Here is a 72,089-nt window from a genome sequence, read left to right as displayed (position 1 = left end):
TAGCTAGCTCACTTACGGGCCCTATAGGAAACACAGTAGAGGGAAAGAATGCTGTTTTCTCTAAAACAGAGTGTTTTTCTTGCATGGCACACTAGGGTTCAATTAAAATTCCTAAACGGAGTTGAATCACGTTGAGATTCAAGTTCTAGCAGCAACTGGTCATTAAGGCTAAGAACAGCACACTTGTGCTATTCTGGCCATATACAGTGCAAATAGCATTCGCGTCTGTTCAAAGCCAGTACAGTGTATTGGACTGATGAGAAGCTCCTGTTTTACTCAGTTTCCAATACTGAGTTGAACTAGATATGCCCCGTTTGTGTAGGAAGCACAGTTCTTTTGTTCCGAGCTAGCTCACTTACGGGCCCTATAGGAAACACAGTAGAGTGAAAGAATGCTGTTTTCTCTAAAACAGAGTGTTTTTCTTGCATGGCACACTAGGGTTCAATTAAACTTCCTAAACGGAGTTGAATCACGTTGAGATTCAAGATCTAGCAGCAAGTGTTCATTCAGGCTAAGAACAGCACACTTGTGCTATTCTGGCCATATACAGTGCAAATAGCATTCGCGTCTGTTCCCAGCCAGTACTGTGTATTGGACTGATGAGAAGCTCCTGTTTTACTCAGTTTCCAATACTGAGTTGAACTAGATATGCCCCGTTTGTGTAGGAAGCACAGTTCTTTTGTTCTGAGCTAGCTCACTTACGGGCCCTATAGGAAACACAGTAGAGGGAATGAATGCTGTTTTCTCTAAAACAGAGTGTTTTTCTTGCATGGCACACTAGGGTTCAATTAAACTTCCTAAACGGAGTTGAAACACGTTGAGATTCAAGTTCTAGCAGCAAGTGTGCATTCAGGCTAAGAACAGCACACTTGTGCTATTCAGGCCATATACAGTGCAAATAGCATTCGCGTCTGTTCCCAGCCAGTACAGTGTATTGGACTGATGAGAAGCTCCTGATTTACTCAGTTTCCAATACTGAGTTGAACTAGATATGCCTCGTTTGTGTAGGAAGCACAGTTCTTTTGTTCTGAGCTAGCTCACTTACGGGCCCTATAGGAAACACAGTAGAGTGAAAGAATGCTGTTTTCTCTAAAACGGAGCGTTTTTCTTGCATGGCACACTAGGGTTCAATTAACCTTCCTAAACGGAGTTGAATCACGCTGAGATTCAAGTTCTAGCAGCAAGTGTTCATTCAGGCTAAGACCAGCACACTTGTGCTTTTCTGGCCATATACAGTGCAAATAGCATTCGCGTCTGTTCCCAGCCAGTACAGTGTATTGGACTGAAGAGAAGCTCCTGTGTTACTCAGTTTCCAATACTTACTTGAACTAGATATGCCCCGTTTGTGTAGGAAGCAAGTTTCTTTTGTTCTGAGCTAGCTCACTTACGGGCCCTATAGGAAACACAGAAGAGTGAAAGAATGCTGTTTTCTCTAAAACAGAGTGTTTTTCTTGCATAGCACACTAGGGTTCAATTAAACTTCCTAAACGGAGTTGAAACACGTTGAGATTCAAGTTCTAGCAGCAAGTGTGCATTCAGGCTAAGAACAGCACACTTGTGCTATTCTGGCCATATACAGTGCAAATAGCATTCGCGTCTCTCCTAGCCAGTACAGTGTATTGGACTGAAGAGAAGCTCCTGTTTTACTCAGTTTCAAATACTCAGTTGAACTAGATATGCCCCGTTTGTGTAGGAAGCACAGTTCTTTTGTTCTGAGCTAGCTCACTTACGGGCAGTATAGGAAACACAGTAGAGTGAAAGAATGCTGTTTTCTCTAAAACAGAGTGTTTTTCTTGCATGGCACACTAGGGTTCAATTAAACTTCCTAAACGGAGTTGAATCACGTTGAGATTCAAGTTCTAGCAGCAAGTGTTCATTCAGGCTAAGAACAGCACACTTGTGCTATTCTGGCCATATACAGTGCAAATAGCATTCGCGTCTGTTCACAGCCAGTACAGTGTATTGGAGTGAAGAGAAGCTAATGTTTTACTCAGTTTCGAATACTGAGTTGAACTAGATATGCCCCGTTTGTGTAGGAAGCACAGTTCTTTTGTTCTGAGCTAGCTCACTTACGGGCCCTATAGGAAACACAGTAGAGGGAAAGAATGCTGTTTTCTCTAAAACAGAGTGTTTTTCTTGCATGGCACACTAGGGTTCAATTAAAATTCCTAAACGGAGTTGAATCAGGTTGAGATTCAAGTTCTAGCAGCAAGTGGTCATTAAGGCTATGAACAGCACACTTGTGCTATTCTGGCCATATACAGTGCAAATAGCATTCGCGTCTGTTCACAGCCTGTACAGTGTATTGGACAGATGAGAAGCTCCTGTTTTACTCAGTTACCAATACTGAGTTGAACTAGATATGCCCCATTTGTGTAGGAAGCACAGTTCTTTTGTTCTGAGCTAGCTCACTTACGGGCACTATAGGAAACACAGTAGAGGGAAAGAATGCTGTTTTCTCTAAAACAGAGTGTTTTTCTTGCATGGCACACTAGGGTTCAATTAAACTTCCTAAACGGAGTTGAAACACGTTGAGATTCAAGTTCTAGCAGCAAGTGTGCATTCAGGCTAAGAACAGTACACTTGTGCTATTCTGGCCATATACAGTGCAAATATATTCGCGTCTGTTCCCAGCCAGTACAGTGTATTGGACTGATGAGAAGCTCCTGTTTTACTCAGTTTCCAATACTGAGTTGAACTAGATATGCTCGGTTTGTGTAGGAAGCACAGTTCTTTTGTTCTGAGCTAGCTCACTGTACGTGCCTTATTGGAAACACAGTAGAGTGAAAGAATGCTGTTTTCTCAAAAACAGAGTGTTTTTCTTGCATGGCACACTAGGGTTCAATTAAACTTCCTAAACGGAGTTGAAACACGTTGATATTCAAGTTCTAGCAGCAAGTGTTCATTCAGGCTAAGAAGAGCACACTTGTGCTATTCTGGCCATATACAGTGCATATAGCATTCGCGTCTGTTCCCAGCCAGTACAGTGTATTGGACTGAAGAGAAGCTCCTGTTTTACTCAGTTTCCAATACTGAGTTGAACTAGATATGCCCCGTTTGTGTAGGAAGCACAGTACTTTTGTTCTGAGCTAGCTCACTTACGGGCCCTATAGGAAACACAGTAGAGGGAAAGAATGCCTGTTTTCTCTAAAACAGAGTGTTTTTCTTGCATGGCACACTAGGGTTCAATTAAACTTCCTAAACGGAGTTGAAACACGTTGAGATTCAAGTTGTAGCAGCAATTGTTCATTCAGGCTAAGAACAGCACACTTGTGCTATTCTGGCCATATACAGTGCAAATAGCATTCGCGTCTGTTCCCAGCCAGTACAGTGTATTGGACTGATGAGAACCTCCTGTTTTACTCAGTTTCCAATACTGAGTTGAACTAGATATGCCCCGTTTGTGTTGGAAGCACAGTTCTTTTGTTCTGAGCTAGCTCACTTACGGGCCCTATAGGAAACACAGTAGAGTGAAAGAATGCTGTTTTCTCTAAAACGGAGCGTTTTTCTTGCATGGCACACTAGGGTTCAATTAACCTTCCTAAACGAAGTTGAATCACGCTGAGATTCAAGTTCTAGCAGCAAGTGTTCATTCAGGCTAAGAACAGCACACTTGTGCTATTCTGGCCATATACAGTGCAAATAGCATTCGCGTCTGTTCCCAGCCAGTACAGTGTATTGAACTGATGAGAAGCTCCTGTTTTACTCAGTTTCCAATACTGAGTTGAACTAGATATGCCCCGTTAGTGTTGGAAGCACAGTTCTTTGGTTCTGAGCTATCTCACTTACGGGCCCTATAGGAAACACAGTAGAGTGAAAGAATGCTGTTTTCTCTAAAACAGAGCGTTTTTCTTGCATGGCACACTAGGGTTCAATTAACCTTCCTAAACGGAGTTGAATCACGCTGAGATTCAAGTTCTAGCAGCAAGTGTTCATTCAGGCTAAGACCAGCACACTTGTGCTTTTCTGGCCATATACAGTGCAAATAGCATTCGCGTCTGTTCCCAGCCAGTACAGTGTATTGGACTGAAGAGAAGCTCCTGTGTTACTCAGTTTCCAATACTTACTTGAACTAGATATGCCCGGTTTGTGTAGGAAGCAAGGTTCTTTTGTTCTGAGCTAGCTCACTTACGGGCCCTATAGGAAACACAGAAGAGTGAAAGAATGCTGTTTTCTCTAAAACAGAGTGTTTTTCTTGCATGGCAAACTAGGGTTCAATTAAACTTCCTAAACGGAGTTGAAACACGTTGAGATTCAAGTTCTAGCAGCAAGTGTTCATTCAGGCTAAGAACAGCACACTTGTGCTATTCTGGCCATATACAGTGCAAATAGCATTCGCGTCTGTTCACAGCCAGTACAGTGTATTGGAGTGAAGAGAAGATAATGTTTTACTCAGTTTGCAATACTGAGTTGAACTAGACATGCCCCGTTTGTGTAGGAAGCACAGTTCTTTTGTTCTTAGCTAGCTCACTTACGGGCCCTATAGGAAACACAGTAGAGGGAAAGAATGCTGTTTTCTCTAAAACAGAGTGTTTTTCTTGCATGGCACACTAGGGTTCAATTAAAATTCCTAAACGGAGTTGAATCACGTTGAGATTCAAGTTCTAGCAGCAACTGGTCACTAAGGCTAAGAACAGCACACTTGTGCTATTCTGGCCATATACAGTGCAAATAGCATTCGCGTCTGTTCAAAGCCAGTACAGTGTATTGGACTGATGAGAAGCTCCTGTTTTACTCAGTTTCCAATACTGAGTTGAACTAGATATGCCCCGTTTGTGTAGGAAGCACAGTTCTTTTGTTCTGAGCTAGCTCACTTACGGGCAGTATAGGAAACACAGTAGAGTGAAAGAATGCTGTTTTCTCTAAAACAGAGTGTTTTTCTTGCATGGCACACTAGGGTTCAATTAAACTTCCTAAACGGAGTTGAATCACGTTGAGATTCAAGTTCTAGCAGCAAGTGTTCATTCAGGCTAAGAACAGCACACTTGTGCTATTCTGGCCATATACAGTGCAAATAGCATTCGCGTCTGTTCACAGCCAGTACAGTGTATTGGAGTGAAGAGAAGCTAATGTTTTACTCAGTTTCCAATACTGAGTTGAACTAGATATGCCCCGTTTGTGTAGGAAGCACAGTTCTTTTGTTCTGAGCTAGCTCACTTACGGGCCCAATAGGAAACACAGTAGAGGGAAAGAATGCTGTTTTCTCTAAAACAGAGTGTTTTTCTTGCATGGCACACTAGGGTTCAATTAAAATTCCTAAACGGAGTTGAATCAGGTTGAGATTCAAGTTCTAGCAGCAAGTGGTCATTAAGGCTATGAACAGCACACTTGTGCTATTCTGGCCATATACAGTGCAAATAGCATTCGCGTCTGTTCACAGCCAGTACAGTGTATTGGACAGATGAGAAGCTCCTGTTTTACTCAGTTACCAATACTGAGTTGAACTAGATATGCCCCATTTGTGTAGGAAGCACAGTTCTTTTGTTCTGAGCTAGCTCACTTACGGGCACTATAGGAAACACAGTAGAGGGAAAGAATGCTGTTTTCTCTAAAACAGAGTGTTTTTCTTGCATGGCACACTAGGGTTCAATTAAACTTCCTAAACGGAGTTGAAACACGTTGAGATTCAAGTTCTAGCAGCAAGTGTGCATTCAGGCTAAGAACAGTACACTTGTGCTATTCTGGCCATATACAGTGCAAATAGTATTCGCGTCTGTTCCCAGCCAGTACAGTGTATTGGACTGATGAGAAGCTCCTGTTTTACTCAGTTTCCAATACTGAGTTGAACTAGATATGCTCGGTTTGTGTAGGAAGCACAGTTCTTTTGTTCTGAGCTAGCTCACTGTACGTGCCTTATTGGAAACACAGTAGAGTGAAAGAATGCTGTTTTCTCAAAAACAGAGTGTTTTTCTTGCATGGCACACTAGGGTTCAATTAAACTTCCTAAACGGAGTTGAAACACGTTGATATTCAAGTTCTAGCAGCAAGTGTTCATTCAGGCTAAGAAGAGCACACTTGTGCTATTCTGGCCATATACAGTGCATATAGCATTCGCGTCTGTTCCCAGCCAGTACAGTGTATTGGACTGAAGAGAAGCTCCTGTTTTACTCAGTTTCCAATACTGAGTTGAACTAGATATGCCCCGTTTGTGTAGGAAGCACAGTACTTTTGTTCTGAGCTAGCTCACTTACGGGCCCTATAGGAAACACAGTAGAGGGAAAGAATGCCTGTTTTCTCTAAAACAGAGTGTTTTTCTTGCATGGCACACTAGGGTTCAATTAAACTTCCTAAACGGAGTTCAAACACGTTGAGATTCAAGTTGTAGCAGCAATTGTTCATTCAGGCTAAGAACAGCACACTTGTGCTATTCTGGCCATATACAGTGCAAATAGCATTCGCGTCTGTTCCCAGCCAGTACAGTGTATTGGACTGATGAGAACCTCCTGTTTTACTCAGTTTCCAATACTGAGTTGAACTAGATATGCCCCGTTTGTGTTGGAAGCACAGTTCTTTTGTTCTGAGCTAGCTCACTTACGGGCCCTATAGGAAACACAGTAGAGTGAAAGAATGCTGTTTTCTCTAAAACGGAGCGTTTTTCTTGCATGGCACACTAGGGTTCAATTAACCTTCCTAAACGAAGTTGAATCACGCTGAGATTCAAGTTCTAGCAGCAAGTGTTCATTCAGGCTAAGAACAGCACACTTGTGCTATTCTGGCCATATACAGTGCAAATAGCATTCGCGTCTGTTCCCAGCCAGTACAGTGTATTGGACTGATGAGAAGCTCCTGTTTTACTCAGTTTCCAATACTGAGTTGAACTAGATATGCCCCGTTAGTGTTGGAAGCACAGTTCTTTGGTTCTGAGCTATCTCACTTACGGGCCCTATAGGAAACACAGTAGAGTGAAAGAATGCTGTTTTCTCTAAAACGGAGCGTTTTACTTGCATGGCACACTAGGGTTCAATTAACCTTCCTAAACGGAGTTGAATCACGCTGAGATTCAAGTTCTAGCAGCAAGTGTTCATTCAGGCTAAGACCAGCACACTTGTGCTTTTCTGGCCATATACAGTGCAAATAGCATTCGCGTCTGTTCCCAGCCAGTACAGTGTATTGGACTGAAGAGAAGCTCCTGTGTTACTCAGTTTCCAATACTTATTTGAACTAGATATGCCCCGTTTGTGTAGGAAGCAAGGTTCTTTTGTTCTGAGCTAGCTCACTTACGGACCCTATAGGAAACACAGAAGAGTGAAAGAATGCTGTTTTCTCTAAAACAGAGTGTTTTTCTTGCATGGCAAACTAGGGTTCAATTAAACTTCCTAAACGGAGTTGAAACACGTTGAGATTCAAGTTCTAGCAGCAAGTGTGCATTCAGGCTAAGAACAGCACACTTGTGCTATTCTGGCCATATACAGTGCAAATAGCATTCGCGTCTCTCCTAGCCAGTACAGTGTATTGGACTGAAGAGAAGCTCCTGTTTTACTCAGTTTCAAATACTCAGTTGAACTAGATATGCCCCGTTTGTTTAGGAAGCACAGTTCTTTTGTTCTGAGCTAGCTCACTTACGGGCCGTATAGGAAACACAGTAGAGTGAAAGAATGCTGTTTTCTCTAAAACAGAGTGTTTTTCTTGCATGGCACACTAGGTTTCAATTAAACTTCCTAAACGGAGTTGAATCACGTTGAGATTCAAGTTCTAGCAGCAAGTGTTCATTCAGGCTAAGAACAGCACACTTGTGCTATTCTGGCCATATACAGTGCAAATAGCATTCGCGTCTGTTCACAGCCAGTACAGTGTATTGGAGTGAAGAGAAGATAATGTTTTACTCAGTTTGCAATACTGAGTTGAACTAGACATGCCCCGTTTGTGTAGGAAGCACAGTTCTTTTGTTCTTAGCTAGCTCACTTACGGGCCCTATAGGAAACACAGTAGAGGGAAAGAATGCTGTTTTCTCTAAAACAGAGTGTTTTTCTTGCATGGCACACTAGGGTTCAATTAAAATTCCTAAACGGAGTTGAATCACGTTGAGATTCAAGTTCTAGCAGCAACTGGTCATTAAGGCTAAGAACAGCACACTTGTGCTATTCTGGCCATATACAGTGCAAATAGCATTCGCGTCTGTTCAAAGCCAGTACAGTGTATTGGACTGATGAGAAGCTCCTGTTTTACTCAGTTTCCAATACTGAGTTGAACTAGATATGCCCCGTTTGTGTAGGAAGCACAGTTCTTTTGTTCCGAGCTAGCTCACTTACGGGCCCTATAGGAAACACAGTAGAGTGAAAGAATGCTGTTTTCTCTAAAACAGAGTGTTTTTCTTGCATGGCACACTAGGGTTCAATTAAACTTCCTAAACGGAGTTGAATCACGTTGAGATTCAAGATCTAGCAGCAAGTGTTCATTCAGGGTAAGAACAGCACACTTGTGCTATTCTGGCCATATACAGTGCAAATAGCATTCGCGTCTGTTCCCAGCCAGTACTGTGTATTGGACTGATGAGAAGCTCCTGTTTTACTCAGTTTCCAATACTGAGTTGAACTAGATATGCCCCGTTTGTGTAGGAAGCACAGTTCTTTTGTTCTGAGCTAGCTCACTTACGGGCCCTATAGGAAACACAGTAGAGGGAATGAATGCTGTTTTCTCTAAAACAGAGTGTTTTTCTTGCATGGCACACTAGGGTTCAATTAAACTTCCTAAACGGAGTTGAAACACGTTGAGATTCAAGTTCTAGCAGCAAGTGTGCATTCAGGCTAAGAACAGCACACTTGTGCTATTCTGGCCATATACAGTGCAAATAGCATTCGCGTCTGTTCCCAGCCAGTACAGTGTATTGACTGATGAGAAGCTCCTGATTTACTCAGTTTCCAATACTGAGTTGAACTAGATATGCCTCGTTTGTGTAGGAAGCACAGTTCTTTTGTTCTGAGCTAGCTCACTTACGGGCCCTATAGGAAACACAGTAGAGTGAAAGAATGCTGTTTTCTCTAAAACGGAGCGTTTTTCTTGCATGGCACACTAGGGTTCAATTAACCTTCCTAAACGGAGTTGAATCACGCTGAGATTCAAGTTCTAGCAGCAAGTGTTCATTCAGGCTAAGACCAGCACACTTGTGCTTTTCTGGCCATATACAGTGCAAATAGCATTCGCGTCTGTTCCCAGCCAGTACAGTGTATTGGACTGAAGAGAAGCTCCTGTGTTACTCAGTTTCCAATACTTACTTGAACTAGATATGTCCCGTTTGTGTAGGAAACAAGGTTCTTTTGTTCTGAGCTAGCTCACTTACGGGCCCTATAGGAAACACAGAAGAGTGAAAGAATGCTGTTTTCTCTAAAACAGAGTGTTTTTCTTGCATAGCACACTAGGGTTCAATTAAACTTCCTAAACGGAGTTGAAACACGTTGAGATTCAAGTTCTAGCAGCAAGTGTGCATTCAGGCGAAGAACAGCACACTTGTGCTATTCTGGCCATATACAGTGCAAATAGCATTCGCGTCTCTCCTAGCCAGTACAGTGTATTGGACTGAAGAGAAGCTCCTGTTTTACTCAGTTTCAAATACTCAGTTGAACTAGATATGCCCCGTTTGTGTAGGAAGCACAGTTCTTTTGTTCTGAGCTAGCTCACTTACGGGCAGTATAGGAAACACAGTAGAGTGAAAGAATGCTGTTTTCTCTAAAACAGAGTGTTTTTCTTGCATGGCACACTAGGGTTCAATTAAACTTCCTAAACGGAGTTGAATCACGTTGAGATTCAAGTTCTAGCAGCAAGTGTTCATTCAGGCTAAGAACAGCACACTTGTGCTATTCTGGCCATATACAGTGCAAATAGCATTCGCGTCTGTTCACAGCCAGTACAGTGTATTGGAGTGAAGAGAAGCTAATGTTTTACTCAGTTTCCAATACTGAGTTGAACTAGATATGCCCCGTTTGTGTAGGAAGCACAGTTCTTTTGTTCTGAGCTAGCTCACTTACGGGCCCTATAGGAAACACAGTAGAGGGAAAGAATGCTGTTTTCTCTAAAACAGAGTGTTTTTCTTGCATGGCACACTAGGGTTCAATTAAAATTCCTAAACGGAGTTGAATCAGGTTGAGATTCAAGTTCTAGCAGCAAGTGGTCATTAAGGCTATGAACAGCACACTTGTGCTATTCTGGCCATATACAGTGCAAATAGCATTCGCGTCTGTTCACAGCCAGTACAGTGTATTGGACAGATGAGAAGCTCCTGTTTTACTCAGTTACCAATACTGAGTTGAACTAGATATGCCCCATTTGTGTAGGAAGCACAGTTCTTTTGTTCTGAGCTAGCTCACTTACGGGCACTATAGGAAACACAGTAGAGGGAAAGAATGCTGTTTTCTCTAAAACAGAGTGTTTTTCTTGCATGGCACACTAGGGTTCAATTAAACTTCCTAAACGGAGTTGAAACTCTTGAGATTCAAGTTCTAGCAGCAAGTGTGCATTCAGGCTAAGAACAGTACACTTGTGCTATTCTGGCCATATACAGTGCAAATAGTATTCGCGTCTGTTCCCAGCCAGTACAGTGTATTGGACTGATGAGAAGCTCCTGTTTTACTCAGTTTCCAATACTGAGTTGAACTAGATATGCTCGGTTTGTGTAGGAAGCACAGTTCTTTTGTTCTGAGCTAGCTCACTGTACGTGCCTTATTGGAAACACAGTAGAGTGAAAGAATGCTGTTTTCTCAAAAACAGAGTGTTTTTCTTGCATGGCACACTAGGGTTCAATTAAACTTCCTAAACGGAGTTGAAACACGTTGATATTCAAGTTCTAGCAGCAAGTGTTCATTCAGGCTAAGAAGAGCACACTTGTGCTATTCTGGCCATATACAGTGCATATAGCATTCGCGTCTGTTCCCAGCCAGTACAGTGTATTGGACTGAAGAGAAGCTCCTGTTTTCTCAGTTTCCAATACTGAGTTGAACTAGATATGCCCCGTTTGTGTAGGAAGCACAGTTCTTTTGTTCTGAGCTAGCTCACTTACGGGCCCTATAGGAAACTCAGTAGAGGGAAAGAATGCTGTTTTCTCTAAAACAGAGTGTTTTTCTTGCATGGCACACTAGGGTTCAATTAAGCTTCTTAAACGGAGTTGAATCACGCTGAGATTCAAGTTCTAGCAGCAAGTGTTCATTCAGGCTAAGAACAGCACACTTGTGCTATTCTGGCCATATACAGTGCAAATAGCATTCGCGTCTGTTCCCAGCCATTACAGTGTATTGGACTGAAGAGAAGCTCCTGATTTACTCAGTTTCCAATACTGAGTTGAACTAGATATGCCCCGTTTGTGTAGGAGGCACAGTTCTTTTGTTCTGAGCTAGCTCACTGTACGTGCCCTATAGGAAACACAGTAGAGTGAAAGAATGCTGTTTTCTCTAAAACAGAGTGTTTTTCTTGCATGGCACACTAGGGTTCAATTAAACTTCCTAAACGGAGTTGAATCACGTTGAGATTCAAGTTCTAGCAGCAAGTGTTCATTCAGGCTAAGAACAGCACACTTGTGCTATTCTGGCCATATTCAGTGCAAATAGCATTCGCGTCTGTTCACAGCCAGTACAGTGTATTGGACTGATGAGAAGCTCCTGTTTTACTCAGTTTCCATTACTGATATGAACTAGTATGCCCCGTTTGTGTAGGAAGCAAGGTTCTTTTGTTCTGAGCTAGCTCACTTACAGGCCCTATAGGAAACACAGTAGAGGGAAAGAATGCTGGTTTCTCTAAAACAGAGTGTTTTTCTTGCATGGCACACTAGGGTTCAATTAAACTTCCTAAACGGAGTTGAAACACGTTGAGATTCAAGTTCTAGCAGCAAGTGTTCATTCAGGCTAAGAACAGCACACTTGTGCTGTTCTGGCCATATACCGTGAAAACAGCATTCGCGTCTGTTCCCATCCAGTACAGTGTATTGGACTGATGAGAAGCTCCTGTTTTACTCAGTTTCCAATACTGAGTTGAACTAGATATGCCCCGTTTGTGTAGGAAGCAAGGTTCTTTTGTTCTGAGCTAGCTCACTGTACGGGCCCTATAGGAAACACAGTAGAGGGAAAGAATGCTGTTTTCTCTAAAAGAGAGTGTTTTTCTTGCATGGCACACTAGGGTTCAATTATACTTCCTAAACGGAGTTGAAACACGTTGAGATTCAAGTTCTAGCAGCAAGTGTTTATTCAGGCTAAGAACTGCACACTTGTGCTATTCTGGCCATATACAGTGCAAATAGCATTCCCGTCTGTTCCCAGCCAGTACAGTGTATTGGACTGATGAGAAGCTCCTGTTTTACTCAGTTTCCAATACTGAGTTGAACAAGATATGCCCCGTTTGTGTTGGAAGCACAGTTCTTTTGTTCTGAGCTTGCTCACTTACGGGCCCTATAGGAAACACAGTAGAGTGAAAGAATGCAGTTTTCTCTAAAACGGAGCGTTTTTCTTGCATGGCCCACTAGGGTTCAATTAACCTTCCTAAACGGAGTTGAATCACGCTGAGATTCAAGTTCTAGCAGCAAGTGTTCATTCAGGCTAAGACCAGCACACTTGTGCTATTCTGGCCATATACAGTGCAAATAGCATTCGCGTCTGTTCCCAGCCAGTACAGTGTATTGGACTGAAGAGAAGCTCCTGTCTTACTCAGTTTCCAATACTGAGTTGAACTAGATATGCCCCGTTTGTGTTGGAAGCACAGTTCTTTTGTTCTGAGCTAGCTCACTTACGGGCCCTATAGGAAACACAGTAGAGGAAAAGAATGCTGTTTTCTCTAAAACAGAGTGTTTTTCTTGCATGGCACACTAGGGTTCAATTAAACTTCCTAAACGGAGTTGAAACACATTGAGATTCAAGATCTAGCAGCAAGTGGTGATTCAGGCTAAGAACAGCACACTTGTGCTATTCTGGCCATATACAGTGCAAATAGCATTCGAGTCTGTTCCCAACCAGTACAGTGTATTGGACTGAAGAGTAGTTCCTGTTTTACTCAGTTTCCAATACTGAGTTGAACTAGATATGCCCCGTTTGTGTAGGAAGCACAGTACTTTTGTTCTGAGCTAGCTCACTTACGGGCCCTATAGGAAACACAGTAGAGGGAAAGAAAGCCTGTTTTCTCTAAAACATAGTGTTTTTCTTGCATGGCACACTAGGGTTCAATTAAACTTCCTAAACGGAGTTGAAACACGTTGAGATTCAAGTTCTAGCAGCAATTGTTCATTCAGGCTAAGAACAGCACACTTGTGCTATTCTGGCCATATACAGTGCAAATAGCATTCGCGTCTGTTCCCAGCCAGTACAGTGTATTGGACTGATGAGAACCTCCTGTTTTACTCAGTTTCCAATACTGAGTTGAACTAGATATGCCCCGTTTGTGTTGGAAGCACAGTTCTTTTGTTCTGAGCTAGCTCACTTACAGGCCCTATAGGAAACACAGTAGAGTGAAAGAATGCTGTTTTCTCTAAAACGGAGCGTTTTTCTTGCATGGCACACTAGGGTTCAATTAACCTTCCTAAACGAAGTTGAATCACACTGAGATTCAAGTTCTAGCAGCAAGTGTTCATTCAGGCTAAGACCAGCACACTTGTGCTTTTCTGGCCATATACAGTGCAAATAGCATTCGCGTCTGTTCCCAGCCAGTACAGTGTATTGGACTGAAGAGAAGCTCCTGTTTTACTCAGTTTCCAATACTGATTTGAACTAGATATGCCCCGTTTGTGTAGGAAGCAAGGTTCTTTTGTTCTGAGCTAGCTCACTTTCGGGCCCTATCGGAAACACAGTAGAGGGAAAGAATGCTGTTTTCTCTAAAACAGAGTGTTTTTCTTGCATGGCACACTAGGGTTCATTTAAACTTCCTAAACGGAGTTGAAACACGTTGAGATTCAAGTTCTAGCAGCAAGTGTTCATTCAGGCTAAGAACAGCACACTTGTGCTATTCTGGCCATATACAGTGCAAACAGCATTCGCGTCTGTTCCCAGCCAGTACAGTGTATTGGACTGATGAGAAGCTCCTGTTTTACTCAGTTTCCAATACTGAGTTGAACTAGATATGCTCTGTTTGTGTAGGAAGCACAGTTCTTTTGTTCTGAGCTAGCTCACTTACGGGCCTATAGGAAACACAGTAGAGGGAAAGAATGCTGTTTTCTCTAAAACAGAGTGATTTTCTTGCATTGCACACTAGGGTTCAATTAAACTTCCTAAACGGAGTTGAAACACGTTGAGATTCAAGTTCTAGCAGCAAGTGTTCATTCAGGCTAAGAACAGCACTCTTGTGCTATTCTGGCCATATTCAGTGCAAATAGCATTCGCGTCTGTTCCCAGCCAGTATAGTGTATTGGACTGATGAGAAGCTCCTGTTTTACTCAGTTTCCAATACTGATTTGAAGTAGATATGCCCCGTTTGTGTAGGAAGCACAGTTCTTTTGTTCTGAGCTAGCTCACTTACGGGCTCTATAGGAAACACAGTAGAGGGAAAGAATGCCTGTTTTCTCTAAAACAGAGTGTTTTTCTTGCATGGCACACTAGGGTTCAATTAAACTTCCTAAACGGAGTTGAAACACGTTGAGATTCAAGTTCTAGCAGCAAGTGTTCATTCAGGCTAAGAACAGCACACTTGTGCTATTCTGGCCATATACAGTGCAAATAGCATTCGCGTCTGTTCCCAGCCAGTACAGTGTATTGGACTGATGAGAATCTCCTGTTTTACTCAGTTTCCAATACTGAGTTGAACTAGATATGCCCCGTTTGTGTTGGAAGCACAGTTCTTTTTTTCTGAGCTAGCTCACTTACGGGCCCTATAGGAAACACAGTAGAGTGAAAGAATGCTGTTTTCTCTAAAACGGAGCGTTTTTCTTGCATGGCACACTAGGGTTCAATTAACCTTCCTAAACGAAGTTGAATCACGCTGAGATTCAAGTTCTAGCAGCAAGTGTTCATTCAGGCTAAGACCAGCACACTTGTGCTTTTCTGGCCATATACAGTGCAAATAGCATTCGCGTCTGTTCCCAGCCAGTACAGTGTATTGGACTGAAGAGAAGCTCCTGTCTTACTCAGTTTCCAATACTGATTTGAACTAGGTATGCTCAATTTGTGAAGGAAGCAAGGTTCTTTTGTTCTGAGCTAGCTCACTTACGGGCCCTATAGGAAACACAGTAGAGTGAAAGAATGCTGTTTTCTCTAAAACAGAGTGTTTTTCTTGCATGGCACACTAGGGTTCAATTAAACTTCCTAAACGGAGTTGAAACACGTTGAGATTCAAGTTCTAGCAGCAAGTGTTCATTCATGCTAAGAACAGCACACTTGTGCTATTCTGGCCATATACAGTGCAAATAGCATTCGCGTCTATTCCCAGCCAGTACAATGTATTGGACTGATGAGAAGCTCCTGTTTTACTCAGTTTCCAATACTGAGTTGAACTAGATATGCCCCGTTTGTGTTGGAAGCACAGTTCTTTTGTTCTGAGCTAGCTCACTTACGGGCCCTATAGGAAACACAGTAGAGTGAATGAATGCTGTTTTCTCTAAAACGGAGCGTTTTTCTTGCATGGCACACTAGGGTTCAATTAACCTTCCCTAACGGAGTTGAATCACGCTGAGATTCAAGTTCTAGCAGCAAGTGTTCATTCAGGCTAAGACCAGCACACTTGTGCTTTTCTGGCCATATACAGTGCAAATAGCATTCGCGTCTGTTCCCAGCCAGTACAGTGTATTGGACTGAAGAGAAGCTCCTGTTTTACTCAGTTTCCAATACTGATTTGAACTAGATATGCCCCGTTTGTGTAGGAAGCAAGGTTCTTTTGTTCTGAGCTAGCTCACTTTCGGGCCCTATAGGAAACACAGTAGAGGGAAAGAATGCTGTTTTCTCTAAAACAGAGTGTTTTTCTTGCATGGCACACTAGGGTTCATTTAAACTTCCTAAACGGAGTTGAAACATGTTGAGATTCAAGTTCTAGCAGCAAGTGTTCATTCAGGCTAAGAACAGCACACTTGTGCTATTCTGGCCATATACAGTGCAAACAGCATTCGCGTCTGTTCCCAGCCAGTACAGTGTATTGGACTGATGAGAAGCTCCTGTTTTACTCAGTTTCCAATACTGAGTTGAACTAGATATGCTCTGTTTGTGTAGGAAGCACAGTTCTTTTGTTCTGAGCTAGCTCACTTACGGGCCTATAGGAAACAAAGTAGAGGGAAAGAATGCTGTTTTCTCTAAAACAGAGTGTTTTTCTTGCATGGCACACTAGGGTTCAATTAACCTTCCTAAACGGAGTTGAATCACGCTGAGATTCAAGTTCTAGCAGCAAGTGTTCATTCAGGCTAAGAACAGCACACTTGTGCTTTTCTGGCCATATACAGTGCAAATAGCATTTGCGTCTGTTCCCAGCCAGTACAGTGTATTGGACTGAAGAGAAGCTCCTGTTTTCTTCAGTTTCCAATACTGATTTGAACTAGATATGCCCCGTTTGTGTAGGAAGCAAGGTTCTTTTGTTCTGAGCTAGCTCACTTACGGGCCCTATAGGAAACACAGTAGAGGGAAAGAATGCTGTTTTCTCTAAAACAGAGTGTTTTTCTTGCATTGCACACTAGGGTTCAATTAAACTTCCTAAACGGAGTTGAATCACGTTGAGATTCAAGTTCTAGCTGCAAGTGTTCATTCAGGCTAAGAACAGCACTCTTGTGCTATTCTGGCCATATTCAGTGCAAATAGCATTCGCGTCTGTTCCCAGCCAGTATAGTGTATTGGACTGATGAGAAGCTCCTGTTTTACTCAGTTTCCAATACTGATTTGAAGTAGATATGCCCCGTTTGTGTAGGAAGCACAGTTCTTTTGTTCCGAGCTAGCTCACTTACGGGCCCTATAGGAAACACAGTAGAGGGAAAGAATGCCTGTTTTCTCTAAAACAGAGTGTTTTTCTTGCATGGCACACTAGGGTTCAATTAAACTTCCTAAACGGAGTTGAAACACGTTGAGATTCAAGTTCTAGCAGCAAGTGTTCATTCAGGCTAAGAACAGCACACTTGTGCTATTCTGGCCATATACAGTGCAAATAGCATTCGCGTCTGTTCCCAGCCAGTACAGTGTATTGGACTGATGAGAATCTCCTGTTTTACTCAGTTTCCAATACTGAGTTGAACTAGATATGCCCCGTTTGTGTTGGAAGCACAGTTCTTTTGTTCTGAGCTAGCTCACTTACGGGCCCTATAGGAAACACAGTAGAGTGAAAGAATGCTGTTTTCTCTAAAACGGAGCGTTTTTCTTGCATGGCACACTAGGGTTCAATTAACCTTCCTAAACGAAGTTGAATCACGCTGAGATTCAAGTTCTAGCAGCAAGTGTACATTCAGGCTAAGACCAGCACACTTGTGCTTTTCTGGCCATATACAGTGCAAATAGCATTCGCGTCTGTTCCCAGCCAGTACAGTGTATTGGACTGAAGAGAAGCTCCTGTCTTACTCAGTTTCCAATACTGATTTGAACTAGGTATGCTCAATTTGTGTAGGAAGCAAGGTTCTTTTGTTCTGAGCTAGCTCACTTACGGGCCCTATAGGAAACACAGTAGAGTGAAAGAATGCTGTTTTCTCTAAAACAGAGTGTTTTTCTTGCATGGCACACTAGGGTTCAATTAAACTTCCTAAACGGAGTTGAAACACGTTGAGATTCAAGTTCTAGCAGCAAGTGTTCATTCATGCTAAGAACAGCACACTTGTGCTATTCTGGCCATATACAGTGCAAATAGCATTCGCGTCTGTTCCCAGCCAGTACAATGTATTGGACTGATGAGAAGCTCCTGTTTTACTCAGTTTCCAATACTGAGTTGAACTAGATATGCCCCGTTTGTGTTGGAAGCACAGTTCTTTTGTTCTGAGCTAGCTCACTTACAGGCCCTATAGGAAACACAGTAGAGTGAAAGAATGCTGTTTTCTCTAAAACGGAGCGTTTTTCTTGCATGGCACACTAGGGTTCAATTAACCTTCCCTAACGGAGTTGAATCACGCTGAGATTCAAGTTCTAGCAGCAAGTGTTCATTCAGGCTAAGACCAGCACACTTGTGCTTTTCTGGCCATATACAGTGCAAATAGCATTCGCGTCTGTTCCCAGCCAGTACAGTGTATTGGACTGAGGAGAAGCTCCTGTTTTACTCAGTTTCCAATACTGATTTGAACTATTATGCCCCGTTTGTGTAGGAAGCAAGGTTCTTTTGTTCTGAGCTAGCTCACTTTCGGGCCCTATAGGAAACACAGTAGAGTGAAAGAATGCTGTTTTCTCTAAAACAGAGTGTTTTTCTTGCATGGCACACTAGGGTTCATTTAAACTTCCTAAACGGAGTTGAAACACGTTGAGATTCAAGTTCTAGCAGCAAGTGTTCATTCAGGCTAAGAACAGCACACTTGTGCTCTTCTGGCCATATACAGTGCAAACAGCATTCGCGTCTGTTCCCAGCCAGTACAGTGTATTGGACTGATGAGAAGCTCCTGTTTTACTCAGTTTCCAATACTGAGTTGAACTAGATATGCCCCGATTCTGTAGGAAGCACAGTTCTTTTGTTCTGAGCTAGCTCACTTACGGGCCCTATAGGAAACAAAGTAGAGGGAAAGAATGCTGTTTTCTCTAAAACAGAGTGTTTATCTTGCATGGCACACTAGGGTTCAATTAACCTTCCTAAACGGAGTTGAATCACGCTGAGATTCAAGTTCTAGCAGCAAGTGTTCATTCAGGCTAAGAACAGCACACTTGTGCTATTCTGGCCATATACAGTGCAAATAGCATTCGCGTCTGTTCCCAGCCATTACACTGTATTGGACTGAAGAGAAGCTCCTGTTTTACTCAGTTTCCAATACTGAGTTGAACTAGATATGCCCGGTTTGTGTAGGAAGCACAGTTCTTTTGTTCTGAGCTAGCTCACTGTACGGGCCCTTTAGGAAACACAGTAGAGTGAAAGAATGCTGTTTTCTCTAAAACAGAGTGTTTTTCTTGCATGGCACACTAGGGTTCAATTAAACTTCCTAAACGGAGTTGAATCACGTTGAGATTCAAGGTCTAGCAGCAAGTGTTCATTCAGGCTAAGAACAGCACACTTGTGCTATTCTGGCCATATACAGTACAAATAGCATTCGCGTCTGTTCACAGCCAGTACAGTGTATTGGACTGATGAGAAGCTGCTGTTTTACTCAGTTTCCAATACTGAGTTGAACTAGATATGCCCCGTTTGTGTAGGAAGCACAGTTCTTTTGTTCTGACCTAGCTCACTTACGGGCCCTATAGGAAACACAGTAGAGGGAAAGAATGCTGTTTTCTCTAAAACAGAGTGTTTTTCTTGCATGGCACACTAGGGTTCAATTAAACTTCCTAAAAGGAGTTGAAACACGTTGAGATTCAAGTTCTAGCAGCAAGTGTGCATTCAGGCTAAGAACAGCACAGTTGTGCTAATCTGGCCATATACAGTGCAAATAGCATTCGCGTCTGTTCCCAGCCAGTACAGTGTATTGGACTGATGAGATGCTCCTGTTTTAATCAGTTTCCAATACTGAGTTGAACTAGATATGCCCCGTTTGTGTATGAAGCACAGTTCTTTGGTCTGAGCTAGCTCACTTACGGACCCTATAGGAAACACAGTAGAGTGAAAGAATGCTGTTTTCTCGAAAACGGAGCGTTTTTCTTGCATGGCACACTAGGGTTCAATTAACCTTCTTAAACGGAGTTGAATCAGGCTGAGATTCAAGTTCTAGCAGCAAGTGTTCATTCAGGCTAAGACCAGCACACTTGTGCTTTTCTGGCCATGTACAGTGCAAATAGCATTAGCGTCTGTTCCCAGCCAATACAGTGTATTGGACTGAAGAGAAGCTCCTGTTTTCTTCAGTTTCCAATACGGATTTGAACTAGATATGCCCCGTTTGTGTAGGAAGCAAGGTTCTTTTGTTCTGAGCTAGCTCATTTACGGGACCTATAGGAAACACAGTACAGGGAAAGAATGCTGGTTTCTCTAAAACAGAGTGTTTTTCTTGCCTGGCACACTAGTGTTCAATTAAACTTCCTAAACGGAGTTGAAACACGTTGAGATTCAAGTTCTAGCAGCAAGTGTTCATTCAGGCTAAGAACAGCACACTTGTGCTATTCTGGCCATATACAGTGCAAATAGCATTCGCGTCTGTTCCCAGCTAGTACAGTATAATGGACTGATGAGAAGCTCCTGTTTTACTCAGTTTCCAATACTGAGTTGAACTAGATATGCCCCGTTTGTGTAGGAAGCACAGTTCTTTTGTTCTGAGCTAGCTCACTGTACGGGCCCTTTAGGAAACACAGTAGAGTGAAAGAATGCTGTTTTCTCTAAAACAGAGTGTTTTTCTTGCATGGCACACTAGGGTTCAATTAAACTTCCTAAACGGAGTTGAATCACGTTGAGATTCAAGGTCTAGCAGCAAGTGTTCATTGAGGCTAAGAACAGCACACTTGTGCTATTCTGGCCATATACAGTGCAAATAGCATTCGCGTCTGTTCACAGCCAGTACAGTGTATTGGACTGAAGAGAAGCTCCTGTCTTACTCAGTTTCCAATACTGATTTGAACTAGGTATGCTCCGTTTGTGTAGGAAGCAAGGTTCTTTTGTTCTGAGCTAGCTCACTTACGGGCCCTATAGGAAACACAGTAGAGGGAAAGAATGCTGTTTTCTCTAAAACAGAGTGTTTTTCTTGCATGGCACACTAGGGTTCAATTAAACTTCCTATACGGAGTTGAAACACGTTGAGATTCAAGTTCTAGCAGCAAGTGTTCATTCATGCTAAGAACAGCACACTTGTGCTATTCTGGCCATATACAGTGCAAATAGCATTCGCGTCTGTTCCCAGCCAGTACAATGTATTGGACTGATGAGAAGCTCCTGTTTTACTCAGTTTCCAATACTGAGTTGAACTAGATATGCCCCGTTTGTGTTGGAAGCACAGTTCTTTTGTTCTGAGCTAGCTCACTTACGGGCCCTATAGGAAACAAAGTAGAGGGAAAGAATGCTGTTTTCTCTAAAACAGAGTGTTTTTCTTGCATGGCACACTAGTGTTCAATTAAACTTCCTAAACGGAGTTGAATCACGCTGAGATTCAAGTTCTAGCAGCAAGTGTTCATTCAGGCTAACAACAGCACACTTGTGCTATTCTGGCCATATACAGTGCAAATAGCATTCGCGTCTGTTCCCAGCCATTACACTGTATTGGACTGAAGAGAAGCTCCTGTTTTACTCAGTTTCCAATACTGAGTTGAACTAGATATGCCCCGTTTGTGTAGGAAGCACAGTTCTTTTGTTCTGAGCTAGCTCACTGTATGGGCCCTTTAGGAAACACAGTAGAGTGAAAGAATGCTGTTTTCTCTAAAACAGAGTGTTTTTCTTGCATGGCACACTAGGGTTCAATTAAACTTCCTAAACGGAGTTGAATCACGTTGAGATTCAAGTTCTAGCAGCAAGTGTTCATTCAGGCTAAGACCAGCACACTTGTGCTTTTCTGGCCATATACAGTGCAAATAGCATTCGCGTCTGTTCCCAGCCAGTACAGTGTATTGGACTGAAGAGAAGCTCCTGTTTTACTCAGTTTCCAATACTGATTTGAACTAGATATGCCCCGTTGTGTAGGAAGCAAGGTTCTTTTGTTCTGAGCTAGCTCACTTACAGGCCCTATAGGAAACACAGTAGAGTGAAAGAATGCTGGTTTCTCTAAAACAGAGTGTTTTTCTTGCATGGCACACTAGGGTTCAATTAAACTTCCTAAACGGAGTTGAAACACGTTGAGATTCAAGTTCTAGCAGCAAGTGTTCATTCAGGCTAAGAACAGCACACTTGTGCTATTCTGGCCATATACAGTGCAAATAGCATTCGCGTCTGTTCCCAGCCAGTACAGTGTATTGGACTGATGAGAAGCTCCTGTTTTACTCAGTTTCCAGTACTGAGTTGAACTAGATATGCCCCGTTTGTGTAGGAAGCACAGTTCTTTTGTTCTGAGCTAGCTCACTTACGGGCCCTATAGGAAACACAGTAGAGTGAAAGAATGCTGTTTTCTCTAAAACAGAGTGTTTTTCTTGCATGGCACACTAGGGTTCAATTAACCTTCCTAAACGGAGTTGAATCACGTTGAGATTCAAGATCTAGCAGCAAGTGTTCATTTAGGATAAGAACAGCACACTTGTGCTATTCTGGCCATATACAGTGCAAATAGCATTCGTGTCTGTTCACAGCCAGTACAGTGTATTGGACTGATGAGAAGCTCCTGTTTTACTCAGTTTCCAATACTGAGTTGAACTAGATATGCCCCGTTTGTGTAGGAAGCACAGTTCTTTTGTTCTGAGCTAGCTCACTTACGGGCCCTATAGGAAACACAGTAGAGGGAATGAATGCTGTTTTCTCTAAAACACAGTGTTTTTCTTGCATGGCACACTAGGGTTCAATTAAACTTCCTAAACGGAGTTGAAACACGTTGAGATTCAAGTTCTAGCAGCAAGTGTTCATTCAGGCTAAGAACAGCACACTTGTGCTATTCTGGCCATATACAGTGCAAATAGCATTCGCGTCTGTTCCCAGCCAGTACAGTGTATTGGACTGATGAGAAGCTCCTGATTTACTCAGTTTCCAATACTGAGTTGAACTAGATATGCCCCGTTAGTGTAGGAAGCACAGTTCTTTTGTTCCGAGCTAGCTCACTTACGGGCCGTATAGGAAACACAGTAGAGTGAAAGAATGCTGTTTTCTCTAAAACGGAGCGTTTTTCTTGCATGGCACACTAGGGTTCAATTAACCTTCCTAAACGGAGTTGAATCACGCTGAGATTCAAGTTCTAGCAGCAAGTGTTCATTCAGGCTAAGACCAGCACACTTGTGCTTTTCTGGCCATATACAGTGCAAATAGCATTCGCGTCTGTTCCCAGCCAGTACAGTGTATTGGACTGATGAGAAGCTCCTGTTTTACTCAGTTTCCAATACTGAGTTGAACTAGATATGCCCCGTTTGTGTAGGAAGCACAGTTCTTTTGTTCTGAGCTAGCTCACTTACTGGCCCTATAGGAAACACAGTAGAGTGAAAGAATGCTGTTTTCTCTAAAACAGAGTGTTTTTCTTGCATGGCACACTAGGGTTCAATTATACTTCCTAAACGGAGTTGAATCACGTTGAGATTCAAGATCTAGCAGCAAGTGTTCATTTAGGCTAAGAACAGCACACTTGTGCTATTCTGGCCATATACAGTGCAAATAGCATTCGCGTCTGTTCACAGCCAGTACAGTGTATTGGACTGAAGAGAAGATCCTGTGTTACTCAGTTTCCAATACTTATTTGAACTAGATATGCCCCGTTTGTGTAGGAAGCAAGGTTCTTTTGTTCTGAGCTAGCTCACTTACGGGCCCTATAGGAAACACAGAAGAGTGAAAGAATGCTGTTTTCTCTAAAACAGAGTGTTTTTCTTGCATGGCACACTAGGGTTCAATTAAACTTCCTAAACGGAGTTGAAACACGTTGAGATTCAAGTTCTAGCAGAAAGTGTGCATTCAGGCTAAGAACAGCACACTTGTGCTATTCTGGCCATATACAGTGCAAATAGCATTCGCGTCTCTCCTAGCCAGTACAGTGTATTGGACTGAAGAGAAGCTCCTGTTTTACTCAGTTTCAAATACTCAGTTGAACTAGATATGCCCCGTTTGTTTAGGAAGCACAGTTCTTTTGTTCTGAGCTAGCTCACTTACGGGCCGTATAGGAAACACAGTAGAGTGAAAGAATGCTGTTTTCTCTAAAACAGAGTGTTTTTCTTGCATGGCACACTAGGTTTCAATTAAACTTCCTAAACGGAGTTGAATCACGTTGAGATTCAAGTTCTAGCAGCAAGTGTTCATTCAGGCTAAGAACAGCACACTTGTGCTATTCTGGCCATATACAGTGCAAATAGCATTCGCGTCTGTTCACAGCCAGTACAGTGTATTGGAGTGAAGAGAAGCTAAAGTTTTACTCAGTTTCCAATACTGCGTTGAACTAGACATGCCCCGTTTGTGTAGGAAGCACAGTTCTTTTGTTCTTAGCTAGCTCACTTACGGGCCCTATAGGAAACACAGTAGAGGGAAAGAATGCTGTTTTCTCTAAAACAGAGTGTTTTTCTTGCATGGCACACTAGGGTTCAATGAAAATTCCTAAACGGAGTTGAATCACGTTGAGATTCAAGTTCTAGCAGCAACTGGTCATTAAGGCTAAGAACAGCACACTTGTGCTATTCTGGCCATATACAGTGCAAACAGCATTCGCGTCTGTTCACAGCCAGTACAGTGTATTGGACAGATGAGAAGCTCCTGTTTTACTCAGTTACCAATACTGAGTTGAACTAGATATGCCCCATTTGTGTAGGAAGCACAGTTCTTTTGTTCTGAGCTAGCTCACTTACGGGCACTATAGGAAACACAGTAGAGGGAAAGAATGCTGTTTTCTCTAAAACAGAGTGTTTTTCTTGCATGGCACACTAGGGTTCAATTAACCTTCTTAAACGGAGTTGTATCACGCTGAGATTCAAGTTCTAGCAGCAAGTGTTCATTCAGGCTAAGAACAGCACACTTGTGCTATTCTGGCCATATACAGTGCAAATAGCATTCGCGTCTGTTCCCAGCCAGTACAGTGTATTGGACTGAAGAGAAGCTCCTGTTTTACTCAGTTTCCAATACTGAGTTGAACTAGATATGCCCCGTTTGTGTAGGAAGCACAGTTCTTTTGTTCTGAGCTAGCTCACTGTACGTGCCCTATAGGAAACACAGTAGAGTGAAAGAATGCTGTTTTCTCTAAAACAGAGTGTTTTTCTTGCATGGCACACTAGGGTTCAATTAAACTTCCTAAACGGAGTTGAAACACGTTGAGATTCAATTTCTAGCAGCAAGTGTTCATTCAGGCTAAGAACAGCACACTTGTGCTGTTCTGGCCATATACAGTGAAAATAGCATTCGCGTCTGTTCCCATCCAGTACAGTGTATTGGACTGATGAGAAGCTCCTGTTTTACTCAGTTTCCAATACTGAGTTGAACTAGTTATGCCCCGTTTGTGTAGGAAGCAAGGTTCTTTTGTTCTGAGCTAGCTCACTGTACGGGCCCTATAGGAAACACAGTAGAGGGAAAGAATGCTGTTTTCTCTAAAAGAGAGTGTTTTTCTTGCATGGCACACTAGGGTTCAATTATACTTCCTAAACCGAGTTGAAACACGTTGAGATTCAAGTTCTAGCAGCAAGTGTTCATTCAGGCTAAGAACAGCACACTTGTGCTATTCTGGCCATATACAGTGCAAATAGCATTCCCGTCTGTTCCCAGCCAGTACAGTGTATTGGACTGATGAGAAGATCCTGTTTTACTCAGTTTCCAATACTGAGTTGAACTAGATATGCCCCGTTTGTGTTGGAAGCACAGTTCTTTTGTTCTGAGCTTGCTCACTTACGGGCCCTATAGGAAACACAGTAGAGTGAAAGAATGCTGTTTTCTCTAAAACAGAGCGTTTTTCTTGCATGGCACACTAGGGTTCAATTAAACTTCCTAAATGGAGTTGAATCACGTTGAGATTCAAGTTCTAGCAGCAAGTGTTCATTCAGGCTAAGAACAGCACACTTGTGCTATTCTGGCCATATACAGTGCAAATAGCATTCGCGTCTCTCCCAGCCAGTACAGTGTATTGGACTGAAGAGAAGCTCCTGTTTTACTCAGTTTCCAATACTGAGTTGAACTAGATATGCCCCGTTTGTGTAGGAAGCACAGTTCTTTTGTTCTGAGCTAGCTAACTTACGGGCCCTATAGGAAACACAGTAGAGTGAAAGAATGCTGTTTTCTCTAAAACAGAGTGTTTTTCTTGCATGGCACACTAGGGTTCAATTAAACTTCCTAAACGGAGTTGAATCACGTTGAGATTCAAGTTCTAGCAGCAAGTGTTCATTCAGGCTAAGAACAGAACACTTGTGCTATTCTGGCCATATACAGTGAAAATAGCATTCGCGACTGTTCCCAGCCAGTACAGTGTATTGGACTGAAGAGAAGCTCCTGTTTTACTCTGTTTCCAATACTGAGTTGAACTAGATATGCCCGATTTGTGTAGGACGCACAGTTCTTTTGTTCTGAGCTAGCTCACTGTACGTGCCTTATAGGAAACACAGTAGAGTGAAAGAATGCTGTTTTCTCTAAAACAGAGTGTTTTTCTTGCATGGCACACTAGGGTTCAATTAAACTTCCTACACGGAGTTGAATCACGTTGAGATTCAAGTTCTAGCAGCAAGTGTTCATTCAGGCTAAGAACAGCACACTTGTGCTATTCTGGCCATATACAGTGCAAATAGCATTCGCGTCTGTTCACAGCCAGTACAGTGTATTGGAGTGAAGAGAAGCTAATGTTTTACGCAGTTTCCAATACTGAGTTGAACTAGACATGCCCCGTTTGTGTAGGAAGCACAGTTCTTTTGTTCTTAGCTAGCTCACTTACGGGCCCTATAGGAAACACAGTAGAGGGAAAGAATGCTGTTTTCTCTAAAACAGAGTGTTTTTCTTGCATGGCACACTAGGGTTCAATTAAAATTCCTAAACGGAGTTGAATCAGGTTGAGATTCAAGTTCTAGCAGCAAGTGTTCATTCAGGCTAAGAACAGCACACTTGTGCTATTCTGGCCATATACAGTGCAAATAGCATTCGCGTCTGTTCCCAGCCAGTACAGTGTATTGGACTGATGAGAAGCTCCTGTTTTACTCAGTTTCCAATACTGAGTTGAACTAGATATGCCCCGTTTGTGTAGGAAGCACAGTTCTTTTGTTCTGAGCTAGCTCACTTACGGGCCCTATAGGAAACACAGTAGAGGGAATGAATGCTGTTTTCTCTAAAACAGAGTGTTTTTCTTGCATGGCACACTAGGGTTCAATTAAACTTCCTAAACGGAGTTGAAACACGTTGAGATTCAAGTTCTAGCAGCAAGTGTTCATTCAGGCTAAGAACAGCACACTTGTGCTATTCTGGCCATATACAGTGCAAATAGCATTCGCGTCTGTTCCCAGCCAGTACAGTGTATTGGACTGATGAGAAGCTCCTGATTTACTCAGTTTCCAATACTGAGTTGAACTAGATATGCCCCGTTAGTGTAGGAAGCACAGTTCTTTTGTTCCGAGCTAGCTCACTTACGGGCCGTATAGGAAACACAGTAGAGTGAAAGAATGCTGTTTTCTCTAAAACGGAGCGTTTTTCTTGCATGGCACACTAGGGTTCAATTAACCTTCCTAAACGGAGTTGAATCACGCTGAGATTCAAGTTCTAGCAGCAAGTGTTCATTCAGGCTAAGACCAGCACACTTGTGCTTTTCTGGCCATATACAGTGCAAATAGCATTCGCGTCTGTTCCCAGCCAGTACAGTGTATTGGACTGATGAGAAGCTCCTGTTTTACTCAGTTTCCAATACTGAGTTGAACTAGATATGCCCCGTTTGTGTAGGAAGCACAGTTCTTTTGTTCTGAGCTAGCTCACTTACTGGCCCTATAGGAAACACAGTAGAGTGAAAGAATGCTGTTTTCTCTAAAACAGAGTGTTTTTCTTGCATGGCACACTAGGGTTCAATTATACTTCCTAAACGGAGTTGAATCACGTTGAGATTCAAGATCTAGCAGCAAGTGTTCATTTAGGCTAAGAACAGCACACTTGTGCTATTCTGGCCATATACAGTGCAAATAGCATTCGCGTCTGTTCACAGCCAGTACAGTGTATTGGACTGAAGAGAAGATCCTGTGTTACTCAGTTTCCAATACTTATTTGAACTAGATATGCCCCGTTTGTGTAGGAAGCAAGGTTCTTTTGTTCTGAGCTAGCTCACTTACGGGCCCTATAGGAAACACAGAAGAGTGAAAGAATGCTGTTTTCTCTAAAACAGAGTGTTTTTCTTGCATGGCACACTAGGGTTCAATTAAACTTCCTAAACGGAGTTGAAACACGTTGAGATTCAAGTTCTAGCAGCAAGTGTGCATTCAGGCTAAGAACAGCACACTTGTGCTATTCTGGCCATATACAGTGCAAATAGCATTCGCGTCTCTCCTAGCCAGTACAGTGTATTGGACTGAAGAGAAGCTCCTGTTTTACTCAGTTTCAAATACTCAGTTGAACTAGATATGCCCCGTTTGTTTAGGAAGCACAGTTCTTTTGTTCTGAGCTAGCTCACTTACGGGCCGTATAGGAAACACAGTAGAGTGAAAGAATGCTGTTTTCTCTAAAACAGAGTGTTTTTCTTGCATGGCACACTAGGTTTCAATTAAACTTCCTAAACGGAGTTGAATCACGTTGAGATTCAAGTTCTAGCAGCAAGTGTTCATTCAGGCTAAGAACAGCACACTTGTGCTATTCTGGCCATATACAGTGCAAATAGCATTCGCGTCTGTTCACAGCCAGTACAGTGTATTGGAGTGAAGAGAAGCTAAAGTTTTACTCAGTTTCCAATACTGCGTTGAACTAGACATGCCCCGTTTGTGTAGGAAGCACAGTTCTTTTGTTCTTAGCTAGCTCACTTACGGGCCCTATAGGAAACACAGTAGAGGGAAAGAATGCTGTTTTCTCTAAAACAGAGTGTTTTTCTTGCATGGCACACTAGGGTTCAATGAAAATTCCTAAACGGAGTTGAATCACGTTGAGATTCAAGTTCTAGCAGCAACTGGTCATTAAGGCTAAGAACAGCACACTTGTGCTATTCTGGCCATATACAGTGCAAACAGCATTCGCGTCTGTTCACAGCCAGTACAGTGTATTGGACAGATGAGAAGCTCCTGTTTTACTCAGTTACCAATACTGAGTTGAACTAGATATGCCCCATTTGTGTAGGAAGCACAGTTCTTTTGTTCTGAGCTAGCTCACTTACGGGCACTATAGGAAACACAGTAGAGGGAAAGAATGCTGTTTTCTCTAAAACAGAGTGTTTTTCTTGCATGGCACACTAGGGTTCAATTAACCTTCTTAAACGGAGTTGTATCACGCTGAGATTCAAGTTCTAGCAGCAAGTGTTCATTCAGGCTAAGAACAGCACACTTGTGCTATTCTGGCCATATACAGTGCAAATAGCATTCGCGTCTGTTCCCAGCCAGTACAGTGTATTGGACTGAAGAGAAGCTCCTGTTTTACTCAGTTTCCAATACTGAGTTGAACTAGATATGCCCCGTTTGTGTAGGAAGCACAGTTCTTTTGTTCTGAGCTAGCTCACTGTACGTGCCCTATAGGAAACACAGTAGAGTGAAAGAATGCTGTTTTCTCTAAAACAGAGTGTTTTTCTTGCATGGCACACTAGGGTTCAATTAAACTTCCTAAACGGAGTTGAAACACGTTGAGATTCAAGTTCTAGCAGCAAGTGTTCATTCAGGCTAAGAACAGCACACTTGTGCTGTTCTGGCCATATACAGTGAAAATAGCATTCGCGTCTGTTCCCATCCAGTACAGTGTATTGGACTGATGAGAAGCTCCTGTTTTACTCAGTTTCCAATACTGAGTTGAACTAGTTATGCCCCGTTTGTGTAGGAAGCAAGGTTCTTTTGTTCTGAGCTAGCTCACTGTACGGGCCCTATAGGAAACACAGTAGAGGGAAAGAATGCTGTTTTCTCTAAAAGAGAGTGTTTTTCTTGCATGGCACACTAGGGTTCAATTATACTTCCTAAACCGAGTTGAAACACGTTGAGATTCAAGTTCTAGCAGCAAGTGTTCATTCAGGCTAAGAACAGCACACTTGTGCTATTCTGGCCATATACAGTGCAAATAGCATTCCCGTCTGTTCCCAGCCAGTACAGTGTATTGGACTGATGAGAAGATCCTGTTTTACTCAGTTTCCAATACTGAGTTGAACTAGATATGCCCCGTTTGTGTTGGAAGCACAGTTCTTTTGTTCTGAGCTTGCTCACTTACGGGCCCTATAGGAAACACAGTAGAGTGAAAGAATGCTGTTTTCTCTAAAACAGAGCGTTTTTCTTGCATGGCACACTAGGGTTCAATTAAACTTCCTAAATGGAGTTGAATCACGTTGAGATTCAAGTTCTAGCAGCAAGTGTTCATTCAGGCTAAGAACAGCACACTTGTGCTATTCTGGCCATATACAGTGCAAATAGCATTCGCGTCTCTCCCAGCCAGTACAGTGTATTGGACTGAAGAGAAGCTCCTGTTTTACTCAGTTTCCAATACTGAGTTGAACTAGATATGCCCCGTTTGTGTAGGAAGCACAGTTCTTTTGTTCTGAGCTAGCTAACTTACGGGCCCTATAGGAAACACAGTAGAGTGAAAGAATGCTGTTTTCTCTAAAACAGAGTGTTTTTCTTGCATGGCACACTAGGGTTCAATTAAACTTCCTAAACGGAGTTGAATCACGTTGAGATTCAAGTTCTAGCAGCAAGTGTTCATTCAGGCTAAGAACAGAACACTTGTGCTATTCTGGCCATATACAGTGAAAATAGCATTCGCGACTGTTCCCAGCCAGTACAGTGTATTGGACTGAAGAGAAGCTCCTGTTTTACTCTGTTTCCAATACTGAGTTGAACTAGATATGCCCGGTTTGTGTAGGACGCACAGTTCTTTTGTTCTGAGCTAGCTCACTGTACGTGCCTTATAGGAAACACAGTAGAGTGAAAGAATGCTGTTTTCTCTAAAACAGAGTGTTTTTCTTGCATGGCACACTAGGGTTCAATTAAACTTCCTACACGGAGTTGAATCACGTTGAGATTCAAGTTCTAGCAGCAAGTGTTCATTCAGGCTAAGAACAGCACACTTGTGCTATTCTGGCCATATACAGTGCAAATAGCATTCGCGTCTGTTCACAGCCAGTACAGTGTATTGGAGTGAAGAGAAGCTAATGTTTTACTCAGTTTCCAATACTGAGTTGAACTAGACATGCCCCGTTTGTGTAGGAAGCACAGTTCTTTTGTTCTTAGCTAGCTCACTTACGGGCCCTATAGGAAACACAGTAGAGGGAAAGAATGCTGTTTTCTCTAAAACAGAGTGTTTTTCTTGCATGGCACACTAGGGTTCAATTAAAATTCCTAAACGGAGTTGAATCAGGTTGAGATTCAAGTTCCAGCAGCAAGTGTTCATTCAGGCTAAGAACAGCACACTTGTGCTATTCTGGCCATATACAGTGCAAATAGCATTCGCGTCTGTTCCCAGCCAGTACAGTGTATTGGACTGATGAGAAGCTCCTGTTTTACTCAGTTTCCAATACTGAGTTGAACTAGATATGCCCCGTTTGTGTAGGAAGCACAGTTCTTTTGTTCCGAGCTAGCTCACTTACGAGTCTTATAGGAAACACAGTAGAGTGAAAGAATGCTGTTTTCTCTAAAACAGAGTGTTTTTCTTGCATGGCACACTAGGGTTCAATTAAACTTCCTAAACGGAGTTGATTCACGTTGAGATTCAAGATCTAGCAGCAAGTGTTCATTCAGGCTAAGAACAGCACACTTGTGCTATTCTGGCCATATACAGTGCAAATAGCATTCGCGTCTGTTCACAGCCAGTACAGTGTATTGGACTGATGAGAAGCTCCTGTTTTACTCAGTTTCCAATACTGAGTTGAACTAGATATGCCCCGTTTGTGTAGGAAGCACAGTTCTTTTGTTCTGAGCTAGCTCACTTACGGGCCCTATAGGAAACACAGTAGAGGGAATGAATGCTGTTGTCTCTAAAACAGAGTGTTTTTCTTGCATGGCACACTAGGGTTCAATTAAACTTCCTAAACCGAGTTGAAACACGTTGAGATTCAAGTTCTAGCAGCAAGTGTGCATTCAGCCTAAGAATAGCACACTTGTGCTATTCTGGCCACATACAGTGCAAATAGCATTCGCGTCTGTTCCCAGCCAGTACAGTGTATTGGACTGATGAGAAGCTCCTGATTTACTCAGTTTCCAATACTGAGTTGAACTAGATATGCCTCGTTTGTGTAGGAAGCACAGTTCTTTTGTTCTGAGCTAGCTCACTTACGGGCCCTATAGGAAACACAGTAGAGTGAAAGAATGCTGTTTTCTCTAAAACGGAGCGTTTTTCTTGCATGGCACACTAGGGTTCAATTAACCTTCCTAAACGGAGTTGAATCACGCTGAGATTCAAGTTCTAGCAGCAAGTGTTCATTCAGGCTAAGACCAGCACACTTGTGCTTTTCTGGCCATATACAGTGCAAATAGCATTCGTGTCTGTTCCCAGCCAGTACAGTGTATTGGACTGAAGAGAAGCTCCTGTGTTACTCAGTTTCCAATACTTATTTGAACTAGATATGCCCCGTTTGTGTAGGAAGCAAGGTTCTTTTGTTCTGAGCTAGCTCACTTACGGGCCCTATAGGAAACACAGAAGAGTGAAAGAATGCTGTTTTCTCTAAAACAGAGTGTTTTTCTTGCATGGCACACTAGGGTTCATTTAAACTTCCTAAACGGAGTTGAAACACGTTGAGATTCAAGTTCTAGCAGCAAGTGTGCATTCAGGCTAAGAACAACACACTTGTGCTATTCTGGCCATATACAGTGCAAATAGCATTCGCGTCTCTCCTAGCCAGTACAGTGTATTGGACTGAAGAGAAGCTCCTGTTTTACTCAGTTTCAAATACTCAGTTGAACTAGATATGCCCCGTTTGTGTAGGAAGCACAGTTCTTTTGTTCTGAGCTAGCTCACTTACGGGCCGTATAGGAAACACAATAGAGTGAAAGAATGCTGTTTCCTCTAAAACAGAGTGTTTTTCTTGCATGGCACACTAGGGTTCAATTAAACTTCCTAAACGGAGTTGAATCACGTTGAGATTCAAGTTCTAGCAGCAAGTGTTCATTCAGGCTAAGAACAGCACACTTGTGCTATTCTGGCCATATACAGTGCAAATAGCATTCGCGTCTGTTCACAGCCAGTACAGTGTATTGGAGTGAAGAGAAGCTAATGTTTTACTCAGTTTCCAATACTGAGTTGAACTAGATATGCCCCGTTTGTGTAGGAAGCACAGTTCTTTTGTTCTGAGCTAGCTCACTTACGGGCCCTATAGGAAACACAGTAGAGGGAAAGAATGCTGTTTTCTCTAAAACAGAGTGTTTTTCTTGCATGGCACACTAGGGTTCAATTAAAATTCCTAAACGGAGTTGAATCAGGTTGAGATTCAAGTTCTAGCAGCAAGTGGTCATTAAGGCTAAGAACAGCACACTTGTGCTATTCTGGCCATATACAGTGCAAATAGCATTCGCGTCTGTTCACAGCCAGTACAGTGTATTGGACTGATGAGAAGCTCCTGTTTTACTCAGTTTCCAATACTGAGTTGAACTAGATATGCTCGGTTTGTGTAGGAAGCACAGTTCTTTTGTTCTGAGCTAGCTCACTGTACGTGCCTTATAGGAAACACAGTAGAGTGAAAGAATGCTGTTTTCTCAAAAACAGAGTGTTTTTCTTGCATGGCACACTAGGGTTCAATTAAACTTCCTAAACGGAGTTGAAACACGTTGATATTCAAGTTCTAGCAGCAAGTGTTCATTCAGGCTAAGAAGAGCACACTTGTGCTATTCTGGCCATATACAGTGCATATAGCATTCGCGTCTGTTCCCAGCCAGTACAGTGTATTGGACTGAAGAGAAGCTCCTGTTTTACTCAGTTTCCAATACTGAGTTGAACTAGATATGCCCCGTTTGTGTAGGAAGCACAGTTCTTTTGTTCTGAGCTAGCTCACTTTCGGGCCCTATAGGAAACACAGTAGAGGGAGAGAATGCTGTTTTCTCTAAAACAGAGTGTTTTTCTTGCATGGCACACTAGGGTTCAATTAACCTTCTTAAACGGAGTTGAATCACGCTGAGATTCAAGTTCTAGCAGCAAGTGTTCATTCAGGCTAAGAACAGCACACTTGTGCTATTCTGGCCATATACAGTGCAAATAGCATTCGCGTCTGTTCCCAGCCATTACAGTGTATTGGACTGAAGAGAAGCTCCTGATTTACTCAGTTTCCAATACTGAGTTGAACTAGATATGCCCCGTTTGTGTAGGAAGCAAGGTTCTTTTGTTCTGAGCTAGCTCACTGTACGGGCCCTATAGGAAACACAGTAGAGGGAAAGAATGCTGTTTTCTCTAAAAGAGAGTGTTTTTCTTGCATGGCACACTAGGGTTCAATTATACTTCCTAAACGGAGTTGAAACACGTTGAGATTCAAGTTCTAGCAGCAAGTGTTTATTCAGGCTAAGAACAGCCCACTTGTGCTATTCTGGCCATATACAGTGCAAATAGCATTCCCGTCTGTTCCCAGCCAGTACAGTGTATTGGACTGATGAGAAGCTCCTGTTTTACTCAGTTTCCAATACTGAGTTGAACAGGATATGCCCCGTTTGTGTTGGAAGCACAGTTCTTTTGTTCTGAGCTTGCTCACTTACGGGCCCTATAGGAAACACAGTAGAGTGAAAGAATGCTGTTTTCTCTAAAACGGAGCGTTTTTCTTGCATGGCCCACTAGGGTTCAATTAAACTTCCTAAACGGAGTTGAAACACGTTGAGATTCAAGTTCTAGCTGCAAGTGTTCATTCAGGCTAAGAACAGCACACTTGTGCTATTCTGGCCATATACAGTGCAAATAGCATTCGCGTCTGTTCCCAGCCAGTATAGTGTATTGGACTGATGAGAAGCTCCTGTTTTACTCAGTTTCCAATACTGATTTGAAGTAGATATGCCCCGTTTGTGTAGGAAGCAAGGTTCTTTTGTTCTGAGCTAGCTCACTTACGGGCCCTATAGGAAACACAGTAGAGGGAATGAATGCCTGTTTTCTCTAAAACAGAGTGTTTTTCTTGCATGGCACACTAGGGTTCAATTAACCTTCCTAAACGGAGTTGAAACACGTTGAGATTCAAGTTCTAGCAGCATGTGTTCATTCAGGCTAAGAACAGCACACTTGTGCTATTCAGGCCATATACAGTGCAAATAGCATTCGCGTCTGTTCCCAGCCAGTACAGTGTATTGGACTGATGAGAACCTCCTGTTTTACTCAGTTTCCAATACTGAGTTGAACTAGATATGCCCCGTTTGTGTTGGAAGCACAGCTCTTTGGTTCTGAGCTAGCTCACTTACGGGCCCTATAGGAAACACAGTAGAGTGAAAGAATGCTGTTTTCTCTAAAACGGAGCGTTTTTCTTGCATGGCACACTAGGGTTCAATTAACCTTCCTAAACGAAGTTGAATCACGCTGAGATTCAAGTTCTAGCAGCAAGTGTTCATTCAGGCTAAGACCAGCACACTTGTGCTTTTCTGGCCATATACAGTGCAAATAGCATTCGCGTCTGCTCCCAGCCAGTACAGTGTATTGGACTGAAGAGAAGCTCCTGTCTTACTCAGTTTCCAATACTGATTTGAACTAGGTATGCTCCGTTTGTGTAGGAAGCAAGGTTCTTTTGTTCTGAGCTAGCTCACTTACGGGCCCTATAGGAAACACAGTAGAGTGAAAGAATGCTGTTTTCTCTAAAACAGAGTGTTTTTCTTGCATGGCACACTAGGGTTCAATTAAACTTCCTAAACAGAGTTGAAACACGTTGAGATTCAAGTTCTAGCAGCAAGTGTTCATTCATGCTAAGAACAGCACACTTGTGCTATTCTGGCCATATACAGTGCAAATAGCATTCGCGTCTGTTCCCAGCCAGTACAATGTATTGGACTGATGAGAAGCTCCTGTTTTACTCAGTTTCCAATACTGAGTTGAACTAGATATGCCCCGTTTGTGTTGGAAGCACAGTTCTTTTGTTGTGAGCTAGCTCACTTACAGGCCCTATAGGAAACACAGTAGAGTGAAAGAATGCTGTTTTCTCTAAAACGGAGCGTTTTTCTTGCATGGCACACTAGGGTTCAATTAACCTTCCCTAACGGAGTTGAATCACGCTGAGATTCAAGTTCTAGCAGCAAGTGTTCATTCAGGCTAAGACCAGGACACTTGTGCTTTTCTGGCCATATACAGTGCAAATAGCATTCGCGTCTCTTCCCAGCCAGTACAGTGTATTGGACTGAAGAGAAGCTCCTGTTTTACTCAGTTTCCAATACTGATTTGAACTAGATATGCCCCGTTTGTGTAGGAAGCAAGGTTCTTTTGTTCTGAGCTAGCTCACTTTCGGGCCCTATAGGAAACACAGTAGAGGGAAAGAATGCTGTTTTCTCTAAAACAGAGTGTTTTTCTTGCATGGCACACTAGGGTTCATTTAAACTTCCTAAACGGAGTTGAAACACGTTGAGATTCAAGTTCTAGCAGCAAGTGTTCATTCAGGCTAAGAACAGCACACTTGTGCTATTCTGGCCATATACAGTGCAAACAGCATTCGCGTCTGTTCCCAGCCAGTACAGTGTATTGGACTGATGAGAAGCTCCTGTTTTACTCAGTTTCCAATACTGAGTTGAACTAGATATGCTCTTTTTGTGTAGGAAGCACAGTTCTTTTGTTCTGAGCTAGCTCACTTACGGGCCTATAGGAAACAAAGTAGAGGGAAAGAATGCTGTTTTCTCTAAAACAGAGTGTTTTTCTTGCATGGCACACTAGGGTTCAATTAACCTTCCTAAACGGAGTTGAATCACGCTGAGATTCAAGTTCTAGCAGCAAGTGTTCATTCAGGCTAAGACCAGCACACTTGTGCTTTTCTGGCCATATACAGTGCAAATAGCATTCGCGTCTGTTCCCAGCCAGTACAGTGTATTGGACTGAAGAGAAGCTCCTGTTTTCTTCAGTTTCCCATACTGATTTGAACTAGATATGCCCCGTTTGTGTAGGAAGCAAGGTTCTTTTGTTCTGAGCTAGCTCACTTACGGGCCCTATAGGAAACACAGTAGAGGGAAAGAATGCTGTTTTCTCTAAAACAGAGTGTTTTTCTTGCATTGCACACTAGGGTTCACTTAAACTTCCTAAACGGAGTTGAATCACGTTGAGATTCAAGTTCTAGCAGCAAGTGTGCATTCAGGCTAAGAACAGCACACTTGTGCTCTTCTGGCCATATACAGTGCAAACAGCATTCGCGTCTGTTCCCAGCCAGTACAGTGTATTGGACTGATGAGAAGCTCCTGTTTTACTCAGTTTCCAATACTGAGTTGAACTAGATATGCCCCGTTTGTGTATGAAGCACAGTTCTTTGGTCTGAGCTAGCTCACTTATGGACCCTATAGGAAACACAGTAGAGTGAAAGAATGCTGTTTTCTCTAAAACGGAGCGTTTTTCTTGCATGGCACACTAGGGTTCAATTAACCTTCTTAAAGGGAGTTGAATCAGGCTGAGATTCAAGTTCTAGCAGCAAGTGTTCATTCAGGCTAAGACCAGCACACTTGTGCTTTTCTGGCCATGTACAGTCCAAATAGCATTCGCGTCTGTTCCCAGCCAATACAGTGTATTGGACTGAAGAGAAGCTCCTGTTTACTTCAGTTTCCAATACGGATTTGAACTAGATATGCCCCGTTTGTGTAGGAAGCAAGGTTCTTTTGTTCTGAGCTAGCTCACTTACGGGCCCTATAGGAAACACAGTACAAGGAAAGAATGCTGGTTTCTCTAAAACAGAGTGTTTTTCTTGCCTGGCACACTAGTGTTCAATTAAACTTCCTAAACGGAGTTGAAACACGTTGAGATTCAAGTTCTAGCAGCAAGTGTTCATTCAGGCTAAGAACAGCACACTTGTGCTATTCTGGCCATATACAGTGCAAATAGCATTCGCGTCTGTTCCCAGCTAGTACAGTATAATGGACTGATGAGAAGCTCCTGTTTTACTCAGTTTCCAATACTGAGTTGAACTAGATATGCCCCGATTCTGTAGGAAGCACAGTTCTTTTGTTCTGAGCTAGCTCACTTACGGGCCCTATAGGAAACAAAGTAGAGGGAAAGAATGCTGTTTTCTCTAAAACAGAGTGTTTTTCTTGCATGGCACACTAGGGTTCAATTAACCTTCCTAAACGGAGTTGAATCACGCTGAGATTCAAGTTCTAGCAGCAAGTGTTCATTCAGGCTAACAACAGCACACTTGTGCTATTCTGGCCATATACAGTGCAAATAGCATTCGCGTCTGTTCCCAGCCATTACACTGTATTGGACTGAAGAGAAGCTCCTGTTTTACTCAGTTTCCAATACTGAGTTGAACTAGATATGCCCCGTTTGTGTAGGAAGCACAGTTCTTTTGTTCTGAGCTAGCTCACTGTACGGGCCTTTAGGAAACACAGTAGAGTGAAAGAATGCTGTTTTCTCTAAAACAGAGTGTTTTTCTTGCATGGCACACTAGGGTTCAATTAAACTTCCTAAACGGAGTTGAATCACGTTGAGATTCAAGGTCTAGCAGCAAGTGTTCATTCAGGCTAAGAACAGCACACTTGTGCTATTCTGGCCTTATACAGTGCAAATAGCATTCGCGTCTGTTCCCAGCCAGTACAGTGTATTGGACTGAAGAGAAGCTCCTGTCTTACTCAGTTTCCAATACTGATTTGAACTAGGTATGCTCCGTTTGTGTAGGAAGCAAGGTTCTTTTGTTCTGAGCTAGCTCACTTACGGGCCCTATAGGAAACACAGTAGAGGGAAAGAATGCTGTTTTCTCTAAAACAGAGTGTTTTTCTTGCATGGCACACTAGGGTTCAATTAAACTTCCTAAACGGAGTTGAAAAACGTTGAGATTCAAGTTCTAGCAGCAAGTGTTCATTCATGCTAAGAACAGCACACTTGTGCTATTCTGGCCATATACAGTGCAAATAGCATTCGCGTCTGTTCCCAGCCAGTACAATGTATTGGACTGATGAGAAGCTCCTGTTTTACTCAGTTTCCAATACTGAGTTGAACTAGATATGCCCCGTTTGTGTTGGAAGCACAGTTCTTTTGTTCTGAGCTAGCTCACTTACAGGCCCTATAGGAAACACAGTAGAGTGAAAGAATGCTGTTTTCTCTAAAACGGAGCGTTTTTCTTGCATGGCACACTAGGGTTCAATTAACCTTCCCTAACGGAGTTGAATCACGCTGAGATTCAAGTTCTAGCAGCAAGTGTTCATTCAGGCTAAGACCAGCACACTTGTACTTTTCTGGCCATATACAGTGCAAATAGCATTCGCGTCTGTTCCCAGCCAGTACAGTGTATTGGACTGAAGAGAAGCTCCTGTTTTACTCAGTTTCCAATACTGATTTGAACTAGATATGCCCCGTTTGTGTAGGAAGCAAGGTTCTTTTGTTCTGAGCTAGCTCACTTTCGGGCCCTATAGGAAACACAGTAGAGGGAAAGAATGCTGTTTTCTCTAAAACAGAGTGTTTTTCTTGCATGGCACACTAGGGTTCATTTAAACTTCCTAAACGGAGTTGAAACACGTTGAGATTCAAGTTCTAGCAGCAAGTGTTCATTCAGGCTAAGAACAGCACACTTGTGCTCTTCTGGCCATATACAGTGTAAACAGCATTCGCGTCTGTTCCCACCCAGTACAGTGTATTGGACTGATGAGAAGCTCCTGTTTTACTCAGTTTCCAATACTGAGTTGAACTAGATATGCCCCGATTCTGTAGGAAGCACAGTTCTTTTGTTCTGAGCTAGCTCACTTACGGGCCCTATAGGAAACAAAGTAGAGGGAAAGAATGCTGTTTTCTCTAAAACAGAGTGTTTATCTTGCATGGCACACTAGGGTTCAATTAACCTTCCTAAACGGAGTTGAATCACGCTGAGATTCAAGTTCTAGCAGCAAGTGTTCATTCAGGCTAACAACAGCACACTTGTGCTATTCTGGCCATATACAGTGCAAATAGCATTCGCGTCTGTTCCCAGCCATTACACTGTATTGGACTGAAGAGAAGCTCCTGTTTTACTCAGTTTCCAATACTGAGTTGAACTAGATATGCCCCGTTTGTGTAGGAAGCACAGTTCTTTTGTTCTGAGCTAGCTCACTGTACGGGCCCTTTAGGAAACACAGTAGAGTGAAAGAATGCTGTTTTCTCTAAAACAGAGTGTTTTTCTTGCATGGCACACTAGGGTTCAATTAAACTTCCTAAACGGAGTTGAATCACGTTGAGATTCAAGGTCTAGCAGCAAGTGTTCATTCAGGCTAAGAACAGCACACTTGTGCTATTCTGGCCATATACAGTACAAATAGCATTCGCGTCTGTTCACAGCCAGTACAGTGTATTGGACTGATGAGAAGCTGCGGTTTTACTCAGTTTCCAATACTGAGTTGAACTAGATATGCCCCGTTTGTATAGGAAGCACAGTTCTTTTGTTCTGACCTAGCTCACTTACGGGCCCTATAGGAAACACAGTAGAGGGAAAGAATGCTGTTTTCTCTAAAACAAGTGTTTTTCTTGCATGGCACACTAGGGTTCAATTAAACTTCCTAAAAGGAGTTGAAACACGTTGAGATTCAAGTTCTAGCAGCAAGTGTGCATTCAGGCTAAGAACAGCACACTTGTGCTAATCTGGCCATATACAGTGCAAATAGCATTCGCCTCTGTTCCCAGCCAGTACAGTGTATTGGACTGATGAGATGCTCCTGTTTTAATCAGTTTCCAATACTGAGTTGAACTAGATATGCCCCGTTTGTGTTGGAAGCACAGTTCTTTGGTCTGAGCTAGCTCACTTACGGACCCTATAGGAAACACAGTAGAGTGAAAGAATGCTGTTTTCTCTAAAACGGAGCGTTTTTCTTGCATGGCACACTAGGGTTCAATTAACCTTCTTAAACGGAGTTGAATCAGGCTGAGATTCAAGTTCTAGCAGCAAGTGTTCATTCAGGCTAAGACCAGCACACTTGTGCTTTTCTGGCCATGTACAGTGCAAATAGCATTCCCGTCTGTTCCCAGCCAATACAGTGTATTGGACTGAAGAGAAGCTCCTGTTTTCTTCAGTTTCCAATACGGATTTGAACTAGATATGCCCCGTTTGTGTAGGAAGCAAGGTTCTTTTGTTCTGAGCTAGCTCACTTACGGGCCCTATAGGAAACACAGTACAGGGAAAGAATGCTGGTTTCTCTAAAACAGAGTGTTTTTCTTGCCTGGCACACTAGTGTTCAATTAAACTTCCTAAACGGAGTTGAAACACGTTGAGATTCAAGTTCTAGCAGCAAGTGTTCATTCATGCTAAGAACAGCACACTTGTGCTATTCTGGCCATATACAGTGCAAATAGCATTCGCGTCTGTTCCCTGCTAGTACAGTATAATGGACTGATGAGAAGCTCCAGTTTTACTCAGTTTCCAATACTGAGTTGAACTAGATATGCCCCCATTCTGTAGGAAGCACAGTTCTTTTGTTCTGAGCTAGCTCACTTACGGGCCCTATAGGAAACAAAGTAGAGGGAAAGAATGCTGTTCTCTCTAAAACGGAGTGTTTTTCTTGCATGGCACACTAGGGTTCAATTAACCTTCCTAAACGGAGTTGAATCACGCTGAGATTCAAGTTCTAGCAGCAAGTGTTCATTCAGGCTAACAACAGCACACTTGTGCTATTCTGGCCATATACAGTGCAAATAGCATTCGCGTCTGTTCCCAGCCATTACACTGTATTGGACTGAAGAGAAGCTCCTGTTTTACTCAGTTTCCAATACTGAGTTGAACTAGATATGCCCCGTTTGTGTAGGAAGCACAGTTCTTTTGTTCTGAGCTAGCTCACTGTACGGGCCCTTTAGGAAACACAGTAGAGTGAAAGAATGCTGTTTTCTCTAAAACAGAGTGTTTTTCTTGCATGGCACACTAGGGTTCAATTAAACTTCCTAAACGGAGTTGAATCACGTTGAGATTCAAGGTCTAGCAGCAAGTGTTCATTCAGGCTAAGAACAGCACACTTGTGCTATTCTGGCCATATACAGTGCAAATAGCATTCGCGTTTGTTCCCAGCCAGTACAGTGTATTGGACTGAAGAGAAGCTCCTGTCTTACTCAGTTTCCAATACTGATTTGAACTAGGTATGCTCCGTTTGTGTAGGAAGCAAGGTTCTTTTGTTCTGAGCTACCTCACTTACGGGCCCTATAGGAAACACAGTAGAGGGAAAGAATGCTGTTTTCTCTAAAACAGAGTGTTTTTCTTGCTTGGCACACTAGGGTTCAATAAAACTTCCTAAACGGAGTTGAAACACGTTGAAATTCAAGTTCTAGCAGCAAGTGTTCATTCAGGCTAAGAACAGCACACTTGTGCTATTCTGGCCATATACAGTGCAAATAGCATTCGCATCTGTTCCCAGCCAGTACAGTGTATTGGACTGATGAGAAGCTCCTGTTTTACTCAGTTTCCAATACTGATTTTAACTAGATATGCCCCGTTTGTGTAGGAAGCAAGGTTCTTTTGTTCTGAGCTAGCTCACTGTACGGGCCCTATAGGAAACACAGTAGAGTGAAAGAATGCTGTTTTCTCTAAAACAGAGTGTTTTTCTTGCATGGCACACTAGGGTTCAATTAAACTTCCTAAACGGAGTTGAAACACGTTGAGATTCAAGTTCTAGCAGCAAGTGTTCATTCAGGCTAAGAACAGCACACTTGTGCTATTCTGGCCATATACAGTGCAAATAGCATTCGCGTCTGTTCCCAGCCAGTACAGTGTATTGGACTGATGAGAAGCTCCTGTTTTACTCAGTTTCCAATACTGAGTTGAACTAGATATGCCCCGTTTGTGTTGGAAGCACAGTTCTTTTGGTCTGAGCTAGCTCACTTACGGGCCTTATAGGAAACACAGTAGAGGGAAAGAATGCTGTTTTCTCTAAAACGGAGCGTTTTTCTTGCATGGCATACTAGTGTTCAATTAACCGTCCTAAACGGAGTTGAATCACGCTGAGATTCAAGTTCTAGCAGCAAGTGTTCATTCAGGCTAAGACCAGCACACTTGTGCTTTTCTGGCCATATACAGTGCAAATAGCATTCGCGTCTGTTCCCAGCCAGTACAGTGTATTGGACTGAAGAGAAGCTCCTGTTTTACTCAGTTTCCAATACTGATTTGAACTAGATATGCCCCGTTGTGTAGGAAGCAAGGTTCTTTTGTTCTGAGCTAGCTCACTTACGGGCCCTATAGGAAACACATTAGAGTTAAAGAATGCTGTTTTCTCTAAAACAGAGTGTTTTTCTTGCATGGCACACTAGGGTTCAATTAAACTTTCTAAACGGAGTTGAAACACGTTGAGATTCAAGTTCTAGCAGCAAGTGTTCATTCAGGCTAAGAACAGCACACTTGTGCTATTCTGGCCATATACAGTGCAAATAGCATTCGTGTCTGTTCCCAGCCAGTACAGTGTATTGGACTGATGAGAAGCTCTTGTTTTACTCAGTTTCCAATACTGATTTGAACTAGATATGCCCCGTTTGTGTAGGAAGCAAGGTTCTTTTGTTCTGAGCTAGCTCACTGTACGGGCCCTATAGGAAACACAGTAGAGGGAAAGAATGCTGTTTTCTCTAAAACGGAGCGTTTTTCTTGCATGGCACAGTAGGGTTCAATTAAACTTCTGAAACGGAGTTGAATCACGCTGAGATTCAAGTTCTAGCAGCAAGTGTTCATTCAGGCTAAGACCAGCACACTTGTGCTTTTCTGGCCATATACAGTGCAAATAGCATTCGCGTCTGTTCCCAGCCAGTACAGTGTATTGGACTGAAGAGAAGCTCCTGTTTTACTCAGTTTCCAATACTGATTTGAACTAGATATGCCCCGGTGTGTAGGAAGCAAGGTTCTTTTGTTCTGAGCTAGCTCACTTACGGGCCCTATAGGAAACACAGTAGAGTTAAAGAATGCTGTTTTCTCTAAAACAGAGTGTTTTTCTTGCATGGCACACTAGGGTTCAATTAAACTTCCTAAACGGAGTTGAAACACGTTGAGATTCAAGTTCTAGCAGCAAGTGTTCATTCAGGCTAAGAACAGCACACTTGTGCTATTCTGGCCATATATAGTGCAAATAGCATTCGTGTCTGTTCCCAGCCAGTACAGTGTATTGGACTGATGAGAAGCTCTTGTTTTACTCAGTTTCCAATACTGATTTGAACTAGATATGCCCCGTTTGTGTAGGAAGCAAGGTTCTTTTGTTCTGAGCTAGCTCACTGTACGGGCCCTATAGGAAACACAGTAGAGGGAAAGAATGCTGTTTTCTCTAAAACGGAGCGTTTTTCTTGCATGGCACAGTAGGGTTCAATTAAACTTCTGAAACGGAGTTGAATCACGCTGAGATTCAAGTTCTAGCAGCAAGTGTTCATTCAGGCTAAGACCAGCACACTTGTGCTTTTCTGGCCATATACAGTGCAAATAGCATTCGCGTCTGTTCCCAGCCAGTACAGTGTATTGGACTGAAGAGAAGCTCCTGTTTTACTCAGTTTCCAATACTGATTTGAACTAGATATGCCCCGTTGTGTAGGAAGCAAGGTTCTTTTGTTCTGAGCTAGCTCACTTACGGGCCCTATAGGAAACACAGTAGATGGAAAGAATGATGTTTTCTCTAAAACAGAGTGTTTTTCTTGCATGGCACACTAGGGTTCAATTAAACTTCCTAAACAGAGTTGAGTCACGTTGAGATTCAAGTTCTAGCAGCAAGTGTTCATTCAGGCTAAGAACAGCACACTTGTGCTATTCTGGCCATATACAGTGCAAATAGCATTCGTGTCTGTTCCCAGCCAGTACAGTGTATTGGACTGATGAGAAGCTCCTGTTTTACTCAGTTTCCAATACTGAGTTGAACTAGATATGCCCCGTTTGTGTTGGAAGCACAGTTCTTTTGTTCTGAGCTAGCTCACTTACGGGCACTATAGGAAACACAGTAGAGGGAAAGAATGCTGTTTTCTCTAAAACAGAGTGTTTTTCTTGCATGGCACACTAGGGTTCAATTAAAATTCCTAAACGGAGTTGAATCACGTTGAGATTCAAATTCTAAAAGCAAGTGTTCATTCAGGCTAAGAACAGCACACTTGTGCTATTCTGGCCATATACAGTGCAAATAGCATTCGCGTCTGTTCCCAGCCAGTACAGTGTATTGGACTAAAGACAAGCTCCTGTTTTACTCAGTTTCCAATACTGATTTGAGCTAGATATGCCCCGTTTGTGTAGGAAGCACAGTTCTTTTGTTCTGAGCTAGCTCACTGTACGTGCCCTATAAGAAACACAGTAGAGTGAAAGAATGCTGTTTTCTCTAAAACGGAGCGTTTTTCTTGCATGGCACACAAGGGTTCAATTAAACTTCATAAACGGAGTTGAATCACGCTGAGATTCAAGTTCTAGCAGCAAGTGTTCATTCAGGCTAAGACCAGCACACTTGTGCTTTTCTGGCCATATACAGTGCAAATAGCATTCGCGTCTGTTCCCAGCCAGTACAGTGTATTGGACTGAAGAGAAGCTCCTGTGTTACTCAGTTTCCAATACTGATTTGAACTAGATATGCCCCGTTTGTTTAGGAAGCAAGGTTCTTTTGTTCTGAGCTAGCTCACTTACGGGCCCTATAGGAAACACAGTAGAGGGAAAGAATGCTGTTTTCTCTAAAACAGAGTGTTTTTCTTGCATGGCACACTAGGGTTCAATTAAACTTCCTAAACGGAGTTGAATCACGTTGAGATTCAAGTTCTAGCAGCAAGTGTTCATTCAGGCTTAGAACAGCACACTTGTGCTATTCTGGTCATATACATTGCAAATAGCATTCGCGTCTGTTCCCAGCCAGTACAGTGTATTTGACTGATGAGAAGCTCCAGTTTTACTCAGTTTCCAATACTGAGTTGAACTAGATATGCCCCGTTTGTGTAGGAAGCACAGTTTTTTTGTTCTGAGCTAGCTCACTTACGGGCACTATAGGAAACACAGTAGAGGGAAAGAATGCTGTTTTCTCTAAAACAGAGTGTTTTTCTTGCATGGCACACTAGGGTTCAATTAAACTTCCTAAACGGAGTTGAATCACGTTGAGATTCAAGTTCTAGCAGCAAGTGTTCATTCAGGCTAAGAACAGCACACTTGTGCTATTCTGGCCATATACAGTGCAAATAGCATTCGCGTCTGTTCAAAGCCAGTACAGTATATTGGACTGAAGACAAGCTCCTGTTTTACTCAGTTTCCAATACTGAGTTGAGCTAGATATGCCCCGTTTGTGTGCGAAGCACAGTTCTTTTGTTCTGAGCTAGCTCACTGTACGTGCCCTATAGGAAACACAGTAGAGTGAAAGAATGCTGTTTTCTCTAAAACGGAGCGTTTTTCTTGCATGGCACAGTAGGGTTCAATTAAACTTCTGAAACGGAGTTGAATCACGTTGAGATTCAAGTTCTAGCAGCAAGTGTTCATTCAGGCTAAGAACAGCACACTTGTGGTTTTCTGGCCATATATAGTGCAAATAGCATTCGCGTCTGTTCCCAGCCAGTACAGTGTATTGGACTGAAGAGAAGCTCCTGTTTTACTCAGTTTCCAATACTGAGTTGAACTAGATATGCCCCGTTTGTGTAGGAAGCACAGTTCTTTTGTTCTGAGCTATCTCACTGTACGGGCCCTATAGGAAACACAGTAGAGTGAAAGAATGCTGTTTTCTCTAAAACAGAGTGTTTTTCTTGCATGGCACACTAGGGTTCAATTAAACTTCCTAAACGGAGTTGAATCACGTTGAGATTCAAGTTCTAGCAGCAAGTGTTCATTCAGGCTAAGAACAGCACACTTGTTCTTTTCTGGCCAATTACAGTGCAAATAGCATTCGCGTTTGTTCCCAGCCAGTGCAGTGTATTGGACTGACGAGAAGCTCCTGTTTTTCTCAGTTTCCAATACTGAGTTGAGCTAGATATGCCCCGTTTGTGTAGGAAGCACAGTTCATTTGTTCTGAGCTAGCCCACTTACGGGCCCTATAGGAAACACAGTAGAGTGAAAGAATGCTGTTTTCTCTAAAACGGAGCGTTTTTCTTGCATGGCACAGTAGGGTTCAATTAAACTTCCTAAACGGAGTTGAATCACGTTGAGATTCAAGTTCTAGCAGCAAGTGTTCATTCACTCTAAGAACAGCACACTTGTGCTTTTCTGGCCATATACAGTGCAAATAGCATTCGCGTCTGTTCCCAGCCAGTACAGTGTATTGGACTGAAGAGAAGCTCCTGTTTTACTCAGTTTCCAATACTTTGTTGAACTAGATATGCGCTGTTTGTGTAGGAAGCACAGTTCTTTTGTTCTGAGCTAGCTCACTTACGGGCCCCATAGGAAACACAGTACAGGGAAAGAATGCTGTTTTCTCTAAAACGGAGTGTTTTTCTTGCATGGCACACTAGGGTTCAATTAAACTTCCTAAACGGAGTTGAAACACGTTGAGATTCATGTTCTAGCAGCAAGTGTTCATTCAGGCTAAGAACAGCACACTTGTGCTATTCTGGGATACACAGTGCAAATAGCATTCGCATCTGTTCCCAGCCAGTACAGTGTATTGGACTGAAGAGAAGCTAATGTTTTACTCAGTTTCCAATACTGAGTTGAACTAGATATGCCCCGTTTGTGTAGGAAGCACAGTTCTTTTGTTCTGAGCTAGCTCACTGTACGTGCCCTATAGGAAACACAGTAGAGGGAAAGAATGCTGTTTTCTCTAAAACAGAGTGTTTTTATTGCATGGCACACTAGGTTTCAATTAAACTTCCTAAACGGAGTTGAAACACGTTGAGATTCAAGTTCTAGCAGCAAGTGTTCATTCAGGCTAAGAACAGCACACTTGTGCTATTCTGGCCATATACAGTGCAAATAGCATTCGCGTCTGTTCCCAGCCAGTACAGTGTATTGGACTGATGAGAAGCTCCTGTTTTACTCAGTTTCCAATACTGAGTTGAACTAGATATGCCCCGTTTGTGTTGGAAGCACAGTTCTTTTGTTCTGAGCTAGCTCACTTACAGGCCCTATAGGAAACACAGTAGAGTGAAAGAATGCTGTTTTCTCTAAAACGGAGCGTTTTTCTTGCATGGCACACTAGAGTTCAATTAACCTTCCTAAACGGAGTTGAATCACGCTGAGATTCAAGTTCTAGCAGCAAGTGTTCATTCAGGCTAAGACCAGCACACTTGTGCTTTTCTGGCCATATACAGTGCAAATAGCATTCACGTCTGTTCCCAGCCAGTACAGTGTATTGGACTGAAGAGAAGCTCCTGTTTTACTCAGTTTCCAATACTGATTTGAACTAGATATGCCCCGTTTGTGTAGGAAGCAAGGTTCTTTTGTTCTGAGCTAGCTCACTTTCGGGCCCTATAGGAAACACAGTAGAGGGAAAGAATGCTGTTTTCTCTAAAACAGAGTGTTTTTCTTGCATGGCACACTAGGGTTCATTTAAACTTCCTAAACGGAGTTGAAACACGTTGAGATTCAAGTTCTAGCAGCAAGTGTTCATTCAGGCTAAGAACAGCACACTTGTGCTATTCTGGCCATATACAGTGCAAACAGCATTCGCGTCTGTTCCCAGCCAGTACAGTGTATTGGACTGATGAGAAGCTCCTGTTTTACTCAGTTTCCAATACTGAGTTGAACTAGATATGCCCCATTTCTGTAGGAAGCACAGTTCTTTTGTTCTGAGCTAGCTCACTTACGGGCCCTATAGGAAACAAAGTAGAGGGAAAGAATGCTGTTTTCTCTAAAACAGAGTGTTTTTCTTGCATGGCACACTAGGGTTCAATTAACCTTCCTAAACGGAGTTGAATCACGCTGAGATTCAAGTTCTAGCAGCAAGTGTTCATTCAGGCTAACAACAGCACACTTGTGCTATTCTGGCCATATACAGTGCAAATAGCATTCGCGTCTGTTCCCAGCCATTACAGTGTATTGGACTGAAGAGAAGCTCCTGTTTTACTCAGTTTCCAATACTGAGTTGAACTAGATATGCCCCGTTTGTGTAGGAAGCACAGTTCTTTTGTTCTGAGCTAGCTCACTGTACGGGCCCTTTATGAAACACAGTAGAGTGAAAGAATGCTGTTTTCTCTAAAACAGAGTGTTTTTCTTGCATGGCACACTAGGGTTCAATTAAACTTCCTAAACGGAGTTGAAACACGTTGAGATTCAAGTTCTAGCTGCAAGTGTTCATTCAGGCTAAGAACAGCACACTTGTGCTATTCTGGCCATATACAGTGCAAATAGCATTCGCGTCTGTTCCCAGCCTGTACAGTGTATTGGACTGAAGAGAAGCTCCTGTTTTACTCAGTTTCCAATACTGATTTGAACTAGATATGCCCCGTTTGTGTAGGAAGCAAGGTTCTTTTGTTCTGACCTAGCTCACTTTCGGGCCCTATAGGAAACACAGTAGATCGAAAGAATGCTGTTTTCTCTAAAACAGAGTGTTTTTCTTGCATGGCACACTAGGGTTAAATTAAACTTCCTAAACGGAGTTGAAACACGTTGAGATTCAAGTTCTAGCAGCAAGTGTTCATTCAGGCTCAGAACAGCACACTTTTGCTATTTTGGCCATATACAATGCAAACAGCATTCGCGTCTGTTCCCAGCTAGTACAGTGTATTGGACTGATGTGAAGCTCCTGTCTTACTCAGTTTCCAATACTGATTTGAACTAGATATGCTCCGTTTGTGTAGTAAGCAAGGTTCTTTTGTTCTGAGCTAGCTCACTTATGGGCCCTATAGGAAACACAGTAGAGGGAAAGAATGCTGTTTTCTCTAAAACAGAGTGTTTTTCTTGCATGGCACACTAGGGCTCAATTAAACTTCATAAACGGAGTTGAAACACGTTGAGATTCAAGTTCTAGCAGCAAGTGTTCATTCAGGCTAAGAACAGCACACTTGTGCTATTCTGGCCATATACAGTGCAAATAGCATTCGCGTCTGTTCCCAGCCAGTACAGTGTATTGGACTGATGAGAAGCTCCTGTTTTACTCAGTTTCCAATACTGAGTTGAACTAGATATGCCCCGTTTGTGTTGGAAGCACAGTTCTTTTGTTCTGAGCTAGCTCACTTATGGGCCCTATAGGAAACACAGTAGAGGGAAAGAATGCTGTTTTCTCTAAAACAGAGTGTTTTTCTTGCATGGCACACTAGGGTTCAATTAACCTTCCTAAACGGAGTTGAATCACGCTGAGATTCAAGTTCTAGCAGCAAGTGTTCATTCAGGCTAAGAACAGCACACTTGTGCTATTCTGGCCATATACAGTGCAAATAGCATTCGCGTCTGTTCCCAGCCATTACAGTGTATTGGACTGAAGAGAAGCTCCTGTTTTACTCAGTTTCCAATACTGAGTTGAACTAGATATGCCCCGTTTGTGTAGGAAGCACAGTTCTTTTGTTCTGAGCTAGCTCACTGTACGTGCCCTATAGGAAACACAGTAGAGTGAAAGAATGCTGTTTTCTCTAAAACGGAGCGTTTTTCTTGCATGGCATACTAGGTTTCAATTAACCTTCCTAAATGGAGTTGAATCACGCTGAGATTCAAGTTCTACCAGCAAGTGTTCATTCAGGCTAAGACTAGCACACTTGTGCTTTTCTGGCCATATACAGTGCAAATAGCATTCGTGTCTGTTCCCAGCCAGTACAGTGTATTGGACTGAAGAGAAGCTCCTGTTTTCTTCAGTTTCCAATACTGATTTGAACTAGATATGCTCCGTTTGTGTAGGAAGCAAGGTTCTTTTGTTCTGAGCTAGCTCACTTACGGGCCATATAGGAAACACAGTAGAGGGAAAGAATGCTGTTTTCTCTAAAACAGAGTGTTTTTCTTGCATGGCACACTAGGGTTCAATTAAACTTCCTAAACGGAGTTGAAACACGTTGAGATTCAAGTTCTAGCAGCAAGTGTTCATTCAGGCTAAGAACAGCACACTTGTGCTCTGGCCATATACAGTGCAAATAGCATTCGCGTCTGTTCCCAGCCAGTACAGTGTATTGGACTGATGAGAAGCTCTTGTTTTACTCAGTTTCCAATACTGATTTGAACTAGATATGCCCCGTTTGTGTAGGAAGCAAGGTTCTTTTGTTCTGAGCTAGCTCACTTACGGGCCATATAGGAAACACAGTACAGGGAAAGAATGCTGGTTTCTCTAAAACAGAGTGTTTTTCTTGCATGGCACACTAGGGTTCAATTAAACTTCCTAAACGGAGTTGAAACACGTTGAGATTCAAGTTCTAGCAGCAAGTGTTCATTCAGGCTAAGAACAGCACACTTGTGCTATTCTGGCCATATACAGTGCAAATAGCATTCGCGTCTGTTCCCAGCCAGTACAGTGTATTGGACTGAAGAGAAGCTCCTGTTTTACTCAGTTTCCAATACTTTGTTGAACTAGATATGCGCCGTTTGTGTAGGAAGCACAGTTCTTTTGTTCTGAGCTAGCTCACTTACGGGCCCCATAGGAAACACAGTAGAGGGAAAGAATGCTGTTTTCTCTAAAACAGAGTGTTTTTCTTGCATGGCACACTAGGGTTCAATTAAACTTCCTAAACGGAGTTGAAACACGTTGAGATTCATGTTCTAGCAGCAAGTGTTCATTCAGGCTAAGAACAGCACACTTGTGCTATTCTGGGCTATACAGTGCAAATAGCATTCGCGTCTGTTCCCAGCCAGTACAGTGTATTGGACTGAAGAGAAGCTCCTGTTTTACTCAGTTTCCAATACTGAGTTGAACTAGATATGCCCCGTTTGTGTAGGAAGCAAGGTTCTTTTGTTCTGAGCTAGCTCACTGTACGTGCCCTATAGGAAACACAGTAGAGGGAAAGAATGCTGTTTTCTCTAAAACAGAGTGTTTTTCTTGCATGGCACACTAGGGTTCAATTAAACTTCCTAAACGGAGTTGAGTCACGTTGAGATTCAAGTTCTAGCAGCAAGTGTTCATTCAGGCTAAGAACAGCACACTTGTGCTATTCTGGCCATATACAGTGCAAATAGCATTCAGGTCTGTTGCCAACCAGTACAGTGTATTGGACTGAAGAGAAGCTCCTGTTTTATTCAGTTTCCAATACTGAGTTGAACTAGATATGCGCCGTTTGTGTAGGAAGCACAGTTCTTTTGTTCTGAGCTAGCTCACTCTACGTGCCCTATAGGAAACACAGTAGAGTGAACGAATGCTGTTTTCTCTAAAACAGAGTGTTTTTCTTGCATGGCACACTAGGGTTCAATTAAACTTCCTAAACGGAGTTGAATCACGTTGAGATTCAAGTTCTAGTGGCAAGTTTTCATTCAGGCTAAGAACAGCACACTTGTGCTTTTCTGGCCATATACAGTGCAAATAGCATTCGCGTCTGTTCCCAGCCAGTACAGTGTATTGGACTGAAGAGTAGCTCCTGTTTTACTCAGTTTCCAATACTGATTTGAACTAGATAAGCCCCGTTTGTGTAGGAAGCAAGGTTCTTTTTTTCTGAGCTAGCTCACTTACGGGCCCTATAGGAAACACAGTAGAGGGAAAGAATGCTGTTTTCTCTAAAACAGAGTGTTTTTCTTGCATGGCACACTAGGGTTCAATTAAACTTCCTAAACGGAGTTGAAACACGTTGAGATTCAAGTTCTAGCAGCAAGTGTTCATTCAGGCTAAGAACAGCACACTTGTGCTTTTCTGGCCATATACAGTGCAAATAGTATTCGCGTCTGTTCCCAACCAGTACAGTTTATTGGACTGAAGAGAAGCTCCTGTTTTACTCAGTTTACAATACTGAGTTGAACTAGATATGCCCCGTTTGTGTAGGAAGCACAGTTCTTTTGTTCTGAGCTAGCTCACTGTACGTGCCCTATAGGAAACACAGTAGAGTGAAAGAATGCTGTTTTCTCTAAAACGGAGCGTTTTTCTTGCATGGCATACTAGGTTTCAATTAACATTCCTAAATGGAGTTGAATCACGCTGAGATTCAAGTTCTAGCAGCAAGTGTTCATTCAGGCTAAGACTAGCACACTTCTGCTTTTCTGGCCATATACAGTGCAAATAGCATTCGTGTCTGTTCCCAGCCAGTACAGTGTATTGGACTGAAGAGAAGCTCCTGTTTTCTTCAGTTTCCAATACTGATTTGAACTAGATATGCCCCGTTTGTGTAGGAAGCAAGGTTCTTTTGTTCTGAGCTAGCTCACTTACGGGCCATATAGGAAACACAGTACAGGGAAAGAATGCTGGTTTCTCTAAAACAGAGTGTTTTTCTTGCATGGCACACTAGGGTTCAATTAAACTTCCTAAACGGAGTTGAAACACGTTGAGATTCAAGTTCTAGCAGCAAGTGTTCATTCAGGCTAAGAACAGCACACTTGTGCTATTCTGGCCATATACAGTGCAAATAGCATTCGCGTCTGTTCCCAGCCAGTACAGTGTATTGGACTGAAGAGAAGCTCCTGTTTTACTCAGTTTCCAATACTTTGTTGAACTAGATATGCGCCGTTTGTGTAGGAAGCACAGTTCTTTTGTTCTGAGCTAGCTCACTTACGGGCCCCATAGGAAACACAGTAGAGGGAAAGAATGCTGTTTTCTCTAAAACAGAGTGTTTTTCTTGCATGGCACACTAGGGTTCAATTAAACTTCCTAAACGGAGTTGAAACACGTTGAGATTCATGTTCTAGCAGCAAGTGTTCATTCAGGCTAAGAACAGCACACTTGTGCTATTCTGGGATATACAGTGCAAATAGCATTCGCGTCTGTTCCCAGCCAGTACAGTGTATTGGACTGAAGAGAAGCTCCTGTTTTACTCAGTTTCCAATACTGAGTTGAACTAGATATGCCCCGTTTGTGTAGGAAGCAAGGTTCTTTTGTTCTGAGCTAGCTCACTGTACGTGCCCTATAGGAAACACAGTAGAGGGAAAGAATGCTGTTTTCTCTAAAACAGAGTGTTTTTCTTGCATGGCACACTAGGGTTCAATTAAACTTCCTAAACGGAGTTGAGTCACGTTGAGATTCAAGTTCTAGCAGCAAGTGTTCATTCAGGCTAAGAACAGCACACTTGTGCTATTCTGGCCATATACAGTGCAAATAGCATTCACGTCTGTTCCCAGCCAGTACAGTGTATTGGACTGAAGAGAAGCTCCTGTTTTATTCAGTTTCCAATACTGAGTTGAACTAGATATGCGCCGTTTGTGTAGGAAGCACAGTTCTTTTGTTCTGAGCTAGCTCACTCTACGTGCCCTATAGGAAACACAGTAGAGTGAACGAATGCTGTTTTCTCTAAAACAGAGTGTTTTTCTTGCATGGCACACTAGGGTTCAATTAAACTTCCTAAACGGAGTTGAATCACGTTGAGATTCAAGTTCTAGTGGCAAGTTTTCATTCAGGCTCAGAACAGCACACTTGTGCTTTTCTGGCCATATACAGTGCAAATAGCATTCGCGTCTGTTCCCAGCCAGTACAGTGTATTGGACTGAAGAGTAGCTCCTGTTTTACTCAGTTTCCAATACTGATTTGAACTAGATAAGCCCCGTTTGTGTAGGAAGCAAGGTTCTTTTTTTCTGAGCTAGCTCACTTACGGGCCCTATAGGAAACACAGTAGAGGGAAAGAATGCTGTTTTCTCTAAAACAGAGTGTTTTTCTTGCATGGCACACTAGGGTTCAATTAAACTTCCTAAACGGAGTTGAAACACGTTGAGATTCAAGTTCTAGCAGCAAGTGTTCATTCAGGCTAAGAACAGCACACTTGTGCTTTTCTGGCCATATACAGTGCAAATAGTATTCGCGTCTGTTCCCAGCCAGTACAGTTTATTGGACTGAAGAGAAGCTCCTGTTTTACTCAGTTTACAATACTGAGTTGAACTAGATATGCCCCGTTTGTGTAGGAAGCACAGTTCTTTTGTTCTGAGCTAGCTCACTGTACGTGCACTATAGGAAACACAGTAGAGTGAAAGAATGCTGTTTTCTCTAAAACGGAGCGTTTTTCTTGCATGGCATACTAGGTTTCAATTAACATTCCTAAATGGAGTTGAATCACGCTGAGATTCAAGTTCTAGCAGCAAGTGTTCATTCAGGCTAAGACGAGCACACTTCTGCTTTTCTGGCCATATACAGTGCAAATAGCATTCGTGTCTGTTCCCAGCCAGTACAGTGTATTGGACTGAAGAGAAGCTCCTGTTTTCTTCAGTTTCCAATACTGATTTGAACTAGATATGCCCCGTTTGTGTAGGAAGCAAGGTTCTTTTTTTCTGAGCTAGCTCACTTACGGGCCCTATAGGAAACACAGTAGAGGGAAAGAATGCTGTTTTCTCTAAAACAGAGTGTTTTTCTTGCATGGCACACTAGGGTTCAATTAAACTTCCTAAACGCAGTTGAAACACGTTGAGATTCAAGTTCTAGCAGCAAGTGTTCATTCAGGCTAAGAACAGCACACTTGTGCTTTTCTGGCCATATACAGTGCAAATAGTATTCGCGTCTGTTCCCAGCCAGTACAGTGTATTGGACTGATGAGAAGCTCTTGTTTTACTCAGTTTCCAATACTGATTTGAACTAGATAAGCCCCGTTTGTGTAGGAAGCAAGGTTCTTTTGTTCTGAGCTAGCTCACTGTACGGGCCCTATAGGAAACACAGTAGAGTTAAAGAATGCTGTTTTCTCTAAAACAGAGTGTTTTTCTAGCATGGCACACTAGGGTTCAATTAAACTTCCTAAACGGAGTTGAAACACGTTGAGATTCAAGTTCTAGCAGCAAGTGTTCATTCAGGCTAAGAACAGCACACTTGTGCTATTCTGGCCATATACAGTGCAAATAGCATTCGCGTCTGTTCCCAGCCAGTACAGTGTATTGGACTGATGAGAAGCTCCTGTTTTACTCAGTTTCCAATACTGAGTTGAACTAGATATGCCCCGTTTGTGTTGGAAGCACAGTTCTTTTGGTCTGAGCTAGCTCACTTACGGGCCCTATAGGAAACACAGTAGAGGGAAAGAATGCTGTTTTCTCTAAAATGGAGCGTTTTTCTTGCATGGCATACTAGGGTTCAATTAACCTTCCTAAACTGAGTTGAATCACGCTGAGATTCAAGTTCTACCAGCAAGTGTTCATTCAGGCTAAGACCAGCACACTTGTGCTTTTCTGGCCATATACAGTGCAAATAGCATTCGCGTCTGTTCCCAGCCAGTACAGTGTATTGGACTGAAGAGAAGCTCCTGTTTTACTCAGTTTCCAATACTGAGTTGAACTAGATTTGCCCCGTTTGTGTAGGAAGCACAGTTCTTTTGTTCTGAGCTAGCTCACTATACGTGCCCTATAGGAAACACAGTAGAGGGAAAGAATGCTGTTTTCTCTAAAACAGAGTGTTTTTATTGCATGGCACACTAGGTTTCAATTAAACTTCCTAAACGGAGTTGAAACACGTTGAGATTCAAGTTCTAGCAGCAAGTGTTCATTCAGGCTAAGAACAGCACACTTGTGCTATTCTGGCCATATACAGTGCAAATAGCATTCGCGTCTGTTCCCAGCCAGTACAGTGTATTGGACTGATGAGAAGCTCCTGTTTTACTCAGTTTCCAATACTGAGTTGAACTAGATATGCCCCGTTTGTGTAGGAAGCACAGTTCTTTTGTTCTGAGCTAGCTCACTGTACGTGCCCTATAGGAAACACAGCGGAGTGAAAGAATGCTGTTTTCTCTAAAACAGAGTGTTTTTCTTGCATGGCACACTAGGGTTCAATTAAACTTCCTAAACGGAGTTGAGTCACGTTGAGATTCAAGTTCTAGCAGCAAGTGTTCATTCAGGCTAAGAACAGCACACTTGTGCTATTCTGGCCATATACAGTGCAAATAGCATTCACGTCTGTTGCCAACCAGTACAGTGTATTGGACTGAAGAGAAGCTCCTGTTTTATTCAGTTTCCAATACTGAGTTGAACTAGATATGCGCCGTTTGTGTAGGAAGCACAGTTCTTTTGTTCTGAGCTAGCTCCCTCTACGTGCCCTATAGGAAACACAGTAGAGTGAACGAATGCTGTTTTCTCTAAAACAGAGTGTTTTTCTTGCATGGCACACTAGGGTTCAATTAAACTTCCTAAACGGAGTTGAATCACGTTGAGATTCAAGTTCTAGCACCAAGTTTTCATTCAGGCTAAGAACAGCACACTTGTGCTTTTCTGGCCATATACAGTGCAAATAGCATTCGCGTCTGTTCCCAGCCAGTACAGTGTATTGGACTGAAGAGTAGCTCCTGTTTTACTCAGTTTCCAATACTGATTTGAACTAGATAAGCCCCGTTTGTGTAGGAAGCAAGGTTCTTTTTTTCTGAGCTAGCTCACTTACGGGCCCTATAGGAAACACAGTAGAGGGAAAGAATGCTGTTTTCTCTAAAACAGAGTGTTTTTCTTGCATGGCACACTAGGGTTCAATTAAACTTCCTAAACGGAGTTGAAACACGTTGAGATTCAAGTTCTAGCAGCAAGTGTTCATTCAGGCTAAGACTAGCACACTTCTGCTTTTCTGGCCATATACAGTGCATATAGCATTCGTGTCTGTTCCCAGCCAGTACAGTGTATTGGACTGAAGAGAAGCTCCTGTTTTCTTCAGTTTCCAATACTGATTTGAACTAGATATGCCCCGTTTGTGTAGGAAGCAAGGTTCTTTTGTTCTGAGCTAGCTCACTTACGGGCCATATAGGAAACACAGTACAGGGAAAGAATGCTGGTTTCTCTAAAACAGAGTGTTTTTCTTGCATGGCACACTAGGGTTCAATTAAACTTCCTAAACGGAGTTGAAACACGTTGAGATTCAAGTTCTAGCAGCATGTGTTCATTCAGGCTAAGAACAGCACACTTGTGCTCTGGCCATATACAGTGCAAATAGCATTCGCGTCTGTTCCCAGCCAGTACAGTGTATTGGACTGAAGAGAAGCTCCTGTTTTACTCAGTTTCCAATACTGACTTGAACTAGATATGCCCCGTTGTGTAGGAAGCAAGGTTCTTTTGTTCTGAGCTAGCACACTTACGGGCCCTATAGGAAACACAGTAGAGGGAAAGAATGCTGTTTTCTCTAAAACAGAGTGTTTTTCTTGCATGGCACACTAGGGTTCAATTAAACTTCCTAAACGGAGTTGAAACACGTTGAGATTCAAGTTCTAGCAGCAAGTGTTCATTCAGGCTAAGAACAGCACACTTGTGCTATTCTGGTCATATACAGTGCAAATAGCATTCGCGTCTGTTCCCAGTCAGTACAGTGTATTGGACTGATGAGAAGCTCCAGTTTTACTCAGTTTCCAATACTGAGTTGAACTAGATATGCCCCGTTTGTGTAGGAAGCACAGTTCTTTTGTTCTGAGCTAGCTAACTTACGGGCACTATAGGAAACACAGTAGAGGGAAAGAATGCTGTTTTCTCTAAAACAGAGTGTTTTTCTTGCATGGCACACTAGGGTTCAATTAAACTTCCTAAACGGAGTTGAATCACGTTGAGATTCAAGTTCTAGCAGAAAGGGTTCACTCAGGCTAAGAACAGCACACTTGTGCTATTCTGGCCATATACAGTGCAAATAGCATTCGCGTCTGTTCCCAGCCAGTTCAGTGTATTGGACTGAAGAGAAGCTCCTGTTTTACTCAGTTTCCAATACTGAGTTGAGCTAGATAAGCCCCGTTTGTGTGGGAAGCACAGTTCTTTTGTTCTGAGCTAGCTCACTGTACGTGCCCTACAGGAAACACAGTAGAGTGAAAGAATGCTGTTTTCTCTAAAACGGAGCGTTTTTCTTGCATGGCACAGTAGGGTTCAATTAAACTTCTGAAACGGAGTTGAATCACGTTGAGATTCAAGTTCTAGCAGCAAGTGTTCATTCAGGCTAAGAACAGCACACTTGTGCTTTTCTGGCCATATACAGTGCAAATAGCATTCGCGTCTGTTCCCAGCCAGTACAGTGTATTGGACTGAAGAGAAGCTCCTGTTTTACTCAGTTTCCAATACTTTGTTGAACTAGATATGCCCCGTTTGTGTAGGAAGCACAGTTCTTTTGTTCTGAGCTAGCTCACTTACGGGCCCCATAGGAAACACAGTAGAGGGAAAGAATGCTGTTTTCTCTAAAACAGAGTGTTTTTCTTGCATGGCACACTAGGGTTCAATTAAACTTCCTAAACGGAGTTGAAACACGTTGAGATTCAAGTTCTAGCAGCGAGTGTTCATTCAGGCTAAGAAGAGCACACTTGTGCTATTCTGGCCATATACAGTGCAAATAGCATTCGCGTCTGTTCCCAGCCAGTACAGTGTATTGGACTGAAGAGAAGCTCCTGTTTTCTTCAGTTTCCAATACTGATTTGAACTAGATATGCCCCGTTTGTGTAGGAAGCAAGGTTCTTTTTTTCTGAGCTAGCTCACTTACGGGCCCTATAGGAAACACAGTAGAGGGAAAGAATGCTGTTTTCTCTAAAACAGAGTGTTTTTCTTGCATGGCACACTAGGTTTCAATTAAACTTCCTAAACGCAGTTGAAACACGTTGAGATTCAAGTTCTAGCAGCAAGTGTTCATTCAGGCTAAGAACAGCACACTTGTGCTTTTCTGGCCATATACAGTGCAAATAGTATTCGCGTCTGTTCCCAGCCAGTACAGTGTATTGGACTGATGAGAAGCTCTTGTTTTACTCAGTTTCCAATACTGATTTGAACTAGATAAGCCCCGTTTGTGTAGGAAGCAAGGTTCTTTTGTTCTGAGCTAGCTCACTGTACGGGCCCTATAGGAAACACAGTAGAGTTAAAGAATGCTGTTTTCTCTAAAACAGAGTGTTTTTCTAGCATGGCACACTAGGGTTCAATTAAACTTCCTAAACGGAGTTGAAACACGTTGAGATTCAAGTTCTAGCAGCAAGTGTTCATTCAGGCTAAGAACAGCACACTTGTGCTATTCTGGCCATATACAGTGCAAATAGCATTCGCGTCTGTTCCCAGCCAGTACAGTGTATTGGACTGATGAGAAGCTCCTGTTTTACTCAGTTTCCAATACTGAGTTGAACTAGATATGCCCCGTTTGTGTTGGAAGCACAGTTCTTTTGGTCTGAGCTAGCTCACTTACGGGCCCTATAGGAAACACAGTAGAGGGAAAGAATGCTGTTTTCTCTAAAATGGAGCGTTTTTCTTGCATGGCATACTAGGGTTCAATTAACCTTCCTAAACTGAGTTGAATCACGCTGAGATTCAAGTTCTACCAGCAAGTGTTCATTCAGGCTAAGACCAGCACACTTGTGCTTTTCTGGCCATATACAGTGCAAATAGCATTCGCGTCTGTTCCCAGCCAGTACAGTGTATTGGACTGAAGAGAAGCTCCTGTTTTACTCAGTTTCCAATACTGAGTTGAACTAGATTTGCCCCGTTTGTGTAGGAAGCACAGTTCTTTTGTTCTGAGCTAGCTCACTATACGTGCCCTATAGGAAACACAGTAGAGGGAAAGAATGCTGTTTTCTCTAAAACAGAGTGTTTTTATTGCATGGCACACTAGGTTTCAATTAAACTTCCTAAACGGAGTTGAAACACGTTGAGATTCAAGTTCTAGCAGCAAGTGTTCATTCAGGCTAAGAACAGCACACTTGTGCTATTCTGGCCATATACAGTGCAAATAGCATTCGCGTCTGTTCCCAGCCAGTACAGTGTATTGGACTGATGAGAAGCTCCTGTTTTACTCAGTTTCCAATACTGAGTTGAACTAGATATGCCCCGTTTGTGTAGGAAGCACAGTTCTTTTGTTCTGAGCTAGCTCACTGTACGTGCCCTATAGGAAACACAGCGGAGTGAAAGAATGCTGTTTTCTCTAAAACAGAGTGTTTTTCTTGCATGGCACACTAGGGTTCAATTAAACTTCCTAAACGGAGTTGAGTCACGTTGAGATTCAAGTTCTAGCAGCAAGTGTTCATTCAGGCTAAGAACAGCACACTTGTGCTATTCTGGCCATATACAGTGCAAATAGCATTCACGTCTGTTGCCAACCAGTACAGTGTATTGGACTGAAGAGAAGCTCCTGTTTTATTCAGTTTCCAATACTGAGTTGAACTAGATATGCGCCGTTTGTGTAGGAAGCACAGTTCTTTTGTTCTGAGCTAGCTCCCTCTACGTGCCCTATAGGAAACACAGTAGAGTGAACGAATGCTGTTTTCTCTAAAACAGAGTGTTTTTCTTGCATGGCACACTAGGGTTCAATTAAACTTCCTAAACGGAGTTGAATCACGTTGAGATTCAAGTTCTAGCACCAAGTTTTCATTCAGGCTAAGAACAGCACACTTGTGCTTTTCTGGCCATATACAGTGCAAATAGCATTCGCGTCTGTTCCCAGCCAGTACAGTGTATTGGACTGAAGAGTAGCTCCTGTTTTACTCAGTTTCCAATACTGATTTGAACTAGATAAGCCCCGTTTGTGTAGGAAGCAAGGTTCTTTTTTTCTGAGCTAGCTCACTTACGGGCCCTATAGGAAACACAGTAGAGGGAAAGAATGCTGTTTTCTCTAAAACAGAGTGTTTTTCTTGCATGGCACACTAGGGTTCAATTAAACTTCCTAAACGGAGTTGAAACACGTTGAGATTCAAGTTCTAGCAGCAAGTGTTCATTCAGACTAAGAACAGCACACTTCTGCTTTTCTGGCCACATACAGTGCAAATAGTATTTGCGTCTGTTCCCAGCCAGTACAGTGTATTGGACTGAAGAGAAGCTCCTGTTTTACTCAGTTTACAATACTGAGTTGAACTAGATATGCCCCGTTTGTGTAGGAAGCACAGTTCTTTTGTTCTGAGCTAGCTCACTGTACGTGCCCTATAGGAAACACAGTAGAGTGAAAGAATGCTGTTTTCTCTAAAACGGAGCGTTTTTCTTGCATAGCATACTAGGTTTCAATTAACATTCCTAAACGGAGTTGAATCACGCTGAGATTCAAGTTCTAGCAGCAAGTGTTCATTCAGGCTAAGACTAGCACACTTCTGCTTTTCTGGCCATATACAGTGCATATAGCATTCGTGTCTGTTCCCAGCCAGTACAGTGTATTGGACTGAAGAGAAGCTCCTGTTTTCTTCAGTTTCCAATACTGATTTGAACTAGATATGCCCCGTTTGTGTAGGAAGCAAGGTTCTTTTGTTCTGAGCTAGCTCACTTACGGGCCATATAGGAAACACAGTACAGGGAAAGAATGCTGGTTTCTCTAAAACAGAGTGTTTTTCTTGCATGGCACACTAGGGTTCAATTAAACTTCCTAAACGGAGTTGAAACACGTTGAGATTCAAGTTCTAGCAGCATGTGTTCATTCAGGCTAAGAACAGCACACTTGTGCTCTGGCCATATACAGTGCAAATAGCATTCGCGTCTGTTCCCAGCCAGTACAGTGTATTGGACTGAAGAGAAGCTCCTGTTTTACTCAGTTTCCAATACTGACTTGAACTAGATATGCCCCGTTGTGTAGGAAGCAAGGTTCTTTTGTTCTGAGCTAGCACACTTACGGGCCCTATAGGAAACACAGTAGAGGGAAAGAATGCTGTTTTCTCTAAAACAGAGTGTTTTTCTTGCATGGCACACTAGGGTTCAATTAAACTTCCTAAACGGAGTTGAAACACGTTGAGATTCAAGTTCTAGCAGCAAGTGTTCATTCAGGCTAAGAACAGCACACTTGTGCTATTCTGGTCATATACAGTGCAAATAGCATTCGCGTCTGTTCCCAGTCAGTACAGTGTATTGGACTGATGAGAAGCTCCAGTTTTACTCAGTTTCCAATACTGAGTTGAACTAGATATGCCCCGTTTGTGTAGGAAGCACAGTTCTTTTGTTCTGAGCTAGCTAACTTACGGGCACTATAGGAAACACAGTAGAGGGAAAGAATGCTGTTTTCTCTAAAACAGAGTGTTTTTCTTGCATGGCACACTAGGGTTCAATTAAACTTCCTAAACGGAGTTGAATCACGTTGAGATTCAAGTTCTAGCAGAAAGGGTTCACTCAGGCTAAGAACAGCACACTTGTGCTATTCTGGCCATATACAGTGCAAATAGCATTCGCGTCTGTTCCCAGCCAGTACAGTGTATTGGACTGAAGAGAAGCTCCTGTTTTACTCAGTTTCCAATACTGAGTTGAGCTAGATAAGCCCCGTTTGTGTGGGAAGCACAGTTCTTTTGTTCTGAGCTAGCTCACTGTACGTGCCCTACAGGAAACACAGTAGAGTGAAAGAATGCTGTTTTCTCTAAAACGGAGCGTTTTTCTTGCATGGCACAGTAGGGTTCAATTAAACTTCTGAAACGGAGTTGAATCACGTTGAGATTCAAGTTCTAGCAGCAAGTGTTCATTCAGGCTAAGAACAGCACACTTGTGCTTTTCTGGCCATATACAGTGCAAATAGCATTCGCGTCTGTTCCCAGCCAGTACAGTGTATTGGACTGAAGAGAAGCTCCTGTTTTACTCAGTTTCCAATACTTTGTTGAACTAGATATGCCCCGTTTGTGTAGGAAGCACAGTTCTTTTGTTCTGAGCTAGCTCACTTACGGGCCCCATAGGAAACACAGTAGAGGGAAAGAATGCTGTTTTCTCTAAAACAGAGTGTTTTTCTTGCATGGCACACTAGGGTTCAATTAAACTTCCTAAACGGAGTTGAAACACGTTGAGATTCAAGTTCTAGCAGCGAGTGTTCATTCAGGCTAAGAAGAGCACACTTGTGCTATTCTGGCCATATACAGTGCAAATAGCATTCGCGTCTGTTCCCAGCCAGTACAGTGTATTGGACTGAAGAGAAGCTCCTGTTTTACTCAGTTTCCAATACTGAGTTGAACTAGATATGCCCCGTTTGTTTAGGAAGCACAGTTCTTTTGTTCTGAGATAGCTCACTTACGGGCCCTATAGGAAACACAGTAGAGGGAAAGAATGCTGTTTTCTCTAAAACAGAGTGTTTTTCTTGCATGGCACACTAGGGTTCAATTAAACTTCCTTAACGGAGTTGAATCACGTTGAGATTCAAGTTCTAGCAGCAAGTGTTCATTCAGGCTAAGAACAGCACACTTGTGCTTTTCTGGCCAAATACAGTGCAAATAGCATTCGCGTTTGTTCCCAGCCAGTGCAGTGTATTGGACTGACGACAAGCTCCTGTTTTACTCAGTTTCCAATACTGAGTTGAACTAGATATGCCCTGTTTGTGTAGGAAGCACAGTTCTTTTGTTCTGAGCTAGCTCACTTACGGGACCTATAGGAAACACAGTAGAGTGAAAGAATTCTGTTTTCTCTAAAACGGAGCGTTTTTCTTGCATGGCACAGTAGGGTTCATTAAACTTCCTAAACGGAGTTGAATCACGTTGAGATTCAAGTTCTAGCAGCAAGTGTTCATTCAGGCTAAGAACAGCACACTTGTGCTATTCTGGCCATATACAGTGCAAATAGCATTCGCGTCTGTTCCCAACCAGTACAGTGTATTGGACTGAAGAGAAGCTCCTGTTTTACTCAATTTCCAATACTGAGTTGAACTAGATATGCCCCGTTTGTGTAGGAAGCACAGTTCTTTTGTTCTGAGCTAGCTCACGGTACATGCCCTATAGGAAACACAGTAGAGTGAAAGAATGCTGTTTTCTCGAAAACAGAGTGTTTTTCTTGCATGGCACATTAGGGTTCAATTAAACTTCCTAAACGGAGTTGAATCACGTTGAGATTCAAGTTCTAGCAGCAAGTGTTCATTCAGGCTAAGAACAGTACACTTGGGCTTTTCTGGCCATATACAGTGCAAATAGCATTCGCGTATATTCCCAGCCAGTACAGTGTACTGGAATGAAGAGAAGCTCCTGTTTTACTCAGTTTCCAATACTGAGTTGAGCTAGATATGCCCCGTTTGTTTAGGAAGCCCAGTTCTTTTGTTCTGAGCTAGCTCACTGTACGTGCCCTATAGGAAACACAGTAGAGTGAAAGAATGCTGTTTTCTCTAAAACGGAGCGTTTTTCTTGCATGGCACACTAGGGTTCAATTAAACTTCCTAAACGGAGTTGAAACACGTTGAGATTCAAGTTCTAGCAGCAAGTGTTCATTCAGGCTAAGAACAGCACACTTGTGCTATTCTGGCCATATACAGTGCAAATAGCATTCACGTCTGTTGCCAAACAGTACAGTGTATTGGACTGAAGAGAAGCTCCTGTTTTATTCAGTTTCCAATACTGAGTTGAACTAGATATGCACCGTTTGTGTAGGAAGCACAGTTCTTTTGTTCTGAGCTAGCTCACTCTACGTGCCCTATAGGAAACACAGTAGAGTGAACGAATGCTGTTTTCTCTAAAACAGAGTGTTTTTCTTGCATGGCACACTAGGGTTCAATTAAACTTCCTAAACGGAGTTGAATCACGTTGAGATTCAAGTTCTAGCAGCAAGTTTTCATTCAGGCTAAGAACAGCACACTTGTGCTTTTCTGGCCATATACAGTGCAAATAGCATTCGCGTCTGTTCCCAGCCAGTACAGTGTATTGGACTGAAGAGTAGCTCCTGTTTTACTCAGTTTCCAATACTGATTTGAACTAGATAAGCCCCGTTTGTGTAGGAAGCAAGGTTCTTTTTTTCTGAGCTAGCTCACTTACGGGCCCTATAGGAAACACAGTAGAGGGAAAGAATGCTGTTTTCTCTAAAACAGAGTGTTTTTCTTGCATGGCACCCTAGGGTTCAATTAAACTTCCTAAACGGAGTTGAAACACGTTGAGATTCAAGTTCTAGCAGCAAGTGTTCATTCAGGCTAAGAACAGCACACTTGTGCTATTCTGGCCATATACAGTGCAAATAGCATTCACGTCTGTTCCCAGCCAGTACAGTGTATTGGACTGATAAGAAGCTCCAGTTTTACTCAGTTTCCAATACTGAGTTGAACTAGATATGCCCCGTTTGTGTAGGAAGCACAGTTCTTTTGTTCTGAGCTAGCTCACTTACGGGCCCTATGGGAAACACAGTAGAGGGAAAGAATGCTGTTTTCTCTAAAACAGAGTGTTTTTCTTGCATGGCACACTAGGGTTCAATTAAACTTCCTAAACGGAGTTGAATCACGTTGAGATTCAAGTTCTAGCAGAAAGGGTTCACTCAGGCTAAGAACAGCACACTTGTGCTATTCTGGCCATATACAGTGCAAATAGCATTCGCGTCTGTTCCCAGCCAGTACAGTGTATTGGACTGAAGACAAGCTCCTGTTTTACTCAGTTTCCAATACTGAGTTGAGCTAGATATGCCCCGTTTGTGTGGGAAGCACAGTTCTTTTGTTCTGAGCTAGCTCACTGTACGTGCCCTATAGGAAACACAGTAGAGTGAAAGAATGCTGTTTTCTCTAAAACGGAGCGTTTTTCTTGCATGGCACAGTAGGGTTCAATTAAACTTCTGAAACGGAGTTGAATCACGTTGAGATTCAAGTTCTAGCAGCAAGTGTTCATTCAGGCTAAGAACAGCACACTTGTGCTTTTCTGGCCATATACAGTGCAAATAGCATTCGCGTCTGTTCCCAGCCAGTACAGTGTATTGGACTGAAGAGAAGCTCCTGTTTTACTCAGTTTCCAATACTTTGTTGAACTAGATATGCCCCGTTTGTGTAGGAAGCACAGTTCTTTTGTTCTGAGCTAGCTCACTTACGGGCCCCGTAGGAAACACAGTAGAGGGAAAGAATGCTGTTTTCTCTAAAACAGAGTGTTTTTCTTGCATGGCACACTAGGGTTCAATTAAACTTCCTAAACGGAGTTGAAACACGTTGAGATTCAAGTTCTAGCAGCGAGTGTTCATTCAGGCTAAGAACAGCACACTTGTGCTTTTCTGGCCATATACAGTGCAAATAGCATTCGCGTCTGTTCCCAGCCAGTACAGTGTATTGGACTGAAGAGAAGCTCCTGTTTTACTCAGTTTCCAATACTGAGTTGAACTAGATATGCCCCGTTTGTTTAGGAAGCACAGTTCTTTTGTTCTGAGCTAGCTCACTTACGGGCCCTATAGGAAACACAGTAGAGGTAAAGAATGCTGTTTTCTCTAAAACAGAGTGTTTTTCTTGCATGGCACACTAGGGTTCAATTAAACTTCCTTAACGGAGTTGAATCACGTTGAGATTCAAGTTCTAGCAGCAAGTGTTCATTCAGGCTAAGAACAGCACACTTGTGCTTTTCTGGCCAAATACAGTGCAAATAGCATTCGCGTTTGTTCCCAGCCAGTGCAGTGTATTGGACTGACGAGAAGCTCCTGTTTTACTCAGTTTCCAATACTGAGTTGAACTAGATATGCCCTGTTTGTGTAGGAAGCACAGTTCTTTTGTTCTGAGCTAGCTCACTTACGGGACCTATAGGAAACACAGTAGAGTGAAAGAATGCTGTTTTCTCTAAAACGGAGCGTTTTTCTTGCATGGCACAGTAGGGTTCAATTAAACTTCCTAAATGGAGTTGAATCACGTTGAGATTCAAGTTCTAGCAGCAAGTGTTCATTCACTCTAAGAACAGCACACTTGTGCTTTTCTGGCCATATACAGTGCAAATAGCATTCGCGTCTGTTCCCAGCCAGTACAGTGTATTGAACTGAAGAGAAGCTCCTGTTTTACTCAGTTTCCAATACTTTGTTGAACTAGATATGCGCCGTTTGTGTAGGAAGCACAGTTCTTTTGTTCTGAGCTAGCTCACTTACGGGCCCCATAGGAAACACAGTAGAGGGAAAGAATGCTGTTTTCTCTAAAACAGAGTGTTTTTCTTGCATGGCACACTAGGGTTCAATTAAACTTCCTAAACGGAGTTGAAACACGTTGAGATTCATGTTCTAGCAGCAAGTGTTCATTCAGGCTAAGAACAGCACACTTGTGCTATTCTGGGATATACAGTGCAAATAGCATTCGCGTCTGTTCCCAGCCAGTACAGTGTATTGGACTGAAGAGAAGCTCCTGTTTTACTCAGTTTCCAATACTGAGTTGAACTAGATATGCCCCGTTTGTGTAGGAAGCACAGTTCTTTTGTTCTGAGCTAGCTCACTGTACGTGCCCTATAGGAAACACAGTAGAGTGAAAGAATGCTGTTTTCTCTAAAACAGAGTGTTTTTATTGCATGGCACACTAGGTTTCAATTAAACTTCCTAAACGGAGTTGAAACACGTTGAGATTCAAGTTCTAGCAGCAAGTGTTCATTCAGGCTAAGAACAGCACACTTGTGCTATTCTGGCCATATACAGTGCAAATAGCATTCGCGTCTGTTCCCAGCCAGTACAGTGTATTGGACTGATGAGAAGCTCCTGTTTTACTCAGTTTCCAATACTGAGTTGAACTAGATATGCCCCGTTTGTGTAGGAAGCACAGTTCTTTTGTTCTGAGCTTGCTTACTGTACGTGCCCTATAGGAAACACAGCGGGGTGAAAGAATGCTGTTTTCTCTAAAACAGAGTGTTTTTCTTGCATGGCACACTAGGGTTCAATTAAACTTCCTAAACGGAGTTGAGTCACGTTGAGATTCAAGTTCTAGCAGCAAGTGTTCATTCAGGCTAAGAACAGCACACTTGTGCTATTCTGGCCATATACAGTGCAAATAGCATTCACGTCTGTTGCCAACCAGTACAGTGTATTGGACTGAAGAGAAGCTCCTGTTTTATTCAGTTTCCAATACTGAGTTGAACTAGATATGTGCCGTTTGTGTAGGAAGCACAGTTCTTTTGTTCTGAGCTAGCTCACTGTACGTGCCCTATAGGAAACACAGTAGAGTGAACGAATGCTGTTTTCTCTAAAACAGAGTGCTTTTCTTGCATGGCACACTAGGGTTCAATTAAACTTCCTAAACGGAGTTGAATCACGTTGAGATTCAAGTTCTAGCAGCAAGTTTTCATTCAGGCTAAGAACAGCACACTTGTGCTTTTCTGGCCATATACAGTGCAAATAGCATTCGCGTCTGTTCCCAGCCAGTACAGTGTATTGGACTGAAGAGTAGCTCCTGTTTTACTCAGTTTCCAATACTGATTTGAACTAGATAAGCCCCGTTTGTGTAGGAAGCAAGGTTCTTTTTTTCTGAGCTAGCTCACTTACGGGCCCTATAGGAAACACAGTAGAGGGAAAGAATGCTGTTTTCTCTAAAACAGAGTGTTTTTCTTGCATGGCACACTAGGGTTCAATTAAACTTCCTAAACGGAGTTGAAACACGTTGAGATTCAAGTTCTAGCAGCAAGTGTTCATTCAGGCTAAGAACAGCACACTTGTGCTTTTCTGACCATATACAGTGCAAATAGTATTCGCGTCTGTTCGAGCCAGTACAGTGTATTGGACAGAAGAGAAGCTCCTGTTTTACTCAGTTTCCAATACTGAGTTGAACTAGATATGCCCCGTTTGTGTAGGAAGCACAGTTCTTTTGTTCTGAGCTAGCTCACTGTACGTGCCCTATAGGAAACACAGTAGAGTGAAAGAATGCTGTTTTCTCTAAAACGGAGCGTTTTCCTTGCATGGCACACTAGGGTTCAATTAAACTTCCTAAACGGAGTTGAATCACGTTGAGATTCAAGTTCTAGCAGCAAGTGTTCATTCAGGCTAAGACCAGGACACTTGTGCTTTTCTGGCCATATACAGTGCAAATAGCATTCGCGTCTGTTCCCAGCCAGTACAGTGTATTGGACTGAAGAGAAGCTCCTGTTTTACTCAATTTCCAATACTGATTTGAACTAGATATGCCCCGTTTGTGTAGGAAGCAAGGTTCTTTTGTTCTGAGCTAGCTCACTTACGAGCCCTATAGGAAACACAGTAGAGGGAAAGAATGCTGTTTTCTCTAAAACAGAGTGTATTTCTTGCATGGCACACTAGGGTTCAATTAAACTTCCTAAACGGAGTTCAAACACGTTGAGATTCAAGTTCTAGCAGCAAGTGTTCATTCAGGCTAAGAACAGCACACTTGTGCTATTCTGGTCATATACAGTGCAAATAGCATTCGCGTCTGTTCCCAGCCAGTACAGTGTATTGGACTGATGAGAAGCTCCAGTTTTACTCAGTTTCCAATACTGAGTTGAACTAGATATGCCCCGTTTGTGTAGGAAGCACAGTTGTTTTGTTCTGAGCTAGCTCACTTACGGGCACTATAGGAAACACAGTAGAGTGAAAGAATGCTGTTTTCTCTAAAACGGAGTGTTTTTCTTGCATGGCACAGTAGGGTTCAATTAAACTTCTGAAACGGAGTTGAATCACATTGAGATTCAAGTTCTAGCAGCAAGTGTTCATTCAGGCTAAGAAAAGCACACTTGTACTTTTCTGGCCATATACAGTGCAAATAGCATTCGCGTCTGTTCCCAGCCAGTACAGTGTATTGGACTGAAGAGAAGCTCCTGTTTTACTCAGTTTCCAATACTTTGTTGAACTAGATATGCCCCGTTTGTGTAGGAAGCACAGTTCTTTTGTTCTGAGCTAGCTCACTTACGGGCCCCATAGGAAACACAGTAGAGGGAAAGAATGCTGTTTTCTCTAAAACAGAGTGTTTTTCTTGCATGGCACACTAGGGTTCAATTAAACTTCCTAAACGGAGTTGAATCACGTTGAGATTCAAGTTCTAGCAGCAAGTGTTCATTCAGGCTAAGAACAGTACACTTGGGCTTTTCTGGCCATATACAGTGCAAATAGCATTCGCGTCTATGTCCAGCCAGTATAGTGTATTGGACTGAAGAGAAGCTCCTGTTTTACTCAGTTTCCAATACTGAGTTGAGCTAGATATGCCCCGTTTGTTTAGGAAGCCCAGTTCTTTTGTTCTGAGCTAGCTCACTGTACGTGCCCTATAGCAAACACAGTAGAGTGAAAGAATGCTGTTTTCTCTAAAACGGAGCGTTTTTCTTGCATGGCACACTAGGGTTCAATTAAACTTCCTAAACGGAGTTGAAACACGTTGAGATTCAAGTTCTAGCAGCAAGTGTTCATTCAGGCTAAGAACAGCACACTTGTGCTATTCTGGCCATATACAGTGCAAATAGCATTCGCGTCTGTTCCCAGCCAGTACAGTGTATTGGACTGAAGAGAAGCTCCTGTTTTACTCAGTTTCCAATACTGAGTTGAACTAGATATGCCCCGTTTGTGTAGGAAGCACAGTTCTTTTGTTCTGAGCTAGCTCACTGTACGTGCCCTATAGGAAACACAGCGGAGTGAAAGAATGCTGTTTTCTCTAAAACAGAGTGTTTTTCTTGCATGGCACACTAGGGTTCAATTAAACTTCCTAAACGGAGTTGAGTCACGTTGAGATTCAAGTTCTAGCAGCAAGTGTTCATTCAGGCTAAGAACAGCACACTTGTGCTATTCTGGCCATATACAGTGCAAATAGCATTCGCGTCTGTTCAAAGCCAGTACAGTGTATTGGACTGAAGACAAGCTCCTGTTTTACTCAGTTTCCAATACTGAGTTGAACTAGATATGCCCCGTTTGTGTAGGAAGCACAGTTCTTTTGTTCTGAGCTAACTCACTTACAGGCCCTATAGGAAACACAGTAGAGGGAAAGAATGCTGTTTTCTCTAAAACAGAGTGTTTTTCTTGCATGGCACACTAGGGTTCAATTAAACTTCCTAAACGGAGTTGAATCACGTTGAGATTCAAGTTCTAGCAGCAAGTGTTCATTCAGGCTAAGAACAGCACACTTGTGCTTTTCTGGCCATATACAGTGCACATAGCATTCGCGTCTGTTCCCAGCCAGTACAGTGTATTGGACTGAAGAGAAGCTCCTGTTTTACTCAGTTTCCAATACTGAGTTGAACTAGATATGCCCCGTTTGTGTAGGAAGCACAGTTCTTTTGTTCTGAGCTAGCTCACTGTACGTGCCCTATAGGAAACACAGTAGAGGGAAAGAATGCTGTTTTCTCTAAAACAGAGTGTTTTTATTGCATGGCACACTAGGGTTCAATTAAACTTCCTAAACGGAGTTGAATCACGTTGAGATTCAAGTTCTAGCAGCAAGTGTTCATTCAGGCTAAGAACAGCACACTTGTGCTTTTCTGGCCATATACAGTGCAAATAGCATTCGCGTTTGTTCCCAGCCAGTGCAGTGTATTGTACTGAAGAGAAGCTCCTGTTTTACTCAGTTTCCAATACTGAGTTGAACTAGATATGCCCCGTTTGTGTAGGAAGCACAGTTCTTTTGTTCTGAGCTAGCTCACTTACGGGCACTATAGGAAACACAGTAGAGGGAAAGAATGCTGTTTTCTCTAAAACAGAGTGTTTTTCTTGCATGGCACACTAGGGTTCAATTAAACTTCCTAAACGGAGTTGAATCACGTTGAGATTCAAGTTCTAGCAGCAAGTGTTCATTCAGGCTAAGAACAGCACACTTGTGCTATTCTGGCCATATACAGTGCAAATAGCATTCGCGTCTGTTCCCAGCCAGTACAGTGTATTGGACTGAAGACAAGCTCCTGTTTTACTCAGTTTCCAATACTGAGTTGATCTAGATATGCCCCGTTTGTGTGGGAAGCACAGTTCTTTTGTTCTGAGCTAGCTCACTGTACGTGCCCTATAGGAAACACAGTAG

This window comes from Peromyscus maniculatus, chromosome 11, assembly GCF_049852395.1.
Source record: "Peromyscus maniculatus bairdii isolate BWxNUB_F1_BW_parent chromosome 11, HU_Pman_BW_mat_3.1, whole genome shotgun sequence".
NCBI lineage: Eukaryota > Metazoa > Chordata > Mammalia > Rodentia > Cricetidae > Peromyscus > Peromyscus maniculatus.
This window is presented reverse-complemented; position numbering follows the sequence as displayed.